The sequence below is a fragment of the Lycorma delicatula genome, chromosome 4 (assembly GCF_047948215.1).
Source record: "Lycorma delicatula isolate Av1 chromosome 4, ASM4794821v1, whole genome shotgun sequence".
Classification (NCBI taxonomy): Eukaryota; Metazoa; Arthropoda; class Insecta; order Hemiptera; family Fulgoridae; genus Lycorma; species Lycorma delicatula.
The window spans coordinates 202,829,685-202,901,773 of record NC_134458.1 but is presented as its reverse complement, the minus strand read 5'-3'; the positions used below and the strand labels follow the sequence as shown (position 1 = coordinate 202,901,773).

General features: G+C 30.1%; 2 protein-coding genes across 11 annotated transcripts in view; both read left to right on the top strand.

Annotated features, from left to right (window-relative positions):
* LOC142324224 (uncharacterized) overlaps window positions 1-11,830 on the top strand; it is a 229,709-nt gene extending 217,879 nt beyond the window's left edge. For 3 of the 10 annotated variants that reach the window (XM_075365040.1, XM_075365041.1, XM_075365043.1), the window contains exon 20: window positions 9,718-11,826. In XM_075365040.1, coding sequence (XP_075221155.1) covers window positions 9,718-9,937 — 220 coding nt within the window. In that variant the 3' untranslated portion in view covers window positions 9,938-11,826. Of the gene's footprint in view, window positions 1-9,717 lie in introns of all 10 variants that reach the window. The other 7 variants (XM_075365046.1, XM_075365047.1, XM_075365050.1 and 4 more) reach the window with 5 other exon arrangements.
* A 23,463-nt stretch (window positions 11,831-35,293) lies between these two features.
* Window positions 35,294-50,157, top strand: LOC142324223 (uncharacterized). The gene is made up of 2 exons (XM_075365039.1): window positions 35,294-35,451; window positions 43,955-50,157. The coding sequence occupies exons 1-2, from the start codon at window positions 35,411-35,413 to the stop codon at window positions 49,491-49,493; spliced, it is 5,580 nt and encodes a 1,859-aa protein (XP_075221154.1). The 5' UTR covers window positions 35,294-35,410; the 3' UTR covers window positions 49,494-50,157.
* The last annotated feature ends 21,932 nt before the right edge of the window (window positions 50,158-72,089 follow it).

Here is a 72,089-nt window from a genome sequence, read left to right as displayed (position 1 = left end):
AAATTAACATGTACAATACTGACAGAATTATTAGTGTACAGAAAAAAATATTAACCCAATTAACAAGATACAGTGTGTACATTTAAAAAATTCTCGTTACTTTATTATGAGAGCTTGTATATCATATTACGTATAATATTTAAATGTAATATATATATTGTGTATCAGTATATTTTGTATTGATGCAATATGCTGCGAATATGCTGTGTATGTATAAAAAATCTTACTTATGTAAATAATTTCTAAGATTTGTCTGTATTTACATGTAATTTTTAGATTTCATACATAACTATTGCAAAAAAATCCTCTGTTTCAATTTGTGCCCATCATCTCAATTTGATCATTTTAGTGTTTATGTGAGAAAATGTATGAACAATGTAAATACTTTCAGAAAGCATTAATTAATTGTATAAGCATTAATTTAGTTTAATTAGATGTAGACATTTATGTGATAAAGATCTTACTTATATCTGCTATTTATTTACTTGAAAGTACTTACCAACATGCCAGGCCATCTTGACAACCAATTAAATTTTGTTAGTTTCTCTTGCAGAGTGTTGATTTACATAAAAAATATAATAATTTTGGAGGTCAAGAAATTATTCCGCCTTGCTTGTAGGCAACTTTTCAAGCTGTTTAAAATGTTTGTTATTTATAAACAAGATATAACAATATAATCAGCTAAACCGGATACTATTTTGAGCTAAGACATGTAAAACATAGTTTAAGCAACATCATATTTGCATTATTTCAGTGTTTTTGTTTTTTTAAGCAGAGATTTTATTCTTGAAAAATAGATTTTAATTTTACATTTTTTCAATGAACCTTTAAAAAATCAACATAAGTATAAAAACATTATCAAGAAGTTTGTTAGAACTTCGCCGGTAAGAGTCCACAGAACTGAACGACATGGCGAAGTCAATGATAAGAGTCCACAGCACGGCGAAGTCAGCAAACTATGTTTACAGTTCTAAACATGATCTAACCTAAAAGTGAAATGAAAATGGGAAAAATTTTTTTTAAATAAGCATGAAAATATTATATCTCAATTCAATTAGATTTGTAATAAAGAATACTTTTAAAAAATACCTCAAATTTTGTTAGACAACATTTTTTCTTCCATTTGATGAACTGCAGGACTCGAATATGTCACTTTTTCCTCAAAAGGTGGGCTTATGAATCATGCCGCTCGGTAGCAGTACTTGATAGTACTAGTTAGCATACAAAAATACATCTTAGAATAGCATACTTACATCTTGATAGTGTACTTGAAATAATAAAATTTAAAAGAAAATATATCACAGCTTGTTTTAATAGTAAATGCTGTTATGTAATTGAAAGTACTGAAGATGAAACAATTTTTTTAATTCCCATCACTTCATTAAAAAAAATAAAATTATTAGTTTACAAGTGATTATAGCTGCTAATAAAACACAAAAAAACGAACAGTAGAACAGTGTTGCAAATGTGGCAACAAAGATTTGTTACATAAAACAGAATTAAATTCGATTGGTAAAATTTTTACTCTACAATTAGAATGTACTAAGTGATGGAAAAATAAAAAAAAGTTCATTTAATAATGATATAAAAAGTGTGTCCACAGATACGACAAAAATCGAGGGTTACACTTACAAAGTAATAAGTGCAATTACATCACGGATCTTCGATTTGTGAAGGTCGTATACTAGTTTTATTATAAAAGGAAAAATTTGGTATGAAGTGTATGATATGACTATCAACATAAAAATTAGCCGAGAAATTCATTCAATCGGTTATTCAATTTATATGTATTCGGTTTCGGTATTCGGTTAATGTAACACATATCACATTTATAGAAATAATACAATTCTTATGATTATTTCTTGTTTGATGAATGGAATCAGGCCAGTAAGAGTTTTGTAACAAATTTTTCTATTTTTTTGCATATTATATGGAATGCATTGTTTATTATCTATTGTATATCTGTTGCCTATTATATATTTTTAACATGTATTTTTTTTTAAACAAAATTCTAAATTAATAACAGATTTTGATAATAGAAATGTAGTATCATACCTTTATTGATATCAGTATCATTTTGTTAAAAACAGTTTTATTTATATTACAGAGATTTTTGTTTTTGAGCGGAAGAAATGATAGCTACGAGACTTACTGTACGATTTACAATTTCATTGTAGTTTTTTTGGATTATATTTTTCTATTTAACTTTGCCTTTTATATTTAAAAATGTCATGCAAATTCATACAAAACATTCTTTCATATCTTACATTAATGCCTTGCTAGATAAACAAAATTTTTTTGTTTTTTTTCTACTTTTAGAACTTTCTACTTTCTTGAACCAAACAGATAAGAGATTAGTAGAAGCGGACAGCTGGCTGAATGACACCAATAGAGATGTGGTGATCAGGAATTATTCGAGCCGCTTCGCGGTGACCACTATATAACAGAATAAGGGCTTTGTCTCACTCATCCTGACAGACTGTGTTCTAATAGTCGGATACATCTCCCTGAATTGCGACAGGGCTGACTTTGACAGATACCTAGAGACGCTGTAAGGATTGATTCGTAGAAATGATAAACCATTCATAATTGCAGGAGACTTCAACGCTGAGTGCTGTGAACTAGGAGGCAACCGATTGACAGGCAGAGGATACCGTCTTGCAGAGCTATTGAACTCAAACGGGCTAATAGTACTGAACACCCCCGGCGGCCACACTTTCACAGGACGCGGCCTGGGCTCCATCCTGGACTTAACAGCTATGACAGACACACTGGTACAACATGGCCCTACATGGAAGATCCTAGAACATGAATTTCTCAATGACTATTTAGCGATACTCTTTACAGTAAACCTCGGGGATGTCGACAACCACCTACCCGCATACGATGGATACCGAACAAGAGGCAAAGAACCATCTTTGCAGACTCAGTGAGGGAAAGGATGAGAAGAACAGACAGTAGACCTCAAGAAGACTTACTGATGGTAATGATGGAGGAGAGTGAAAAATTACACCCATGCCAAAAAAAAATTGAGAAGGGTTTACTGGTGGACACCAGAAATTAAGGATCTACGTAAGGCAGCCAGGGGCGCCAAACAGAAGTTACAACGAGCCAAACGAAACCGACCCAAAGAGGTAGAGACAACAGAGGTAGAATACAAGACCATGAGAAAGGTGCTCAATAGTAAGATTGAAGAGTCAAAACAGGACGGCTAGCAGAAGTGTGTGCGAGAACTCGATGACGACCCTTGGAGACAAGCATACAGAATTATTATGAAGAAATTCGAAACAGCGCTTCCCCTCCTGTTGAAGCTGCAAGCTGAAAGAGCGATCGAAACACTGTTTGAAGAATTAGAAGATGTGGCAATCGCACCCATCGGCCTTGATCGTCTCAAGTTCACAATAGCTGAACTGCAACGGGCTGTGACGCAGATTAACCATAAAACAGTCCAGGCCCGGATGGAATACCTGTGACACTAGTGAAGGCACTAGGAGGAGCCCATCCACAGATAATACTGGACACCTTTAATGCAATGCTGATAGATGGAAAGATCCCAGCGGAATGGAAAAAAGGAACAGTTGCTCATACTGAAGCCAAAAGCAGACGAACAAGAACAGAGCTATTGGCCGATATCCCTGCTCCCGACGCTAAGCAAGTTGCTTGAAAAAATGTTTTTGGAACACATGGGAAGGATTAAGAACGTCAGGGGTGGGCTCTCTCCCTCACAATTCAGCTTCATCAAAGGAAAATCAACAGTGGATGCCCTCTGCACGGTGGCACAATGGATAGCGAGCAGACGGTCTGGCACATGGAGGACCATCCCAACCCCGTAGGGGAAGACACCCACCTAGTAACATTCCAGTCGCCACCCTTCCCCCTCCGTTACTAGTCATGTTGGGTTTTAATGGGAGTCACATGGAGGATCAGGAAGATTCCCCTCCTGGTTCCTGGACATATAAAACACATTTGGCAGCATCCCCTGGAAGACCATAGATGAAGATCTCAGTAGGCGAGACATCAACAGCTGTCTCAGAACAGTTTTATTCAACTTCCTACGAAACAGAGAGCTAACTGTCCACAGAAGAAGGGGGTGTGGGCTGCCAAGTGTGGAGGGGAGTGCCCCAGGGATCTGTCCTTAGTTCAGTGCTATGGAACATCACCTTTGACAGGGTCCTCCACCTCACCTTCCCGGCAGACGTCTCATTCGTACGCAGATGACCTGCCAATGAAGGTGGCAGGCTATATGGAAGACAACGTGGAAACCGCAGTCACCATTGCAGTATATGAGTAAGTGAATGGCTGAGGCATTTAACTCCAAATAAAACTTTGATCTTAACCATCGCTGGTTGAAGGAGACTACGCCGACTCACAGTTATGGTAGATGGAATGCGAGTGATGGAGTCCCCACACGTTAAATACTTAGGCGTGTGGTTTGAACGCTCTGGCAAGTTTACTAAACATCTAACAGAAGTCTCTAACAAGGATGGATGAATCATATCCACCTTAGCCAAAATGATGGAAAATACTAAAGGCCCCCGCGCATCAAGGAGGAGTCTGTTAATGTCGGCGGCCATGGCCATAGTATTATATGGAGTGCTGGCCTGGTTCCTGGAACTGAATGTAAAGAGGAATGAACAGAAACTGTTTGCACTGCAGAGAAGAATGACTTTACATATAACGTATGAGTATCGGACAATTTCGAAAGATGCGGCGAATGTGATAGCAGAGACACCACCCATTCACTTACTAGCAAGGTATCAAAAGAGAGTATGCAAGGGTATGGACAGGAGAATGGCCAAGATACTACTTTGACGAGAATGGCAAGAAGAATGGTCAACATTGATGAAGGGATCATGGATGCAAACCCTAATTTCTAGACTAGAGGAATGGTTGGACAGGTAACATGGTGAGGTGTCCTACCACATGACACAATCTTTAACAGGCCATGGAGAATTCGCAGACTATCTCCACTGAATCACATGATGACCATTCCCAATAGCCTATACTGTGGTGAGGTTGACACCCCGGAACATACATTCTTTCATTGGCCAAGGTGGACAGAACCCCAGTATGCCTCAAGCATCCATCGACTGACACCACAAAACGTGATGGCATACATGATAAGAAACTGGAAAAACTGGCTGACTGTACAAAGGTACATCACCCTACTCCTACGAACAAAAGAAGTGGAAAGCCAGAATTGGATTGCCTGACAGACATGGAAGCAAAGAGAAGAAACATATAATGATGCTCACTAACGAGTAAATAGAGAACTGGTAGAACAGAACAGAATATATTCAAAGAGACAGATGGGGTCCCAGGAACAGCATAGCTGGGCCGGGCTCCCCCTTACAACTGCCGAACAACAAGAAAAGCGCACGATTAAAAAAAAAATTTGGCCATTCCCAATAGCCTATACTGTGGTGAGGTTGACACCCCGGAACATACATTCTTTCATTGGCCAAGGTGGACAGAACCCCAGTATGCCTCAAGCATCCATCGACTGACACCACAAAACGTGATGGCATACATGATAAGAAACTGGAAAAACTGGCTGACTGTACAAAGGTACATCACCCTACTCCTACGAACAAAAGAAGTGGAAAGCCAGAATTGGATTGCCTGACAGACATGGAAGCAAAGAGAAGAAACATATAATGATGCTCACTAACGAGTAAATAGAGAACTGGTAGAACAGAACAGAATATATTCAAAGAGACAGATGGGGTCCCAGGAACAGCATAGCTGGGCCGGGCTCCCCCTTACAACTGCCGAACAACAAGAAAAGCGCACGATTAAAAAAAAAAAGGCGATTCAGATGATACGAGCTGACCTGCCATGCTGGACATACAGCCGGTAGGTGGGGAGGCCTGGTAGTCACACCTATTAGTTGAGACCTCTCCGAATGCGACACTGTTTACTTCACTGCGGACCTGTCATGAAGGGCAATTTTCTCAATTTTATGCAATAGTTTAAATAATACCTAAACATATTATGCCATACGTCTAATTTATAAAAAATATTAATACCTTTATTATGTGCTACCTTCCAACTACCTGATTAGACTGCATATCTAGACAATTTTGGTGTACATAACACATGTATGTGTTTTCAAAATGAACTAAATTAATTAATGTAGTTAATTAAAAATTTGTATTATGTGAAATTTACAAAATTTTACAAATTGTAACCTACATAAGCTTTCTATGTTGACAATCTGTCGGCCTTACAGTTCACATACAATGATATTCAAGTAAGAAAAATTTGCAGGTAATAAATTGTTTATCCTTGACCTTCCATATCAATTTGATTGATTCTTATCCACAGTATTATTGAAATTTTATAAGTGGTTTTACAAATTAATTTATCCCAAATACTACACTTTTTGTAAGTGGTAAGCTAAAGTTAATAGTTTCTTATTTTACATCTGAGTACTGCACAGCTGAAAGCAATGGAAAACTACAGCTGCTTTTTTTCCAAGAAAATGTAGCTCTCTGCATTTCCATATAGCAATGATGGAGGCGCCTTCCTTGGGAAAATATTGCGGAGGTAAACTAGTCCCCCATTCGGATCTCTGGGTGGGGACTACTAAGGAAAGGGTCACCAGAAAATTAAAAAATAACATTCTACGAGTGGGAGAGTGGAATGTTAGAAGTCTAAAAAAAAATTGGTAGGTTAGAAAATTTAAAGAGGGAAATGGATAGTATAAATGTAGATGTAGTAGGAATTAGCAAGGTTCGGTGGGTAGAGGAAAACGACTTTTTGTCAGGTGATTTTAGAATAATTAACTCACCTTCAAATAATGGGGAGGCAGGAGTAGGTTTCATTATGAACAAGAAGATAGGGAAGAGAGTAGAGTATTTAAAAATGCATAGTGATAGAATCATTGTAATAAGAATAAAATCAAAACCTAAACCGACAACAATTGTTAACGTCTATATGCTTACGAGCGCCCATGATGATGATGAGGTATAGTGTGTATACGAAGAAATTAACGAAGCAATTAAACACATAAAAGGAGATGGAAATTTAATAATAGTTGGAGATTGGAATGCAAGCATTGGAAAAGGCAAGGAAGAAACTATAGTAGGTGAACACAGACTGGACAAAAGGAATGAAAGAGGGGACCGACTTATAGAGTTTTCACAAAGTATAATTTAGTAATTGCGAACACCCAGTTTAAAAATCATAATAGAGGAGTATACACATGCCAGGCGATACTGAAAGGTATGAGATAGATTATATCATGGCTAAGCAAAGATTTAGAAGTCAACTCGTCGACTGCAAAACTTACCCTGGAGCAGACATTGATAGCGACCATAATTTAATGATAATGACATGTAGATTGGGCTTTAAAAACCTGAAGAAAAAGTGTCAGATGAATCGGTGGAATTTAGAGAAGCTTAAGGAAAAGGAGGTAAAGAAGATTTTTGAGGAGGACATCACAAGAGGTCTGAGTAAAAAAGATAAGATAGAAAATGTAGAAGAAGAATGGGAGAATGTTAAAAAGGAAGTTCTTAAATCAGCAGAAGCGAACTTAGGCGGAAAAAAGAGACTGGTAGAAAATCTTAGATTTCAGACGATATATTGCAGCTGATGGATGAACGTAGAAAATATAAGAATGATAGTGATGAAGAAAGTAAAAGGAACTATCAACAATTAAGAAATACTATAAATGGGAAGTGCAAACTAGCAAAAGAAGAGTGGATTAAAGAAAAGCGTTCAGAAGTGGAAAGAGAAATGAACATTGGTAAAATAGATGGAGCATACAGGAAAGTTAAGGAAAATTTTGGGGTACATAAATTAAAATCTAATAATGTGTTAAACAAAGATGGTACACCGATTTATAATACGAAAGGCAAAGTCAATAGGTGGGTGGAATATATTGAAGAGTTATACGGCGGAAATGAATTAGAAAATGGTGTTATAGAGGAAGTTGAAGAGGATGAAAAGGGAGAAACAATACTGGGATCTGGATTTAAGAGAGCATTAAAATATTTGAATGGGAGAAAGGCGCCTGGAATAGACGGAATACCTGTAGAATTACTGCGCAGTGCAGGTGAGGAAGTGAGTGATAGATTATGCAAACTGGTGTGTAGTATTTATGAAAAAGGGAAGTTTCATCAGACTACAAAAAGAGTGTTATAGTCATGATACCAAAGAAAGCAGGAGCGGATAAATGTGACGAAGAATACAGAACAATTAGCTTAACTAGCCTTCTGTACAGAAGAATGTAGAGGAGAGTGGAAGAAGTGTTAGGAGAAGACCAGTTTGGTTTCAGAAAAAGTATAGGGACAAGAGCAGCAATTTTAGGCCTCAGATTAATAGTAGAAGGAAGATTAAAGAAAAACAAACCAACATACTTGGTATTTATAGACCTAGAAAAGGAATTCGATAACATAGACTGGAATAAAATGTTCGGCATTTTAAAAAAAAATAGGTTTCAAATATAGAGATAGAAGAGCAGTTGCTAACATTTACAGGAACCAAGCAGCAACAGTAATAATTGAAAAACATAAGAAAGAAGCCACAATAAGAAAGGGAGTCCGACAAGGATGTTCCCTATCCCCTGTTAGTTTTTAATCTTTACATAGAACTAGGTGCTAATGATGTTAAAGAACAATTTATATTTAGAGTAACAGTGCAAGGTGAAAAGATAAAGATGCTACGATTTGCTGATGGTATAGTAATTCTAACCAACAGTAAAAAAGATGTAAAAGAAACAATGAATTGAATGGATGAAGTCCTACGCAAGGACTACTGCATGAAAATAAACAAGAACTAAACAAATTTAATGAAATGGAGTAGAAATAATGAAGATGGACCACTGAATGTGAAAATAGGAGGAGAAAAGATTATGGAGGTAGAAGAATTTTGCGTTTTGGGAAGTGGAATTACTAAAGATATAGTGCAGGCGAAACGAGCCTTCAGTCAGAAATATAATTTGTTTACATCAAAAATTAATTTAAATGTCAGGAAAAGATTTTTGAAAATATATGTTTGGAGCATTGCTTTATATGGAAGTGAAACTTGGACGATCCTGATGAGTACCTGAGAAGAAAAGCGTAGAAGTTTTTAAAATATAGTGATATAGGAGAATGTTAAAAATCAGATGGGTGGATAAAGTGACAAATGAAGAGGTATTGCGGCAAATCGATGACGAAAGAAGCATTTGAAAAAATAGTTTCAAGAAGAGACAGACATATAGGCCAACATATTAAGGTATCCTGTAATAGTCACTTTAATACTGGAGGGACAGGTAGAAGGAAAAAATTGTGCAGGCAGGCAGCGTTTGGAATTTGTAAAACAAATTGTTGGGGATGTAGGATGTAGGGGGTATACTGAAATGAAACAACTAGCACTAAATAGGGAATCTTGGAAAGCTGCATCAAACTAGTCAAATGACTGAAGACAAAAAAAAAATACTATGTGTTAAGTATTATGTATTTGTACTTTTTTATAAAAACATTTTAATTATATTGGATTGTTATTCTTATCACTTATATCCTTAATAGTATATGTAATGATCATCTGTAAAAGCAAATCTAATTCAAATTTTCAAGTTTTGTTCATTATTAAATTGTTGCTAGTCTTCTGTTCACTAAATATTGTTGCTGAATATAGTCCTCGTAAAGATATTAAGTTATATTTATATAAATATAATTTGATTATTTGTTTATCATGGTTATATTATATTTTGAATTCCAATTTTTTCAGGAATGGTATAAAAACATGCACTGTTGCTCCACGTTTATTCTGCGATATTTGTGATGTTTTTGATGCTCATGATACCGAAGATTGTCCAACACAATCATCCAGCTCTCCAGTGCCACAACAACAACAAACATATCCACGTGGTTTTGTCAGACCTTACTGTGATAATTGTGAAATTTTTGGTCATGATACTGCTGATTGTGATGATGGTGAAACATTTTAAACACTATGTTAATTATTTACATTATATAAATCTGTATAAAATTGATATTAAGTGAATGATTAAAGAGAAAGCATGATTGTTAAATTTTTTTATTCTTACTGAATTATTTAAGTATTCAAATTCACATGGTTGTCATTTAACTGGTAGCAGATTAATTCAGTGGTTTATTGATTGTTATATGTTTTATTTTCTGTTATTTATTTATTAATCAGCCGTTTATGTTTGTTTATAATCATAGTTAAATTGAATTTAATTTGAATAATAATTGTATGTATAATTACATAATTGTCATATTTAAATGTATTTGCGCATGTGTTACTTATAGATCTATAGCCTGTAAAATATTTTTATTGTAAAAACCGTCACAGTCTCTGATAATAAAAAAGTTTGTAAATGATCTATTATTGAAGAAAAATTACATTATAAAATATGTGGTGCAATTATTTAATTTTCTATTTCAATAGTTAAATACATAATTATATACTTTAATTTTATTATTATATCAGTTTTTTGTTTAAAAATTAGAAATATGGCAAGTTTCAAAAAATTCCTGAAATGAGGCCAGTAGCTTTTTTGTGCAGTCTTCATGTTATATTAACATATTCTCTTTTTGGAGTATTATTTATTATTGTTGCAAAATCATAGACTAATAAAATTAAATTACAAATTTACTGCAGAAGAAATACAGGGTAAATTCTCATAGTTATACATCAAAATTTTCACTTAGTTTTGAATTTAGACCTTTTGTTGTAAAAAAAATATATTGTTCTGTTTTGCTATAATGGACAATTAAGTAATTATTTTACTGCAATTAATATTTTTAAGATTTATATTATTCCTCTATATTGTTAAATTACGTTTAAGTTCTATTAAATAAACCGTCTAGTACAGAATATTGAGATAATACATATAAATTAAAGTAAGATATGTCTTATCTCAATATTCTGTACTAAGGTAGTTTATTTAATAGAATTTGAATGCAATTAAGTAATTGTTTGTTGATGAAGTAGATAGGGTGCATGACAAGAATAGAAGAAAGATCAGACATCAAGAGATCCTTACGTATGAAATGATTGGAAGAAGAGAAAGGGACAGACTAAGAAGAAAATAGATTGATGAAATTATATAATGCTTATAGAATATGGTAGGGTCCGTCCAGGATTATTGCATTGGTTAAGGATCAAAATGGTCTATGGGTATTGGATTACAACAACTTAACTATAATAAATTGCAATAAAGAAAATAAAATGAAATGCCTATTTTTACAGTTCTCAAATTTGTTGTACATTAATTTTTTTAAATAAACAAAAAAGTATTTATAAATTTATTAGTCTGTAAAAGAACTCTAAATTTCAAATAGGTTCTCTATAAAATATCAAAGTTTAATAACCATATCTTTGATTATTTAATTTAAAGATTAGATAGTAATAATTTTGCGTAATATTATTAATATGGAATTGGATTTAGATACAGAGTTTTGTCTTAACTGTAATCAGTATTACTTTTTCAGAAAGACAGCTTTTTGTTGCTTTCAATTTTTTTGATAAGTTGAATGTTAGGGTGTCATGACTTCTTATTTGATAATCTGAAGAAAATAAATTAATGTCAAAAGTTGTTGTTAATAATGTACAGTTTGATTACAACTACACTATAAGCAACATTTCATGCCCACTACCCAAAATTATTGCTAGGGAAAAATCTTTTTACTCTGCAAGTTACAAAAATTATAAATTTTCAATTAAATAACATTATGATGCATTTGAAAAAGTATTAAAAAAAATTAATTAAAGCTTTAATGTTTTATATTAAACTAACAATTCATTTTAAAATAACATTTTAATTTAGTGAAATATAAAAAAAGGATGAAGAAAATTTTAATCCTTTTACTATAACCATATTTTTAAAATAAGCCATTTATTTTACTTTCATTAAAATTAATCACTTTTTAACTTTAAAACAAATAATTTCAAAACATATTAAATTATAAATGATTTATGTATGTAACTTAAATAAGTAAATGCTTTCTTCTTGCTTCACTAGTGATGCAAGAAGAAATAAAACCAGTCAGTGTTCACACTGAAAGTGTTAGTTGATTCATTTATGTAAAAAAATTCAGAAGTAATGTCTTTCAAATTCATTAAAGAGAACAGATTAAGTTGTTAAATGTTACATAACTATCTGTTGTTACTAATGATTTATTATAAGTTATTTAGTTAATTATTGTTTTACATGATCTATTTTCAAAATGTCTTATTAAAATTTAAAAGAAAATGTTTTGAATCTAAAAGTTTAATTCTACTGCAAGAAAATCACTTTAATAGATGTGGACTGTAACTATAATAAAAACATTCACTAAAAGCTCAGTACTCACATAAACTAAAAAAATAAACTGTACCTTAGTAATAAGCTTTTAAATTACATGCAGATTTTCGATCTACAAAACTTCTCTTTCAAACTGAATAATACATAAAGTTACATATTTCTCAGTGGATATATTTTCATGCTTAAGAGAATTCATATCAGAAACAGAAATGAAATGAGCATTAATAAAAAAGGACAATTTTTGGTACGTTTTTAAATTTATATAAAACAAACAAAAAATTAGAAAAATAGTTAATTTTAGATTTTTTTAAATCCTAAAAATGTTTTATTTTGTAAGTAAAAAATGAAAGTATCTACTTTTATGAACTAAATATACATTTATTTGATTTATAAATTTTTGTTTGGCATTGATGTTTTACACTAGTAGCATCAGTGTAATCAGTCTATAATTTTGCGACTGATAATTATTTTTTTATTTTATAACATGTAGATTTGCATACAAGTTGTAAAGCAAACAAGCAATCTAGATTTTATTTTCAGTTTATTTGAGTTATGCTGGGGGTAAGAACAGGATTCCATCCTGTTCTTACATCTGATGTAATTCAGATTTTTTTCTTTAAAACAAAATTCTAAATCTGTTGAACAGCTACTGCCTTATATAGCTATGTAATCCCAGTTATTTTTTTGTTTTCAGATGTACAGTTTTATGTATTTCAGAAATTTCAACCATGCTTTTCTTGACTTAAATACCACCAGAATATCCTTAATTCTTGATTTTATAATGTAGTACTTTAACATGGTGCTAAGGGATGTACAAGTACATCTTATAGATAATACTGTGTGTAATATGTATTGCATAAGTGGTCAACTTTCATTATTAATGATCATTTAATTTTTAAATAGTTTAAAATTATTTGATGATGATAGAACAAAGATTTTTGCGGACATTTTAGAACATTTTTAGTGCTCCAAAAATTGTTCAGGAACTGCATTAATTTTTTTCTGAAGTTTTCATTAAATATAATACATATTTTATGAAATTATGAGGTGAAATTTTGAATTTATCAATTATCTTTTGAGTATTAATATAATATATTGAAGCACAAAATATGAACTTTAAACTTTTTACTATAAAACTAGGTAAATATATTTATTGTATGAAATGTAAATTAAGTTTTAAATAGATGTACCTGTAAAATGTAGATACAATTCAGATTTTTCTGTCTGTTAGATGTTAAATTAGAAATTTTTTTTGTATTTTATATATGTTATCACTTTCAGATTTCTGTATTAGTCTGATGTAATTTATCACTTCAGAAGTGCATTCTGTTTTTTGGTGATGCATTCATTCTCTTGATATTTTGGTGGTCAAAATTAGAAAACATAATTTTAGAATAAGAAAATAAATAGCAATTAAAATTTATTGCATAATGTTTATATTCATAGCATTATACAATGTGGCAATATTTTAAAACACATATCAAAATATGTAAATAGCATACAGTATATTATATATTTTTTATTATAATATGAATTTTTTATTATAAGTGTATATGAATTTTAGTTTTTAGAAATTAATGATAATATTTCTTCAATGTTATGTATAAAAACATAATAGTTCAACATAGGGAAACTGGAATTGGATTTTATATATAAGGTTATTGTTAGACATTTTTTAATGTAAATATGTTAAATTTATTTGTGTTTGAAGTGTTTTTTAACCTCTTACCAATAAAGAAAAATGATGTACATTGGTTATAAATCTGCATTTTACTATGTCTGTGCTTTCCCACATAGCAGCTAAACAGATAAACCCATTTTTAATGTTTTATTAATAAACAATAATAGAATTAGTAATAGTGATTTTAGGTTTCATTATATCTTATTAACAAATTCAATAGATATACTGTACCTACCATAATAAATTTCTTAAATTAAAATAAAATTGAAAATGTACCCTTCTTTTTGTCGTATATTGCAACTTGTTACGTAATACTATAAATTTAATACTAAACTTCTCACATTAACACTATGCAATAATAAGTAAAATACAATTTTTTTTTTTCAGTTGTAGATTTAAGAGGAAATTTTGTTAAGTTAGTTTAATTACATTAAATTTTCATAAATAAAGATAAAAGATTTGAGATTCTGATTAATAACATTAGACTTTGTATAAAACAGTCTTTGCCTCAATTGAAAAAAATATCAAAATTTTTCATTCAGGTTATAACTTTTTTTTAAATTTACTATAAAAATTAATTTAATCATTGTGTTATCTAATCAAACTCAGAATTAGTAATAATTAGAGATTGTTAGTTTGGTCTTTTATATAATTTTTTATAAAGAATTTATTGTTTCAGTTATGAAAATAATGTATGTGTACAATTGTACGTGTATTTTATATATTTATGTAATTTTTAACTGTTCAGATTTAAATTAAAACATGTCAAGAAAATTGGAATAGAAATTAATAGAGAATGTAAATTGTATCTGGATAGGAATAAATCAGTGTATAATAACATTTATTAAGGTTGCAGTTATATATTAGCAGTGAATTTTGAAGTTTCTGAAATCAGATTATAAAATTGATTGATTGTGCAAGAAAATTAATCAAAAATAAAGTACTACTTTTATTACATTAAAATACTTTATCTAAAACTTTTTTTATGTAATGTTTTAATGCTGTTTATAACACTTCCCTTTGTTGGGAAATTTGGCTTTCTAATTTTAAAAAATGAACTTATTTCATATCATTTTTCTTTAGAATCTTATTTTGTTCGAAGTTTTCTGTTTACAAAATAAGTTTGAAATTTTATGTCTATATGCTGTGAAAATTGATAGTATGTGAAATAAAACGTCATTAGGATTTTAACCTAGAGCTTTCCTTATGAAAGCCAAAGATGGTAGAGTAGAACAAAGTTATCTTAGCACAATCACCACGCAGCATGGTCATGGAATGCTAGACGGGTGGGAGTAAGATTGGGTCTGTGGTATTACATATGAACACCTGCACCTGCACACACATACTCATTCCATCAGTGCATTCAATTCACATAGGTGATGAATAGCAACTAGGTGCGCTGTTTGTTATTTTTTACAAAATTCTCATATTTTATTCTTTTATTTTTTAAATATTTTTTTTTAATTCTTAATTTTATTTTTCAGTAAGAAAAAATAGGATAGCATTGATCAGGTAGATTATAAATGACAATACTGTATTATTTTGCTTTTTAATAAACCGTGTTTTATTTTAGTCAGTCGAGTGGCTCAATGCCATCCATACCATCGTCAATTACATTATCTGTATCGTCGCTGTCTGATATTTCAGACTCATTGGCACAACTATTGCTATCATTAGTCACTATAATAAAATTTTCAGTTTGCATATCTGCAACTGCATCTGTCTTCGAATATGCTTTTTCAAATTTTGATCGCAACATAATTTCCAGTCTCTTTATCTATCTTCTTATACCACGTCAGTAATATTTTTAACAATAATTTTGGAAGAGTGGTTAATAGTTTTATAAAATAATGATCAATTTTTTTAATATATTAGCTTTAAATTAAATACAGAATATTGTGTTAGAACATTGGTTTTTATGTTTACTATTATTAGCAATTATTATTTTAAGGTAATGAAATAGTATTGAAAGGTATATAAATTAGATAAATGCAAATAATAGTACAATATTATAATTTTGCAATAATTACTATAATTTATAATGATAAGCTTATTTATTGCTTTAATTTAATTAATTTAGTGTTATTTAAATTATTATATTATTAAATTAGTTATAACTTCTTTTTATTGTAAATAATTTACGCTAGGAAATTATTATAAGCATTATTAATATCTTTTATGCATATGCAATGTACACAGTTGGTCATATTTTTTGTGATGATATATGTCATTAAAGCATTTTTTACTTGATTTTAACTAGAAAAATGCATTTATATGAAATGTAATGTACCTTATTAAATGTAATACTGCCAGAAATTACCAGTATGAGATAGGTTCAGCAGATGGCAGTGTGATTTAAAATGTTGATACCAAAAATTATACTGCAAAAGGATGATAGCTGGTTTTAATATATAGCCACACTATTATATTATCACTGAAGTAACCTAAGAGTATTACTTCAATGTTCTGTTTTTTTAATTTACCTTTTTTAACATTATTATGCCAAAATATAATGAACATATTTTATTTTTTATCTGAAAATTATAATACTTTTTCGTTCATAATAACATGTAAGGGTGCATAATAAAATGCATATTGATAAAACCATTTTAAGAGAATTAAAATAAAGAATATTTCAATTACATTTATATAGATAAACATTTTTTTGAAGGCAGGTTGTACCTATAAATAATATTAGCAATGTGTAGTATAAATAAATAGTTAGTTCATCAAAAATGGGGTAATGACAGTAAAAATTATCACTTTATTCATAAACAATGACTAAATAATTAAATATTTTATTCAGTTCAGTAAATAAATTTTGCATTATCTGTTATGTTACAAATGGATAATATTTTCCTGGAAGGATAAAGGAAAACTATTGGAAAATTCTGATCAGAAGAGCATCATAAAATATAAATTTAAGAATAAAAGAGAAATGGCTAAAAAGTTAATACTATTATATACAAACAATAAAAAAATTATTATTTTTTTTACTTTTTTTATTGTTTAAAAAAATAATGTTGAGTATATGGGTTTATAAAGAAAATTGTAATATCAAATAAATTGGTTGGAAGGTATTTTAAATAAGCTGATAATTTATTAAACATTGCAATGGAAGCATAACAAGACCTTTTCATGTGGGCTGAAGTACTGGGTTTTCTATCTAAAATTAGTTACGTTGCTTGGTCTGGATCTCTGCAACAACTTTTTTAGGAACTAATTCTTTTGCCTGTAGTAGCACATTGTAGATGTTTACATTTTAAAATTAGTTTTTTTTTTCAATTTTATTAAATATTGCTTTACATTCATGTATTCCAGCACCAACGATCTGGCTTGGTTGTTATAAACTAAAAATTCATTTCTACATTTAAAAGGTACCCACCATTGTAATATTATATTTAAGATAGGCCATAGACATGGATATTATGTGTAATACACAAGATTAAATAAACCACAGAAATTTTAAACAAAAATGTTATTACATATCCTACAATTTTGGGCTTGTCATTTCTTCAAATTAGTTCCTTCCACTGATAGTATACTGCTCCAATATTATTTCTGTTTTTGTTATGTTTGTTGGAGTGCTTTTTTCAGCATGGGATGCTGCTCTTTTTTTCACATTTTGGGCATGATGTTTGTTAGTTTCATATTTTGTCAAGTAATTTGAAATAAGAATTGACACATTGATTTGTGGCAACATCGGATCTTAATTTTTTCACATTTGGTCTTTTCCTATATACATAATCCTTCAAATGCCTTAAAACTTTCAGATAAAGCTACTGTCTGATCGTGTGGAATGAATTCATAATGGACAAAACCTTTCCAATAAAAAAAAATTAACATCTCTTTGATGTTTAACAAGCTCATGCGAGCTTTTTGGCTGGAGTGATCTTTTCCCCATCCATTGCAACAATTACACCTTGGTCTTTTTTTATGGTTTCTGAAGTATTTGAATGTCTGCAAACCTTTTATAGAGTTTAAAATAAAATTTAGCACGAACATATTGTTGATTAAGGTATCTTATTTAATCTTTTCTAAAAATCTAATGAGAGGTTATTACATGTATTTACTGCAATTATAGCAACCTGACAACTAACAGCGGAAGTGTTTTGTGCCAAGCAGTATTATGTTTCTCAAATTTTGGTTCTGTTACTGATTATCACTCATGTAAATAATTCATATGTACTATATATACATGGGCATAATAACACTATGCCAATAAATACTAGGGAATATTTATTTATACACCTATCTAATACACAATAATATTTATCTATAATATTGCAAGGATATGTAAATGAAATTATTATTTTTGAAAATTTTTATGGACAATGAACAGATGAGTAAAAATCACATTAAAAGTGACCCAGCTATGTTACAAAATTGGTATTATTTATAATTTTGATTGCCTGTAATATGTAATTATGTTTTATAATTTTTTTGAAACAGTAGCGTGTAAATAAGCATGATGTATATACATAAGAATAACTTATGATCAACTGATTAGCTAGATCAATTAATAGACTTGTGTAGATTTAAAGTAAGATATAATAAGAGAGTAAAATGAACAAGAAAAAAGTTAATTTTTCAAGAATTTTTAGTGATTCTTTGGCTGTTGAATTGAGTATGTAAGAAATTAGATGTAAGGAATAGTGTAACAAAAAGTAAAAAGAATTGAATAACTTTTAGTAAGGCGTAAACTACTTTTGTTATCGAGGTAATTCAGTGAATGGTTATTATTTGGTAATTTATGGTGCTAAAAGAAAGAAATATTCATTTACCTTATAGCTTTTAGTTTATTACACCTCTTATGTTCATTGTAAGCTTTATAAAACAATTTATGATAGCTTTGTTAAGGTTTAAACAATCTGTTTTATGTTTATGACCTGCAACATGTAAGTCACAGATAACATTTCCTCCTGCTAGTCATTTAATACATGTATTTCAATAGACTTTTTTCTTTTTTTTAATATGTTTATATAAAGTTATTGTCATAGAAGAGTGAAACTTTGAAAATTTTCCTTGTTTAAATTTAACGTAATTAATTTGGCTTAATTACAACTGTTCCTCAATATTAGGAATTTTAAACTGAAAAACTTTTACTCATATTGAATAAGACCCTTATTAAAGAAATGTACTGTCTGGATACCTAACCAGTTACTATCTCCATCCCCAAGCCCAATGTCACAGTTGGTTTTAAAGTACAGTGTAGCTCAATTCTTTGCTGTGTGCTCAGATTTTAATCTTGTGGAAAGATGATGTCAGTTCGTGCGAAGACCAAGCTTTATGTAGGTTTGTAACATTCTAGGATTAAATTTGTAGAATATTAGCCATCTTTGAGTAGTATAATAAGGATCCAAAAAGGTTTTGGAATTAACTTAATAAAAAAATATGTGGATTTTTATTCATAAATATACTATCAACAGAAATATATCTGTGAAACATAATTAATTTATTACAAAATATAATTTTAATATTTATTAAAATATTATTCATTTATTTTTTGTATTTCAGGTGCAATTTTATAAAAGAAATTAGTTTATATTATATTATTAAATGATATTAATATTTTATATACATTTATATTCAAATCAAAGAAAAAATCTAAGCAGAAAATTACTGGAAGATAATTCTTAATCTAATACTTCATTTTTTATATTTCAATGAACATGTTTTTGGAGATACCTCCATAATTAGTTTGATTATAAATAACAGTATGTAAAAAATGCAAATTATGTGGAAGAATGGGTGAAAGTCAGACTTTAAAATTGAATTTATATTTTATGATTTCCAGATAACTTTTTAAAAATGGTGTTATAAAAGATCTTTTAAAGGTAACCAGATCAAAGTTATTCATTAAAAAATAAAGAATAAATTCATCATGCAACATCTTCCTACTTAGGTAGGATTCATTGATTTAAATAATATTATTAAATATTGAATTCATGATAAAATATTTAACAAAATCTCATGTGCGTATATATAATATACACATGAAATTTTGTTTTATATATATATATGATTCAACGTGATCCACCCAAGTACAGAAAATAAAATAAAAAACATTCATCATATTTTTTCATATGATTCCTACAAAACACTTTTGTGATAACCCACATCTTCAGTTGTAGATATTTTTTTATAAAATACTTTGTATAAAATTACATATTAACAATAAAAATTAAAATATAAAAAAATAAAATTAAAATTAAATGTTAAAAATATTAAAATTAAATATAAAAAAATATATGACAGTTTAAAATAAAATAAAAATATACACGTGTATGGCCAGCCAATACTATAGTATTGTACTATTAAATAAAATGTTTTGTAATATCTGTCAAAATGCTGCTGCTATCTATTGCAGCTTTTATAAGTGTGTCCTCCTCAAATTCTTTTTGTAAGTTGATCAAGTTGAATCCCTGTCTATATTTATATATATAATACTTTTGCAAAATATCTAGATTTTATTATTATTTTTTTTTTTTTATATCTTTTCTTAATTTCCAATATTTCTAAATTAGTATTAATATCTGAAATAGAATGTTTATTATTAATGAGCGATGAACAACATTAGAGAAACCCAATTTTTTATTTTTATGATGCCTAAAATGTTCATAGAATCTGGATTTAAAAGATCTATTGGGTTTTTCTATATAAATGTCCTCACAATCATTACACTTTATCTTATAAACCCCACATGAATTGCATAAATTTTATGAATCAGTATTATTATTATTATTACTGTTTTTTAAATATTTTATTAGTGGCTGTTAGTCTTATATGCAGGTTTAACTTTATTATTGTCATAAGCTTTAGTTATATTTTCAACAATGCTATCAGAGTATGAATATTTTAAGTAAACATTTTCAACCTTCTGTGTGTTACTTATTGGTATTAAAGTTAATGTACTATTAAGTTTTGACATTTGTTTTTTATATATATTATCAATTAACAAATCACTAAATCCATTGTGAATTGCAATATGTTTTATAATATTTATTTCTGTGTTTAATTTATTTTGTGTATAATGGATTATATTAATAATCCATTTGTATATTTGTCTTGTATATTATAATAATAATCCTATTAATCATATTTGTATATGTGTTAATTTTGTGAGACCAAGGAAGATTTCACTTTCTATGAGTTGTAGTTTTATTGGCTGTGGGTTTCCTGTATACTGAAGTTATAATTTGATTATTTTTATTAATTTCAATACTAACATCTACAAAATGTATTGTTCTATTTATATCTATTTCAAAAGTAAATTTTAAATTGTTATAATATAAATTAACCATATTTAAAACTATGGGGTGTTCATTATCTATAACTGGATTATAAACAACAAAACAATCAACATAACAAGTCCATAATACAACATTATGGGTGTCTATAATGCTGTAAACTATTTTATTCGCAAAATCTTGTTAGTAAATTTCGGACATGATAGCTGACAAAGGAAATCCCATATGCAAGGTATTTTCCTGTGTGTAACACCTATCATTAAATTTAAAGTAATTTTGTTGGCATATATTCCTTATACTAACAGTAATGATATTATCAATAAATTTAGGCTTCATGATTATTTATTAATTCATTTTTTATTATATGAATTGTTATATGAATAGGTATGCTAGGATACGTGTTACTTATTTCATAACTTACCAACATAGTATTTTTTCCAACTGTTAAATTTTTCAATTTATTTACAAATTCATATCCATTTCTTATATTATAATTATAATGTAAATTCATTTTTATCGTAAGAATTTTATCAATTATTTTGGAAATAATTTAAGATGGAGCAAATGTAAAATCAATCAAAGGTCTCATTGGAATGTTGGGTTTATGTATTTTTGGAAGTCCTGTTAATTTTGGAGTGACAGGCTTTAAAGGATATAATCTAGTATGATATCTTAAATTATTGTTATGATTAAAAATATTTTGGTATTTTTCTATTATATTAAACTTTTTGTTATCTTTAAAAATTTATTAGTAGGGTCTTTTATTTCTCTAAAATTGTTTTCTATTATATGTTGTTTCAACAAATTATTATATTTTTCAGTGTACATGATAGTAGGTATATTAGTTTTATCAGATTTTAATATGATACAATTATTTTCATTTAATGTATTCATTAAATGGTGAATTACTTTTTTATTAAGAAGTGGTTTGTGGAACAATTTTATATCTTTAATTCTATGAATGTTACTACTAATAATATTATGTAACTGTTCTTTATTAGTAGGATTTATTTTATTAATGTTAATTTCAGAATCAACTGCAATATTTTTGATAATATTATTCTTATTATACTTTAGATTAAATTTAAAAGCATTGGCAACAATAAATTTATACAATTCATGTGGGGTTTATAAGATAAAGTGTAATGATTGTGAGGGAATTTATATAGGTAAACCCAGATCTTTTAAAGCCAGATTCTATGAACATTTAAGCATCATAAAAATAAAAAATTGGGTTTCTCTAATGTTACTGATCACCTCATTAGTAATAAACATTCTATTTCAGATGTTAATACTAATTTAGAAATATTGGAAATTAAGAAAGGAGATATAAAAAATAATAATAATAAAAATCTAGATATTTTGGAAAAGTATTATATGTATAAATATAGACAGGGATTCAACTTGATCAACTTACAAAAAGAATTTGAGAAGGACACACTTATAAAAGCTGCAATAGAATTTTAATATTTTTAACATTTCATTTTAATTAAATTTTTTATATTTTAATTTTCATGTTTAATATGTAATTTTATACAAAGTATTTTATAAAAATATATCTACAACTGAAGATGTGGGTTATCGCGAAAGTACTTTTGTAGGAATCATATGAAAAAATAAGGTAACGTCATTTTATTTTATTTCCTGTACTTGGGTGGATCACGTTGAATCGCACATATTTGAATTATTAGTTCAGAGGTGATATGGATCTTGAAAGGATCGATTTTAGAAAAATAATACATATGTGTGTGTGTGCATATACACACATGTATAAATTTAAAAAAAATTAACATAGTGTATAATGTCCATTTTTGTTTGTGAATGACATCAATAAATGAATTCATAATAAAGTAATAATAAAACTCACCAATTATAAATTATTAATTTAGAGATGTTTTTTAGTCATTAGATCATCTTTAATCTTGATTCCCAGTTTAAATTATAAAAAAACACTTAAACATCTAATGCAAAAAAATGCGGCACTTGATCCATACCAGTGTATCATCAAACCCAAAAGTAGTTAACTACAACTTTTATGTTTCTACATTATATTTACTGTTTTCTTTCTCTTGATTCAGGCATTCAGCAGGCTACAATAAATCAACATTTGAAAATTCATTTTTTCACTTTCCTCTTAGATTTTTTCATTTTCTTTTGACCCAGTACTTTTTCATCTTTTCAGAGAACTATTCCTTGTGTTTCCTCTGTCCATTTGGGTTTTTCAGTACTACTTCTTCGCTGGGAAACCTTCATATTCTTTAACCATATCTTTAAATTTGTTCCTATCATCAAACATTTTACCTGTGATTTGTAATTTTTTAAGATCCTTTCTTGACTTCTTTAAACCAGCAGGTGCTTGGTTTTATATTGTCTTAACCTATCTTTGTCCACTCTAAAAAGATGTCCATAAGATAGCACTCTTCTCTTCCTAATTACAAATGATATTTTCTCTATTTTGCTGTAGATTTCTTCCTTGGATCTTATCTTGAAATTATTCTTATTGTAATTTTTTGGGGCAAGTATTTTTTTGTAATCTATCTTACTACTATTTCAAGTTTATCTTTTGAACCCTTTCTATTGTAATAGAAGGTTTCTGCTGTATAGAGCTCTTCAGGAAGAATTACCCTGAGTAATGCTGGATAAGTGCTATTTCTTATAAATATATTCAATATTTTTCAGGATAAATACTTTTTGTTGTAAGTATTTTTAGTCAGGTGGTATATCATATTCATTTTTTCAGTTCTACTTTTAATGGCCTTTTCTTCGCTGAGATTTTCAGAAATCCATTTATCAAGATATTTAAAATGATTAACTCTGGAAATTTTTTCATTATTTATTTTAATTTCTTTAGGGGCATTTTTAATGTTTTTCATAAAATTTATTTTTTGAAAGGAGCTGTATAATCCAATTTTAGCAGCTTGAGTTCATAATTTTCCTAGTTGTTCTATAGCTTCTTATTATAGTTCTAATAGATTCTGCAAGTATTGCGATATCATCTGCAAATGCCAATCTACTGTAACATTTTTTCTTGGTTCTAAGTTTAATCCCTTTGGTCTTTACCTTTTTTCTCCACTCCCTTATCATTGTCTCTAAGCAACATTAACTAACAATGGGGATAAACCATCTCCCTGTCACATACCCATTTTTATCACAAAAGGTTCATTGATTTCCCCCTTTAAAACTCTTAACTGTATCTTTAATAATGTTTCTAACTTTGTGTTCTGCAATAAATTCTTTGAGTATTTTTTGTTAAAGACTCCCTAACAATTGAATCAACCTTTCTGAAGTCAATAAAAATAATCACATAGTTTTTATTTCTCAGTTTTTGATAAGCAACTATGTTCTTGAGGCTGAATATTTGTTCTGCGCATGATTTTGGCATTCTAAACCTCCTTGGTATTCACCCAATTGTCTATCTAACAATATACATCTCCCAATAAGAATTATGGATAAGATTTTATAGGTCACATTTAGGAGTGATATACCTCTACAGTTGTTTGGATCAGTTTTGTCTAGGGAGTGAATTAACACTGTTTTCCATTCACCAGGGATTTTTTCTTTTTCCCACATTTCCGTAAAAAGCCTTTCTGAAGATTTTGTCTCTTCTCCAGAATTTTTCCAAAATTCAGCGATTATTTAATCCTTCCCATAAGATTTATTCTTATCTCTTCTGAGTCTGGTGGACCTTTATTGTACATTTTTTGAGATTACTTTATTTTAAAATTAAATTTCTTTTTTAATGGTTCATAGTTATGAAGTTTTTCAAAATAGTCAGCCAGGATTCCACAGTTTTCTTTATTACTATGTGCTGTATTGCCAAATTATATCTTTAAATTGTAAATTGAGGGGGAGAATAATTTTTCAAATGTTTAAAGGTTTGGTAAAAACTGCTGTCATTTTATTAATTATGTTATCTCTTTTAATCCTATTGATATTTTTGTTGACTATCTTACATGTTCTGATGAATTCTTCATAATTATTCTCATTCTGTTTTGGTTCCATTTCTGCCAAACTGCTTGGCGTCCTTGGATTAAGTTATCACATTCAGTGTTTCAGTGTTCACAATTTATGTTTTTTCCTTTTAAATTTTGGTTTAATTTGGTCAGCAGCATTAATTATTGTTTTTTAGATTTTACTCCAATTAACATTTTTCCAGAAGTTAATTTAAAAAATTTTTCTCATTTTCTTTTAGTTTTCCTAAATCATACCTTTTTGTTGTATTGGTTTTCTTAATTTTTTTACTGTTGGAAATGATTTTAAATTTTATTTTAAACAGGTAGAGGTCAGAATCAATATTCGACTATTAACAACCCTAACATTAATGATTTCTTTAAGAAAACTCCTTATAGCAATTTGATCTTGCTGTTTCTCTCCTATCCTTGGATTAGATAAAACCAAAGTAGTTTTCTTTTTTGATATTCTTTTAAAAGCTATTGATTTCAGAACTAGATCATGAGCTTTGCACAATTCTAATAATCTCACGCCATTCTTATTTGTCTTTAAATGTGCAGAATAATAACCAACTATTTCCGTACATGCCTTTTCTTTCCCAGCTGAGTGTTAAGGTCTTCCACAGGGATTTTTGATAGCTGTTCATCTAACTCATTCCAGAATTTCTCTACTTTATTTTTTGTTTTGTTCAGTATTCTAATTTATTGGTGCGTGAACATTAACAATTGTGTGTACTTTTTACTTTTGATAGTCAAAATTGCCAATTGTGTGTTTATAGATTTAAAATTTATTACTGAATCCAGAATATTTTTTCCGATTGCAAAACTGGAGCCGATGGTGAGGGATGATGTTCTTCATAACTCTTTCCCCAGGAATACTTTTGTAAATTCTGTAGTTTTATGAATCAAAAACATTTTCATCCATAACTCTAGTTTCTTGAAGAGCTACAGTAATTATTGTTTTATGTTTGTTGAACGTATCTGTTGTATCTTCTAGTTGTGCTATTTTTAATAGAGCATTATCAATGCTATAAAGTTTATATTTTTATGCTTGATTCTGTTTGAAGGTTTTCTAGAACGCTCCAATTTATTTAAACATTTTAATCAAAGCTCCCCTGAATGTAAATGTCTTCTTGCATTTCAATTGTTTGAATGGTGGATTGTCCTATCAGGGTAATTGTTTTTTAAAGTATTCTCCTATTGTTGGTAGTTTTCAAAATTGGTGTGTTAGATTAGATTTAACACGGATATGACAAAAATGTGATCTACACATTTTTTGTTTCAGCTGCACTTTACATAGTGAACAACTGTTGACCAGAAAATCGCTTGATCCAACACAGACATATTCTGGATTTTATTTATACTCAACTATGATCCACAGATGATTATTCAGTATATTCTCCCCTATCTTATATGTCTAAAGGAATTTCGCTAACAGCCATATGGAATGTGCCAGGTCAAAGCAGAGTAAATCTCCATGTCTAAGAAAAAGTGGCTGTCTAACCAATTTAACAAAACCTGGATTTACTGTGTTATAATAATACAATTTTTTTTTTTATAATAAGTTCTTGTGAATAAAGACAAGAAGGTTTAATGTTCAAAAATGTCTCTTAGTTGGCAAGTTCTGTTTTAAAATTTATTAGTCTATTCATTACATATATATTTATACAGTAGTTCAATAAACTCCTGATAATACAAATCCTCCCCCCTTTAACCCAATCTTCTCAGTAATTTGAACAAGCAGTAAATTAATTTAATCCATAAAAAAAATATAAATTAATGATTTATCATTAGCATTTTTCAAAAATTTATTTTTTTTAATAAAGATTATTACAATTTTTTAAAAAATTATGCTAATTAAAAAAAAATAAAAATAAAATATTTGGTTTGGATAATAGTTACTGGATACTGTTTGTAAAAAACATGCTGTTTTTGTTTTGGATGCTGTTTTTTAATCAAATAAAGCATTTAATGAATTTTGCTTAACAAACAGTATTGTTCAATTCAGCAGACTAATCTGTTTTAATGTACTGCTTATACAAGAAATTTATGAAAAGGTGTTTTCAAACATTATCTTTAGTAACATTACAGATAATACAAAAAGACTACAAAAAAATCATTGAAGTTTTCTAAAAAATAACTGATTTTTAATACCAATAAAAAATAGTCAATTTCATGTTTTCTTTATAATTTTTTTTTGTAAATTTTTTTTCTTTGTAATTTCATTCTGTAAATAAATATTTTCATTTTTATTTATTAAATTCTTTTTAAGCATTAGTAAAAAACATATAAAGGTTTTACCTTGAAATTAATAAGTAGCTGTTATTGCAGTTTTAATAAAACAAGATTTTAGTTAGTTTCCATACTAATCTCTAAATTTAGAATCAAACTCACTGGCAATTTAAATTTTTTGCTATTTGTAATAGAAGACAATTTTAATTTGTTTGGATTAATGGGAATCTGCTGTAAATATATTTTTGTATATGTAGTATTTTTTCTCACCTTGTATGAATTTATGTTTAATGGATTTTTTCTTCTGTGTTTAGTTTTAATTTTTAGAAACCAATAAAAGCTCACTTGACTGATTTTTAATGTACCTAGAGATACAGTTATCATAAAATTGCAGCTGATATATACAACATAGGTAGTTTTTTTAAATGACAGATTGTTGAGGTAGCTGAAGAATGTAATAATGAAATAATTTTACACTTAAAATTATCAGTAAATTTTTGTGATGATTATTTATTTATCATTTTTGCACCTGTGATTATTTCTATTAATAATATTCCAGGACTCGGGAACTACAGCAAAGAGTGACTTTTTTGTCTTTATAGATATAAATTAAAAAATTGGTGCCCTCCTGTGATCTGTACGATCTGGTGGCTAGGATGTATGCCTTTTGTTACAATCCTTAATTTTGTAATAGTTAAGAGAGCTTCTATTGTATAAGAATGTTATTTCATGTTTGAGGTACTGGTTATGTTTAATAATGTATTGTTTTTCTCTGTTAATTATTATGCTGTTTTATTGATTATTTATTATATATAGTTATTAAGTTTAATGAAATTTATTGTGCCAGTTCTAATAATATTAATAATAAAAAATAAAATCAAATAATTTGTATTTTATTTTTTAAAGTTTGTCTTATTTTCCCAGCTGTATAAATGTTGTACCTGTTATACATCCCAAGAATAATTAGATTTATGGTCTGAGAAACCATTTTATTCAGTCTTGGGCAGTCCTTGGATTCAAAGCAATTATTGTTATTCATATTTCACAGTCATACTTTTCCATCTGATAAGTGGATGTTCCTTCTTTAGATTATTCTCAACCTATTTTTTTAGTTATTTATTTTTTGGTTATGAAGCTTTTTTTATTGGTATGTAACCATTCTTTTATATTCATTATTCATTTTTTCCAAAATTTTCATTTCATTAATCTCAGCAGCTTTACTCTGGTGATGTACTTTCAGGTAAATACTACTTACTATTCATAAACTGTGCATAGTTTTCAAGCACCTATTTCTTTCACTGGCTATTTCTTTCTTTAATCTGGTAGATATAGTATCATGAAGTGGTCAGGTGACACAAACTGTGTTCCACAGACTTGCTTGTAATTTCTTAAAGTGCGACGGTGAAAATGTTACTGGACAATCTCAGTGAATATCACTCTGTGGTCTCATTTGGTATATATTTTTATATCAAATTGAGTCAATGCTCTTTTGACTACATAATCTCTAGCTTACCCAGAATTTATGTATTTCTGGATTCCAAAAAACCTTAATTCAAGCTTAGAGGTAGTTCTTTATGTTTATTCTGAATTTCTTTTCTTATTTTCATCAAGAGACAGGGTTCTCAACTTTTTTATTTTTTATGAGTGGCCTTTTTTTACACAGAAAACATTTTTTGACGGGCTGAGCTCATTTTGGATAAAAAAAGATATATAATTTTTTTTTTAAATGAGGGGTGGCTGAAATGAAGTGTACAATCACTCATAACTTGCAAACAAAAATAGATTGTCAAATAAAACAAATATGGCATAAAATATACATATTATTTGCTAAAAAAACGTTTTTTTCCACTTAGTCACCATTCACAACTATACATTTCTCCCAACGGTGAACCAGTTTTCTCATTCCATCAACAAAGAATACTGGCGGTCATTCTTTGATACACAAGCTCACTGTGTCCTTTAGTTCATCATTTTTGTTGAAATAAATACTCTTAATATCCCTCTTTAATTTCAAAAGAAGGGCAAATTACAGGGCCAAATCTGAAGAGTTTGGAGGGTGTGGAATAGGTTTAATTTCAACTTCACAGAGCTTCAGTGGTTCCATATGGTGTGTGTGTGTGTGTGTGTGTGTGTGTGTGTATGTTTGGGTGGCAGAGCATTATCATGTTGCAGAATTATCAGTTCTGTTGATTTTCAGACATGACACACATGTCCCCAAAAGTGTTTTAACATCCCTTCGTATTGCAAAGTATTTACAGTTGACCCAGCTTTCAAGTAGTCAGTCACATACAATGTTTGAAATCGAGAACACTATGGTTAGAATTTTGTGATGGGGATTGGGTTTTCAATTTTTTATTTTGTTGAACCATATTGGCATATAAGTGGCAAATATTTTGGTGCCAAATATACCATATTTTGGTGACATATAAATGACAGATATTCCATGCTCTTGCTTTTTTTCTTCTGGATCATAATGATGCTTCCAAGTTTCATAGTAACTATACTGGGTCTTCCATCACAGCATTGAAAAGGAACTTATCTCCCTCATTATGATATTGCTTCAGAAGCTGTTCAGAACATTCCTTTCGTAGTTTGTTTTTTCTGATTGTTTATATGACGCCCACCACAAACATTTTTTGCTGTAAGACATGTTTTAAAAATATTGTCTCAGTATAACAACAATCTTTTTTCTTTGTGTTGAGGTGCTAGCAGGTAGCTGGCCTAGGAAGCAATTGGTTCTGAAGCTATTTTATGTTCTTAATTCTTTCCTGACAGTTAAGTCAGACTGATGTTAAAAAAAATATCTGATTTTAGAATATATATATATTTATATAAATAAATTTAAGGCAGCCCAGGAAATCTTATGTGTTAGGAAGTACACGTCATATCTATAAAAGACAATTTTCATTTTGTACCCTAATAATTCAAAGATTACTCAACCGACTTCACTGAAAATTTCACAGTCTACTATTATTTGTCTCGGGAGTGTTTACATGTTATTAGTTTTATAATATTTAATAATATAGTAATTTAATAATTTAATATTTACTCACATAATAACTGTCTGAGGAAGTTGATATCGACATAGACAATGATCGATGTATATACAGCAACATTAAATTTAGTAAAAGAAATTTTAGATTTATTTATAAGGGTTTTTTTATGATTTATATAGTAGTGAGATTGGTGAGATTTGAACTGTGCTAAACATTCTGGCAATAGCAAAGCATTGTCCACTAGTATGTATATATTTTTTTTCTTTTTTATTTAAGGGATGGCTAGGATGGTTAAAATATCTGGGAGAGGCATTAGAAAATAGTTGTTAAGATAATAATTACTATTATACTTTCTGCTAAGATCACTTAGTTTCTATTTTTGCTTACCTTTCTTAGTTTAATTTTTTTATCACTTGTTGAGGCGTTTTAGAACCATTCCTTTGTCAATGTTTATTATACTGGTACTTTTAAGTTTCTGTTAATCTAGGTATAATGTTTAAAATAGTGAGGGAGGGGTGTTGACTAAACGCTAATAAAGATTAACAGAAATTTTAAAGTACTAGTGCAATAAGTTTTGACAATGGTGTTGTTCTGAAACACGTCAACAAGTGATTAAGAAATGTAAGTGATACTAAACATAGAAGCATTACAAAATAATTTACTTTTCCCTGATGAAGAAGGTGTTTTGAAAAACCTCAAAAATGACAGTATTTAAATTTTTATACAAATTTAAGCATGCTTAGGGATGTCTGAAGATGCAGTAGGGATGGCTAGTTTTCCCAAGACAGATCAATCAGGAAACCCAAAGGAAGATGAACAGATAGTGTTTCAATGATAATAATATCAAGAATTTTAGAGAAGTGATGGATAGATTACCAGAGCTCAGTTTGATCTGTAGTGCCATTGAAGAAAAAGAAAATACAATAAAACTCAAACTCTATGTACTAGTGAGGTTTTACAGATTCTATTGAAGACAAACAAAATATAAAAAAGAATGATATATAGTATTAAATTTAAATGTTATCAAAAATTTTTTAAGGCAGCTTGGGATTGGTGATTTCTTGGCTTTCAAGGGAGATTTTAAAATCTATTACTAATTGTCCTCAGCAGAATTTATTTATTTTTTTAATATATAAAATTTATAATATATATTATATTACACTGATAGACAAAAAACTTTTTTTTTAATGTTTCTCTAAGTGTGATACCATTTCTTGAATTGCTTTTTTGCGTACATTACAGATCTGTAAATACAATTTTTCTATCACCTTTAGTTTTAAATAAATTTCCTTAAAAAAATTAAGGGAAAATATAGTTAAAATCTGTATGGGCATACATGTGTTAGGATGATTTCACTGATGGTTTTCTTTTATAAATAGTCTCAAGCACATCCTGAGTTAATGTCCAACAGTAATCGGCTAGCATGTTAGTATTCCATTTCTCTTTATACCAGCTTTCCATCACTGAAATATCTTGGTGGAAATGTTCACCGTGTTCGTCACTTACGTCTCCAAGGTTGTCTGGAAAAAATTTCAGATGTGAGTGGAGGAAATGTATTTTCAAAGACATATTATATCCCATAGCTCTGTATGAAGTAAGAAGTTGATTAACAATATTGTGGTAATTGTTGGATTTTTGTTTGCCAAGAAAATTTTTGCAAATATCTTTAAATGAAGCCCAAGCTGCAATTTCTACATAATTTAACATTGAGTTAAATACATCATCTTTGACCAATTATCTTATTTGGAATATTTGAGGACCAACAAATATTACTTCTTTAATTTTTCCTTTGTTGCATTCGGAAATTTCTGCCTGATGTACAAAAATCCAGGATTATCCTTCATTGCTTTAACAAAATTTTTCATTAGTCCTAGCTTGATGTGGAGCGAGGGTAAAAATATTTTTTTGGATTCAACTAAGGGCTCGTGAATAATATTTTTCCCGTTTGGAGTTAAGTTGTCTTGTTTCTTCCACTCTGATAACATAATGTTTATCCCTAGCTCAGCTGTCCCATTCACAAAGAAAACACATGTACTTATTATAGCCTAACTGCATGCCTAACAAAATAGCTATAACTTTCAAATCACCACATATGTTCCAGCTATGTTTTTTATAATTTATTTTTTCAAGAACATCTTTCATCACACCATATGTCTCTGTCAAATTAATACCATAAGCGATTGGTATCGAACAATATTTGTTACCGTTGTGTAGTAGAACCACTTTTAAACTATACTTGGATGAATCTATGAAAAGGCGCCAGTCCTCAGGTTTATGAACTTGTCCTCATCAATATTTGTGTGATAAACCAAATTAATTTCATCAATCAAATACTGGGAAAGTTCTTTTTGTCGGCTTTGAAAGCCCAAAATTTTTGTATTTTTTTAAAGTAAATTCCAATCTTGCAGTCTTGATCCTAACAGTTCAGCTTGATTTTTTGATAAATTTAAATCCCCAACCAAGTTATTTAATTCAGCTTGTGATATTAGATGTGGCTTATTGAAAGATAATTCAAAATCATAATCATTGTTGTCTTCTTCAGTATTGCCTGATTCTTCATCGCTGCTTTCAAGACATACATTCACAGGTGGCTCAGGAACTGGAATAAGTTCACTGTGAGGTACAGGTCTGATTGTAGATTGCAATGAAGGATATTTTACAGTATGTTTCGATTTTTTTAGAAGTTCCAGACACACTTGTTAAACAAACGTAATAATCGGTTACATGATTCTTTGGTTCACGCCAAACCATAGGTACACCAAACGGCAAAGCCTTCCATGTACCTTTCAGCCATCCTCTTAAATATACAAAACAATTAGTGCATACTATATGAGGAGCCCACATCTTATCTTGATCACCAATTTTACACTGAAAGTACAAATGATATGATTTTTTAATGTAATGTTTTTTCTATTTGATCTTATGGTAAACTCGCCACATACATAACAAAAGGTATACACATCATTTACACAATTTCGAGGCTTTATGACACTGCACTGTTCACAAACTTAAGACAACAATAAAACTGTACAAAATTAATTAATTCCTGAATCCAGTGCTTAATACAAACAACACAGCTGTGTTTTCAGCTACATGTTTTGACCTGCACAGACATGATTAATCTTGTCCATGAAGGCTCACTCTTCAGTATTAGATATGATATCAATATTTGTAACTATGATATGGTTTAATTCTTTGTCTAATATTTTTTATTTATAGCTTACAAATTATGTTAACAAAGTTAAACAATAAAAAATGAGCTAATAAAATATAGTATAAGAGCTTAAAATGCTAACTATACATTGAAAAATGAAAACCATTCTTTAATTAAAATTTAAAAAAATTTCAATAATGGTGGGTGTTAGAAAAATTCTGAATTCATATTCGTTTTCAGCGTCAAAAAACAGATTAAAATCCTGTATCGCATGTTAGGAAACAAAGATTATGTTTATCAGTGCTATTAATAATATATAATACAAGTCTATTTTATCTAATATATAAAATTTATTTATTTTTTAAATATTTTTTGTTTGCAAAATGTCTTTTTTATTTTTCAGTTGAGAGGATTATGGCGTTAGAATAGAAGGCTTGAGAGGTGATTAATACTAAATCCCTTTTATGCCATTAATTCTTTTATAAGATGATGCTCGCAGAATGAGAGTTGAGGAGAATGGTTCAAATTTGTCAATATTTCAAATGTTACATATAAGGGTATGATGTCTATGATCACAGGGACAAAGGGGTCTGAATTTTTCTGATAACACACCAAGTTTTTATATATTTCTGATGTTAAAGAAATCTCTTTTATCACATTTTGAAAAAGAACTATAAAAGGACTGGAGAATTGCCCATGTTCTCTTACCAAATCTGAGATGACCTGCTGAGAGTAGAAAAATCTTAGGGTATGATACATAAACAGTTTTTGCAGTGAAAAATTATTTTTGTGTGTATAAATAAGCTAGATTAAATATATAATACTTGGCTTACTAAAAAATACATTGAGGAAACATTGTTTCTGTTATCTGTAACAGCGACTTAAACTATGAACAACGTAAAACATGAAAATTAAATATGTCTAAATGTTGAACACCAACAGGTTAATAACAGTATTAATAGTTTGCATATGAATCGCCATCCCATACTTGAAAAAAGTAGGTAATTAATATATCGTTAACTGCAACACATAAATATATTTCATTTTCAAAACTAACTTAATTATTTAATCATTAAAGCTCACAAGAAACGATGTATGTTTTGTTTTGGAAACTTTGGCCTAACAGTTTACACTTAGGCTGACATTAAACTTTAGGCCTTGTTTAGTTTCATCAATTACAGATTAGATCGAGAAAACATTTCAGATCTGTTTCGCAAAAAAAAGTTTATATATATTGAATTTATTTAAGGACTTCTGAGCTTAAATTACAACTTGGTGGGAGAGGGTTCAAGCGTTTGCGCGTGTGTAGCTATTAATGAGCACTAAAATAAACTAGTCTTTTTTCAGTTATGCCGAAAAAGAGAATTTACGTTACGATATATTTACAGAATTTTAATAAATTTCATACTTCAGTAGTTTTATCACAACTTGTAGGGTCCAGTTACTGCATTTAGTAAAATCTGCAAACTGCACGTTCTTTAATCGTTGACGTTTAGCGAGTGACAAACATCCCTCTCGTACGACGATATAATTTTCAATTCCGTAAGTCGATAGGTTTTTGTGATTTACAAAACGATTTTGTATTATTCTTACAAAATTATTTCTTTATAGCTGTGTAAACAAAAAAAAAAAAAAACAAAACATCCCATATGTTACATTACACATGTGTTGTCTAATAAATATTTCACTGCAAAAAATCTAATGTTTTTTAATGTCAACAAGACAGTGTGTATGTTTCTTTGGTTATAAACAGTGATATTACCTTATTTTTACTTAAATGTGAACTTATTTAATTTCATTTTATTAAAAATAATAAAATGTTGATAATGATTTTACAAAAATTTATGAATCAATTATTTCTGATGGCATTTAGATTCTCTAATTTCTTATGAAATTGAAAAGCCAACCAAATCTACACCTGCTAATATTGTAAGTACTCCAGTGTCTAAATTATAGATCAAGCTACACCGATTTATTGATTCTATTCATTATACTATTGTAGTACTGTAATAACATCAAGTATGATTTAGACTAACCAATTGAAGATTTGTTTGTTGACTTCAATCAGTGTAAAAAAAAAAATGTTTGGTTGTAAACACAGTTATTTCTTTGGGATTTGTTACAGAAATAAAAGTTAGTTTTACTATTCGCAACATGTTTGTATAATTATTTAGTAATTTAAGAATAATTAATCAATAATTATTAAGATATCCAATGAACATCAATAAAAAAATGTAAGAATGTTTTATTGTTATTTGTAGGGGATATGAAAAGATATAAAAATATACCCTAACGATTGTGTACAATCTTTAGTAACATTTAAAAGGTATTAAACATTTTGAGTAGAAATTGACAAAGTTTAATTTGTTGTTAAAGGAATGTTACAATTTTTCTCTTCTTCTGTCTTGTTTCAATTTTTTTTAACTGTACTAAATTTATTCACTAAAGCTAACTTCATTATTGAATTGTATTTTTAATTTAAAAAACTACAAATAATAACTTTTACTTATATTTCTATCCCTTAAACTGATTTTATTATATTATTACACTTTCTTGCTATTATTTTAACTTATATAGTAAAGGATAATAGAAAATCTGTCTAAATTAATCAGCACATTAATTTATACTTCGTAGTAACCTGCATAATAGAAATTCAGAGTTCTAAGTAGAAATGAGAAAATGTAAGTAGAAGTGAGAAAAAATATTCATTTATAATAATGACAGAAAAATGCGTATGATTTATGACAGGTTTATTAGCTCTTTGTGTGTTGAAAATATTTGAAGATGTTTCACATTGTAAAATGATGAAATAACTTTCTAAATAGTCTGAGAGACATCATTATATACAGTACATCATTTTTGAACTATAAAAAAAAGAGTTTTTTACAGGATGAGGTGCTTATATTTTCAGATTGCACTATACTAGTTTGCTAAGATCCAGGAAAGGAAAGTATAATGTGGAAGTTAATAGTATTAAACTTGAGCTTACTCCAGATTTCTTCAAAAACAAAATGGGATATCTAAGAAAAATAGCATAAAACATTTCTTTAGTCAAATGTTTTTTCAAAGATTATCATAAGTAGGTTCTTGAAAAGTACAAAGGGAAGAAAACTTTACATATTTTTCCCTTGGATTCGCCATTAATCGGAATCCTTAATCAATTTTCTTAATTAATACTTTTAAGAAGAAATTAATGAAAAACTTAAATAGAGGAAAAAATCTTATTTCAAACATTAATTACTTAATATCTTCATTACTTCCTCCTACAGTTGCCACCTACTTATTTAACAATTTAACATAATAAAATTTTTTAAAAACTTAATCAAAGAACATCTCTTGCACCGGGCTCATCCACAGGCTTGTTATTTATTTCAAAATGCTAGATTATTGGAGAATGGATGGTAAAAAATGTCCTACTTAAAATGCTTAAATAAAGCCTTTACCAACCTATGGTACCAAGTCACATGTCATGCGTAACAATACCCTTTGTGAAACAAAAAAAAAATGTTTTTTTATTGACCTCAATATTGAGGTCTCATGTTGAATTCTAATTCATAAAATTCCTTTGCAATGCCAAAACAATGCCATAGAATTTTTATTCAATAGTGTGTGCTTAATAATTTGGTTTGTTAAGTAAATGAATGTGCACCCATTATTTGGCCTTTACATTAATGAACGTGATCCATGTTCTTTCTCCAATACCATATTCATATGGTACAGTATGGTTCCATATTCACCATATTCATTCCCATTCTCATTGTCATGCACAAGGAATACAAACCATATGTCCAGTCTTTGTGGATATCAGCCAATTTTTTTTTTTCATCTAGTACAAAGTTCATCGAAACCTAGGCTATCTGTAATGATACTATAAACTTCATTCTCAAAATTTGTGTAAATTCATTGAAAATTCAGAAATTATGTTTTTCATAGACAGTTTATTTAACTTTTGTATGAGTTCATCTATTATTAGTGCTGCTTTTTTACCAGCCACCTCATCCTGCATTTGTAACTCTCTCCAAATCTTTAACACCATAGCGCTGTCACTGTTCACATTATTAAACTTGACACAGTTGTCAATAAATTTCACTGTTAGCAGAAGTAACAACAAAAAATTTCATGTTTCTTCAATTACTGGTTTACAGCAACAAAACAGAATGTGTGGTAACTGATGAATAATGAGATTACAGATTGCCCAGTGGCTGCTATATATTTGGTAAATTGTTATGACAACTGGTCTATTTTTAACAGTCAGTTGGAAATCTGTTTCAAAATAGCTATTATAGCATTTCTAATTTGTAAGAACATTTGGCTAGGAATGGATCGTGGAGGGAATCTAAGATGCTGCTTGGTCTTGTACCAGTTTACTTTGTTTTGTTACGATTTATTGTTAATGTTATATTAGTTTTGGTTGTTTCATTATTTTCGTGTTTTTGTTTTGGTGTTTTTCCGCACTTGTGTCGCATGTGAACTCACTTTACCTTTCGGGTTCCTTTTAAGTTCCTTTGACGACTATAGTTTACAGTCTTGTTTGAGATTAGAGATGTGTTTTGTTATTTTTAGTAATCGTTACACCAATGGGAATGTCGCTTGTGGGATCCGCATTGGTGCCATCCTGGGCCAAGGTGACTGAAAGATGTCATATGCCAGGGTTTATAAATTGACCTCCGGTAAAGCCCATCAGGGGTAGGTATGGAGGAGGTGGTTAGAGAGCGTCTATGAATAAAAATTTTATAACAGGAATTATTATTATAAAAAATAATAATATTTTTATCATGCTAATACTCCATAGAGTTATAATATCTTACCCTTTCATTTAGAAGGTTTCTGGATTCAAATCCGGAAGTTAGGCAGGGTTTTTCATATACCACAAAATTTTGATTCCTTACTACCATCCACAAGGTTCAGCTTATGTGGTGAATTAATCATCAAACAAGAAAATTTATATATTACAGTAGTAGTAGTAGTATTAAATATACTGTAAAATTTTTATTTTAGTAAGAATTTTGACTGCGCCTTTTGTTTAATGATAATAAAATATTTACTTTATTTTGTTATGAAAATGGAAGAGACAAATACATTTTCAATGTGTTAATTCATAATTAATATGAACAATTGTTTTTTTTTTTGTCTTCAGTCATTTGACTGGTTTGATGCAGCTCTCCAAGATTCCCTATCTAGTGCTAGTCGTTTCATTTCAGTATACCCTCTACATCCTACATCCCCAACAATTTGTTTTACATATTCCAAACGTGGCCTGCCTACACAATTTTTCCCTTCTACCTGTCCTTCCAAAATTAAAGCGACTATTCCAGGATGCCTTAGTATGTGGCCTATAAGTCTGTCTCTTCTTTTAACTATATTTTTCCAAATGCTTCTTTCTTCATCTATTTGCCGCAATACCTCCTCATTTGTCACTTTATCCACCCATCTGATTTTTAACATTCTCCTATAGCACCACATTTCAAAAGCTTCTAACCTTTTCTTCTCAGATACTCCGATTGTCCAAGTTTCACTTCCATATAAAGCGACACTCCAAACATACACTTTCAAAAATCTTTTCCTGACATTTAAATTAATTTTTGATGTAAACAACTTATATTTCATACTGAAGGCTCGTTTCGCTTGTGCTATTCGGCATTTTATATCGCTCCTGCTTCGTCCATCTTTAGTAATTCTACTTCCCAAATAACAAAATTCTTTACAATTTACAAAATTCTACTACATTTCATTACTTTTGTTTTGTTCTTGTTTATTTTAATGCGATAGTTCTTGCGTAGGACTTCATCTATGCCGTTCATTGTTTCTTCTAAATCCTTTTTATTCTCGGCTAGAATTACTATATCATCAGCAAATCGTAGCATCTTTATCTTTTCACCTTGTACTGTTACTCCGAATCTAAATTGTTCTTTAACATCATTAACTGCTAGTTCCATGTAAAGATTAAAAAGTAACGGAGACAGGGACACCTTTGTCGGACTCCCTTTCTTATTACGGCTTCTTTCTTATGTTCTTCAATTGCTACTGTTGCTGTTTGGTTCCTGTACATGTTAGCAATTGTTCTTCTATCTCTGTATTTGAACCCTAATTTTTTTAAAATGCTGAACATTTTATTCCAGTCTACGTTATCGAATGCCTTTTCTAGGTCTATAAACCCCAAGTATGTTGGTTTGTTTTTCTTTAATCTCCCTTCTACTACTAATCTGAGGCCTAAAATTGCTTCCCTTGTCCCTATACTTTTCCTGAAACCAAATTGGTCTTCTCCTAACACTTCCTCCACTCTCCTCTCAATTAATCTGTATAGAATTCTAGTTAAGATTTTTGATGCATGACTAGTTAAACTACTTGTTCTGTATTCTTCACATTTATCTGCCCCTGCTTTCTTTGGTATCATTACTATAACACTTTTTTTGAAGTCTGACGGAAATTTCCCTTTTTCATAAATATTACACACCAGTTTGTATAATCTCTCAATCGCTTCCTCACCTGCACTGCGCAGTAATTCTACAGGTATTCCGTCTATTCCAGGAGCCTTTCTGCCATTTAAATCTTTTAATGCTCTCTTAAATTCAGATCTCAGTATTGTTTCTCCCATTTCATCCTCCTCAACTTCCTCTTCTTCCTCTATAAAACCATTTTCTAATTCATTTCCTCCGTATAACTCTTCAATATATTCCACCCATCTATCGACTTTACCTTTCGTATTATATATAGGTGTACCATCTTTGTTTAACGCATTATTAGATTTTAATTTATGTACTCCAAAATTTTCCTTAACTTTCCTGTATGCTCCATCTATTTTACCAATGTTCATTTCTCTTTCCACTTCTGAACACTTTTCTTTAATCCACTCTTCTTTCGCCAGTTTGCACTTCCTGTTTATAGCATTTCTTAATTGCCGATAGTTCCTTTTACTTTCTTCATCACTAGCATTCTTATATTTTCTACGTTCATCCATCAGCTGCAATATATCGTCTGAAACCCAAGGTTTTCTACCAGTTCTCTTTATTCCGCCTAAGTTTGCTTCTGCTGATTTAAGAATTTCCTTTTTAACATTCTCCCATTCTTCTTCTACATTTTCTACCTTATCTTTTTTACTCAGACCTCTTGCGATGTCCTCCTCAAAAATCTTCTTTACCTCCTCTTCCTCAAGCTTCTCTAAATTCCACCGATTCATCTGACACCTTTTCTTCAGGTTTTTAAACCCCAATCTACATTTCATTATCACCAAATTATGGTCGCTATCAATGTCTGCTCCAGGGTAAGTTTTGTAGTCAACGAGTTGATTTCTAAATCTTTGCTTAACCATGATATAATCTATCTGATACCTTGCAGTATCGCCTGGCTTTTTCCAAGTGTATATTCTTCTGTTATGATTTTTAAATTGGGTGTTGGCAATTACTAAATTATAGTTCGTGCAAAACTCTATAAGTCGGTCCCCTCTTTCATTCCTTTTGCCCAGCCCGTATTCACCCACTATATTTCCTACCTTGCCTTTTCCAATGCTTGCATTCCAATCTCCAACTATTATTAAAATTTCATCTCCTTTTACGTGTTTAATTGCTTCATCAATCTCTTTGTATACACATTCTACCTCATCATCATCATGGGCGCTTGTAGGCATATAGACGTTAACAATCGTTGTCGGTTTAGGTTTTGAATTTATCCTTATTACAATGACTCTATCGCTATGCGTCTTGAAATACTCCACTCTCCTCCCTATTTTCTTGTTCATCACGAAACCTACTCCTGCCTGCCCATTATTTGACGCTGAATTAATTACTCTAAAGTCACCCGACCAAAAGTCGCCTTCCTCTTCCCACCGAACCTCACTAATTCCTACTATATCCATGTTTACCCTATCCATTTCCCTTTTTAAATTCTCTAGCCTACCAACCTTTTTTAAGCTTCTAACATTCCACGCTCCGACTCGTAGAATGTTATTTTTTACTTTTCTGGTGACCCCTTCCTTAGTAGTCCCCACCCGGAGATCCGAACGGGGGACTATTTTACCTCCGGAATATTTTACCAAGGAAGGCGCCTCCATTATTGCTTTTGAAAATGCAGAGAGCCACATTTTCTTGGAAAAAAAAACAGCTGTAGTTTTCCATTGCTTTCAGCTGCGCAGTACTCAGAGGACTGAGTGATGTTGATATGGCCGTTTAAGTCATTGTGACTCACGCCCCTAACAACTACTGAAAGAGCTGCTGCCCTCTTTCAGGAATCATTCCTTAGTCTGGCTCTTAACAGATACCTCTCCGATATGGTTGCACCTTCGGTCCAGCTACTCTGTATCCCTGAGCACTCAAGCCCCCTCACCAACGGCAAGGTCTCATGATTCATAGAGGAGGGAACAATTGTAACAAAAAATAATTTTGATAATCTTGAATTTATTACTTAAATTTTACTCAAAAAACTTACATTTGGTTGTATGTTGCATGGTATAGAATAGATCAAATACTTGCATTCTTGGTTTCTCTTTTTCTGTTTAGCCTCCGGAACCACCATACGGTATTACTTCAGAGGATGAATGAGGATGATGTGTATGAATGTAAATGAAGAGTAGTCGTTTACATTCCCAGGTAGACCATTCCTGAGTTATGTGGTTAATTGAAACCCAACCACCAAAGAACACTGGTATCCACAATCTAGTATTCAAATCCGTATAAAAGTAACTGGCTTTACTATTGCTTTCTTGGTCTAGTAAATAGTATCTGACTGCCATGTAGAAGTCCTGTGATAGAGATTGTGTGCCAGCCTGTAGTTTTTGCTGATTTGTTTATTAATAATACATTTCTTAATTCTCAAGTAAACCTAATTGTACTAATCAAATATGTGTAGGAAAGTAGCTTACAAATAATTGAAAAAATAGTTCAGTTCTAAATTGTGCAATGGACAAAAGAGGGAGAGAGAAAGAGAGAGAGAGAGACTTTTTATTTTACATACAATTAACAAATTTGGGATTTAAAAAATTACTATGTTGAATTCTAAATATTTATACACAATATAAGTTTGAAATAGTTTGCACTTAAAAATTTACAGCTTGGCATTGTTAAATTTAAAATATTTTTGTTATCCAAGGCTGATGTGATAATTTTTACGGTGTCTTTTCCCTCTTATTATTACAGTAAAAAGAAGTAAAAATAGTAATAATAAAATTTGGTGTTTTATAGAAAGTAGGTAAATTTCCAACAGCTTCTAAAAGTACTAGAAATTCCTAATTTTCAATTTTGAATATCCTTTATGTTGGGTGCAGTCAGAGGTCTCAGATTTTGGTATTGTAGAAAAAAGCTACTAAATTTAGCTCTTTTCATTTTGAATTTTATAACCTATAAACGGAGTAGTGAACTAGTGGATAGAGCTTGTCTGAAGCAAGTGCCAAACTATGCACGTTTTATTGCTTTCACTCTCTCTTTTCACTAACATAGGTACTTTGAAAGAGATGTCTTTAGATATGAGATAAAGAGATGGCTGGTTGCTGAATTCATTGTCCAGTACTCAGTAATAAATCTCTCATTACCTCTTCTATAGTAGGTACTCTGATGTGATCAACAAATTGTTTTTTTTCTTTGTGTAATCAAATACATGGCACAAATGAAAAGGCACATTATATAAGAACTTTTTCTGACAACTTATAAGTTTGCTTACATTCTATGTACCTTAACAATGAGTTAGAATCAATACATAAAGGCTTCAATTTTTTAATTTTCAAACATGTGTGATTAGACCTAAGTTTTGCATAGAATTTGTTTTTATAAATATGGAAAATGTACACAAAATTTTTGAAAAATAAAGAGAAAAGTTATGAGTATAATTATAAATGTGTATAAAATTTAATAAGGTTTTATTATTATTTTTTTATAAAAGTTTTTTAATTAATATAATTCCTCATAATTATCCATCATTAAAAGGTAAAATCTCTTAGATTATCCAGTAAATTTGTATATTAAAAGATAACCAGCCATAAAAGAGTTGAACTTCTAACTTAAGAATTTAACCATTTAGAAATTTTTTAAATAAAATTAAAGTTTAACTGAAATTAATTTCTCAAACTATTACACATATATAACCCTGTAAATAAAATAGTAAAACTAGTAACTAGAGATGTAACTACACTGTGACTTAAGGCTGAGCATGACACTTTTTCATTGACCATCTTTTTTGCTATTGTCATATTTATTAAAAGAATAAAATATTAATAATTATTATTAAATAAATATAAACATATTTATATTAGACCTCCAACTTCAAAACTAAATAAAATTAACTACATTTTATAATGGAAATACAGATAAAATATTCAAATGCAACTGAAATTTGAGGGAGCTTACTTTTTTCTGTTGTCACCCTGGATCCATTTCCCTGGATTACTGAAGTAATCCTTAAAAATGTACCTTACTTGTTTTTAATATTTTCTTATGTTTTTGTGCAGGGTATTGTTTAAAATCTCAAGTACTATACCAGAAAGTATAAAAACAAGTTCTACTGAATATATTAAAAACAATCAGAACCAAAGATATAATTATGATGATGAAGCAGAAACAATTAGATCAATCTCTACTTATGAAAATGATATAAATCTACTGAATATAAATTATGAAAAAAAATTAAAAAAACAACAGTCGCTTTATGGAATAACTGATTTCAGTCACATTCGTAGATCATCAAAAAGTAAATCAGAAAATTATGAAATAAAAAATAAAAATAAAAATGACAAAGACGATAAATTACATAAACTTATTAAAGTGAAATCATATCTAATTAAAACTGAAAATCTAGAACAGAAAAAGGTAAATCAACAACTACAAAATGAAGATAGTAATCACAATGTTTATTATGATGTTGATAATAGTCAAACGGACGTGATGAAATTTTTTACTAAAAGTAAATTACTTTGTTCATTATTAAAAGAAACTCAAGATAAAAAATTAATTAAAAGTAATTTAGAAGAAATGGAGCATAAAAATACTATAGACAATTCAAAATATTATTCACTGAGCCAAAAGGAAAAATTATTGACAATAGAATCAACAACAGGAATAGAAAAAATATCTAAAAATAATTTTGGATTTGGTAGCTTAAAAAAAGAAATTGGCTTATCAAAATTGACTCGTGAAACAAAACAACACCCAAACATAACTACAGCAGCTGAAACAAAATCATCAGGAAAAAAGAGACTTAATCTTATGCTCAACTTATTTAATAAAAAAAGTAAACCAGATCTTACAATACAAACACCTTATGAAACAACTACAACAATTCATCCAGGAATCCACACAAACATTCAAACAATTTCTACATTATATAAAACAGATGAAAATAAAACAATAAAACTGAAAAATTGTAAAGGTATTGCCTCAACTGAAAAGCAATATATCTCCAACACAGAAGGGTCTTTAAAAGGTAAAAACACAGGTAAACAAAATTCTCAAGGAAAAGAAAATGTGTCGAATATTGTAACCTCATCAGTAACAAGCAACAATACTAATAATTCAAAAAAATATTACAAAGTTAGTAAAGAAAAGCTGCCACAAAGGAAATCTGAAGAAAACTCTTTCAAAGGAAAAATAGTTAAAGCAGAAAATGAATCGATAATATATATAACAACAGATAAAAAACAATATTTTGGTGATAATGATGATAATTCAGTAAAAAATAAAAGTAAGTACCTAAAAAAAAAAAATGCATTTTGTCTGGATGTTATTTATTACAGTTGCTCTTTAGACTTTCATAATACTGCAAGTGTGCCTTTACACTTTCAGACTTCTGTTACAGCAGGTTATGTTGATGATAATAAAAAGCAAAAAACCTTTAATGTAATATCAGATGGAAGAAAAATTTTTAAAGATGTTACTTTTTCAAATGAATCGCAGAAAATAGTTAAGTTATTTAATTATGGCGTAAATGAAAATAAAGAATCTTATAAAAAAAATTATCCTAATGTTACAATAAAGCTTTATAAAATGGTTTCTTCATTAGACCATGATGTAAAAAACATCATAAGAGCTAATGTTAATAGAAGTCATTTGCAATGCAAGCCACTGAAAATTATAAAAACCACTGCAAAAAAAGTTAATGATGAAAATAACATCGTAGGAAATGTTATAAAAACTGATATTGTTGCTACAACTAAAAAAGACTATTCAATATCATCTATTACTGCTTTAAAAAAAGTCACCAAACACAAAATTAATCAGAAACCCAAATACACTGTTAAAAGTAAACTAAAATCCTCAACAAAAAATAATGATATAAAAGGTTCATTGACAAAAGAAGTACCATTCAAAAATAGTTCAACAGAAAATGTGATAAAAAGTAAAACTGAAGGAAATATAGTGAGTAAAAGCACAACAAATGAAAGCATTACATTTACGAACAAGTTATCAATAAAAAGTTCAAGTAGAAAAAATACATTTAAATTAAAAATACCAGTCGAAAGTACTACAAATATGAAAGATTTGTCTGAAGAAAAAACATCAAAAAAAGGGACTACAAGCAGAAAAAAGACATTTAAATTAAAAACTCCTGTAGAGAACAGTACAAATACAAAAGGTAAAAAAAAATTCCCAAATGGTAACAAAAATGAAGGTAAAAATTCAACATGGAAACCAGAAAATATATCTATAAAATGTACAAAAAATACAAAATCTTTTATAAAAGTTACAAATGATAAACAAAAATCAATAAAAACAAATAAAACAAAAAAAACTGAAAAACTTACCACTGCAAATACAGAAAACGTATTAAAAGAAAAATCTACAACTGAAATTAATCAGATTAAGACAATAAAAACTAAACAAGAAGCTATTACTATGGATGTAAATTTTGACAAAACCCCTTGTGATAAAATAATAATAACAAATATATCAGATGCAGAAACACAACTAATTCATAATTCAAATCATAACTATACAACTAGTAATTTCACTTTTATAGCTGCTAGTACTCTAAAAATTGCTTTGAATTCCACTCTATTTCAAGATTTCATAAAAAAAACTCCAACCTCTTCTATAAACAATGAAAGTGAAAGTTCAGAGGATTCAACAGAAATCATATCTACTTTGATTAAAGAAAATAATATGAAGGAAGTCATAAATAATGAACAAAATACAAAAGATAACTTAATTTTTAATAAAGACACTATCAAAATAAGTAGTCCCACTACTTCAATGACAATAAAAACATCAGATACCCAGACAGTTTCTACAAATAACAAAGATGAGCAAATAAGTACTTACACACAAAGCAAACTGGATACTGCAGAAGTTTTATTCAATAAAAGTACTACTGTTCAGAATAACTATAACGTAGAAAATAAAATGACTTTTACTGAAAATCTACATGCTAGTACCAGCAAATCAACAAAATCTTTAAGTACAGCTAATAATGATTATGATGATGATGAAGATTCTGATGCTGAAGAAGGAACATTGAGTGTTTTTAATTTGATACATGAAACTGAAAATAAAAATTCTGAACTATCTAAGAAAAATTTGAATACAACCCTTGAAAAAAATAGTAATGATGAAATTTCTAATAAGAAATTTGTTAACTTATCACAAATTTCACTTAACAACAGCAATGATACACATAAAAGAAATAAAAATGAATATGAAATCACCGATATTAATTTAATAGAAACTTTAATTTCAGTGACTAGAAACACTATTACTTCTTTCAGTTGGAAACAAGATGAAAAAATATTTTTTACTGCAATTAATTACAATGAAAGTGATTTAGAACAAACTAATTTTAAAGAATGTATTCCATCTGAGATGTATTATCCGACTAGTACACACATGGAAGACATATTTACTACTTCAAACAAATCTCAGAAAGAAGACAGTTTTATTAAACATAAAAAAAATGAAAGTATTGCTGCTAAAACTGAAAATAAAGAAAAAGAGTTCTCTTCTGAAGATCTATTAACAACTTCTTTCAATAAAAATGACAGCAAAGTAAATGAAATTATTTCTGAGTATTCTTTTAAAAAAAAAATCAGCAATAATGATACAAATGAAATTGAAAAATGTGAAAATAAAGTTACCATAAAACAATTTGGAAGGGTTTTGCTTCAAATGTTTACTGAAAAACCAAGTATTAGAACTGAAATACAGAATGTAGAAATTAATGAAATTTTGTGTACTGCAAATCCTATATCTAACATTGCTAATCTTACTTTTAATTTTTCTGATCCAATTAATAAAAGTAACTCTAAAATGCCTATTATCAAGCATCCCACAACAATCAATATACTTGACACTAGTAGCATAGAAAAGAATGAAAGTACAACCACACGCCATGTACTTCCTTGTACAACACTGAAATCACATGAAATAACCAGTTCTTTAAAAACAAAAAAAGTTACAGTTTCTAATTATCTTAGAACAGATAAAAAAATAAGCCACTTTTTTGTTATTGATTCTACTGCTTCACAAAAAAATGAAATTAATACAGAAGAAACTCCTTTGGTTACAGAAACAGTAAATTATATTATTACAACTGACTTTGAAGATGGTATTTCAACATTGCATCCTATGACTAGTCGAACTGAAGCAGTATCAAGCATTTATAATTCAAATAAAAATTATGAAATTAATAAAATTATGTCTACTGGTTTTACTACTGAAAGTCCAGCAATGCAAAATTTTATTAACACCACTTATTTAAAAGAGAATAATACATCTCTAATTGAAGCTACTGTATCAAATTCTGATCTTCGCATAGCTAATGAATATACTACTACAGATAATATTTATAATGTTACCGAAATTCCTTTAAATACTTTTATTGTAATTTCTATTAATAATCACAGTCCAAGTTACACTCAAAATTATACATTTCCTAATAAACATATTTATTCTCTTTCAAATGAAACATCGCTTATTTCTGTTGAAAATCAAAGTATTAGCAGTACTGATAGTAGTACTAGTAATATTATTAGTAGTGTTAGTAACAGTAATAGTGAAACTGATAATAATCTCTCATTTAGTACTAATATTACTACAGCCGCAGTTGGTAACATTTCTCCAGAAATTCAAACAAACCAGATATCTCCTTCTTACTTGAGTGGTAGACATACAAAGAAATTACAAATACAAGATTCCATTCAAGTGAATACAACATTATCAGAAGAGGAAGTAAAAGATATTTACTGCCACTGTAAAAGTTCTGAATGTTATTTTACTACACAGTCATGTTTTAATTTACTTTCACGTAAAACTACCACCACCCCTATGGTCACAGAAGAGGATCTACCATGCGAGTGTGTTGAAAATGATAATCAGACAGTAAATGATACTATTAATAGTACTTCTGAGAATAGCAAAGTATCACTTTCTGTGAAAGATGATTTGAAAATAAATGCTACTAATAAAACTTCTGATGAAAATAAAAAAATTAATTTTGCACAAAGTCTAAGTTTGTTTAAAAGTAATAATAATAGAAATATTTATTTTAACGCTGTTTCAACTAAACTGCAAACAGAGAACACAATAGCAATAGCAGAAGAAGGAATAAGTGTTTACTGTGGTTGTAACAACACTGAAGAAGAATACAGCTCTACAGATTCATATTATGAAATCGCTACAATCACACCTGTACCTGTTGACACAAAGGATGTACTATCTGTTTTTACTACAACTGATCAGATGATAAAAGGTATGAATAGCACTTTTTGGAATGACAAAAACTTACTTCATAGAGAGTATGACAATTATAAAAAAAAAGTATCTACCGATACATTTTTTGATGAAAATAAAAGTATAAATTTGGTGCGGGATAAGAACTTGATCAAAAAAAGTTACACTGGTAATATAAATGTAGTTTCTACAAAAGAGCAAGCAGAAACTTCATCTAAATCAATATATCATGCAGTTGATGAATTTTGTACTGATGAAGAAAGTGAAAATATTAGAAAATATAGTAACATTATTACAAGTCAGATAAATAACTGTATAAAAAATGTATAATCAGAAATTAATACAATGAGAAACCAAATGTTTGTGCACTGAAGAAAATACCTAAAAAGTGATATATTTATCAGAACCAATAGTGAATGTAAAAAAATTTTGTCGCACAACATCAAAATTCAGTGAATGCATTTGTAAAATACTGACTCAAAATGATTACACTGTTTTATAAGCAGATGTGACTAAATCATTGTTTCAAAATAATTTACACCAGAATTCAATTTTAAAATTCTATCGCTTAGTATTAGTAAAAATCAAACACTTTAAAATGCAAGAATAGAACAGAAATGAGTTGTTATCAGTAATAATTAACTACCATAAAACCAATGGTAGGATTGAATATGATGCAAGAAGATTTAAATGAAAAGACTATTTTAATTCCATTAATTAAAGAATTATTCATTAAAAAGAGGTATAGTTTTGCAGTCTATAATTATTTAATAAACAGGTGTGTTGATGGATGTAACTATTAAGAAGTAATCAACATCACACAAATTTAAAGTAGAAAGTAATATAATAGAAAAAATAAATTACAGCAATCATTATATTAAAATAATTGCGTGATTAATTTCCATATGTAAACTGCCTTTATGTATTAACAGGTACTGAAATCATATATAAACAAATTAGTTTAACTGCAAGTAATTTGCATTAACTACTAAATGTTGTATAAATTAAATTTGTTTCTCTACCGCTTTACAATAAAGAGATAACAGAAAAGATAAGTAAAGAAATATATTTTATTTCAATAAACTCATAGTAATATTAAAACTTATAAAAAGATGTTTCAGAACTATATAGCCAAACTTTGAAATGTTATTATTCATACAGTAAAAAATAAAGAAAATAGTTCCTATAAGCATGTGTCTGAAAAGGGTACCTTCAATATTGCAGTCTGATTCCCCTTACAATCCGATTCCTCACATCATTCTGACATCACAGGGTAGAGGCCAACTCTGAGCCCTCTAAGGACACAACTTTCGTTCTGTTAAAAATGTTCAACCCAGTCATGGTCAAAATGATCAACGTCACTAAAGTTATAGCATAGGGGATACATTGCCAATATTATGAAAGTAATGAAGCTTTCAATCTCACTCCCCTTGACTACACCACTTATCAGAAACCCCTCATTCCTATCTACTCCATCGCTTTTCATTCCTACTCCTTGCTTTTTCATTAATATTTTAGTTGAAGGTAACTCCCTGAAAATATATTTGTATATTTTATTATGCAGAAATTCACATCTCAAAAATGGATTGAAGTGTGAAGTTCAATTAGTATGTACTAATTAAATATGTTTCCATATTACTAAGTGGTACCCACACTTTTTTAAATTATGAATTATTAGGTATAATCTTAAATATCATATTGTCAAAAAGAGAACATGCGTGTTTAAACAAACTTCCAACAACAAGAGTTACTACAAACAGCTCAAACAACAGAAGAACTAAGGAATAATTTGCCAGTTTTCATTATATCCAATGAGAAAAAAAAATGTTTTCTTAGTTTTAATATTTTATTTTTACTTTCCTGGTGTCCTAGTTCAAGAGCCATGTTGCAAGAAAGAAAGTATGGTAATCAAATTTTTTGAATTTCTTGACATTTCATTACCCAGGAACCTCAAAAAAAAATAAAGGGAGTAATGTTAATACTGTGCAGAGTGGCCAGGAAGTCACCATTCCCCTAAACTTTTTACTAAAAATTTGTAGCTAGTTATATAATAAAAGTGCGATATAATAATGAATTGTTTTATTTATTCATTTGATACATATTGTTAGTTTTAATGGTCCAGTGGGTATGTGTGTTCGCCCTCATTTTGCACCCACACTTCTATACGTCGCCACGTCCTCTGTGACACGCGACGGAGCATTTCTGGTGTTACGTTAAAGAAGGCGTCCCTCACAGCGTCTCGCAATTATTCATTTGTGGAGTAGCGACTTGCAGATACGTGTGCCTTGATAATTCCCCGTAATGAATTGTCTGGTGCGGTGAGATCAGGACTTCGTGGTCGCCATGATAACGGAGCTGGAGACGCTGGAGTACAGCGGCCAATCCGACATCCTGGAAATTTTTCATTCAGAAACGCGTGGACTGATAGAGCAAAATGTGCAGGTGCTCCATCCTGTTACACCCATACTCGTTCTTTGAGAAACTTGTCTTGAAGCTGTGGTATTAATCGTGCTTCCAAATAAGTGCTTCTAAATAAGTTTGGAATTCATTGGCTCTTCAAAAAAATAAGGATCAAATAAATGACCATCTGTCACTCCGCCTATATCTTGACGAGCGGTGGATTTCTTTCCGACTCTGTCGCGTAATAACGATTTTCTTTCGTCCAACATAACACATTTCTAGCACGCGAACTGCAATAGATTGCACATTCGTCAGTAAAAAGCACCTTTTCACGGTGCACTGCAGCGAGAAATTTTTCTATATGCCCGGCAGGATGCAGCGCAACGTTTCATGTCTGCATCCGACAGTTCATTGATGAACATCGGACGATATGGCCTATCTTTCAAGTCTTTTTTTATTCGGTCTTGCATTTTCGTCCGTGGTATACGAAGTTCAGTTGACCGTTTACGAATTGATTTCATCGGGGATTGTTCAATGGAAGCTGCAACAACAACACATGTTTCTAACCGCGTTAACTCCGCGGCGGCCTATCTTTAATACTGCCTAATTCAAACGCACGCTTTTCCCAACCCAACATTGTTGCTTTTCGTGGTGGCGGCTTATTAAAGCGTTGCCGAAACCTGTCACTGATTAGCTTCATTGTTTGATTCGTATTTTATCGTTCATGAACCCATACACTTGTCACTAACCACTCCTCGACGCTGACTACTCGTGTCAGTCATTTTAGCACAACTGTCTTTTACTCTGTCTGACGTAAAAAACTGTTGCCAACCCACCCCAACGAAAATATATTCTAAACAGATATCCTAACTCAAATTTTTCGTTAACTTTAGAGGTCTGGTGACTTCCCGGCCACCTGTACATACGTATGTGTGTTGGCATGTTTGAAGCTTAATAACTTTTGACTGAATACACCGATTTTAATAAAATTTTGTGCAGAGACTTGTGTATATACGGCAATTTATTGGTAAAATTTTAGGGTCATATCTCCAGGGGATGGGGGGTTTTTGGGAGTCTATTTTCTCAAACCCTTTAGAACATAATTCCACTTTGTATTACGCTCAGTATATGCGTGCATGCTTATCTTACCATTTAAAAAAAAATTTACAAAATTCCTGCCCCTTTCCCAAAAATCGAAAAACCTATCTTTTTGTTTATTTTATACTTTTTAACCAATTTTTTTATGTCTCCCTATCATAGTAGTAGAGCAAGCGACCCAAAAAAAATACTTTGGTGGGCAATATTGTGCTGGGGTAGCCAATCAAAGTTAAAAATATCGTTTTTTTGCATTTTTCAAAAGTTTTTTGTATTTAAATTTTTAATGTTATTAAAAGTTTAAATAATAAACCTTTAGTAATAATATTACAGTAACATTTCATAATAATTCACCCCCACAACCAAAAAAAAAATCATAGGTAACTTTTTATTGGTTGAACATTTTTTTGTGAAAATTTTTAGTTTTTCCATTTAACATAGTAAACGTAGAAAAATTATTAGAAGGTGATTTTGGAGGTGGGGAAGAAGAAAAATTAAATAAATACCGATTTTTATATTTATTAAACAAATTATAATTTTACAGTAAAACTTTCATCATAAATTACTACCCCCACCAAAACAAATCTTAGGAAAACTTTTCTATGTTAGTTATCCCATTTTTAGGGATGTAGGATGTAGGGGGTTGACCGAAATGAAACGACTCGCACTAGGGAATCTTGGAGAGCTGCATCAAACCAGTCAAATGATTGAAGACAAAAAAAAATTATATATATATATATATATGTCCACACACGCGCACACACACACACACACACACACACACACACACACACACACTATATATATATATATATATATATATATATAAACTATTCATCAAGAATTCGAGTAGGCTGATTAACTATCTTCTTTTTGTTGTAGGCCATCGAATATGTTAGGTCAGGGTAAAACGATACCTATGGATGACAAACTGTACAACTGTATAAGATAAAGTTCCACTTACCAACAATTATGAAAGTATATATCTGAGTACTTTCGGAGCCGTTCCTCCATCATCAGGAATTTCCCAAAAGATGTTAGTTCAAATTCAAATGTATAACTCTGTTTAAAGTAAAATTGTTACGTTCACAATAGTCGGTCGGCAAGAAATAAAATTAAATTGTACGTCAATAAGAACGTAACGTCATGTTCGTGAGATGTTTGCGACTATTATGTCCATTTAATAGATAATTCCTGATGACGGTGTAACGGCTCCGAAAGTACTCCGATATATACTTTTAAAATGATCGGTCGGTGAAACATTATTTTATACAATCGTATTAATAGTAACGGTGCCAAGGCTTAGTAAATTAAATCTAAACCGTACAATATAATAGTAGACTCAAAATCGGTATAAACAGTTCGCCTACTAATGACATAATCGGAAATCGTTTCTTTCTAATTAAAAATGAGTACAACGACGAGGGTGTAAAAGGGAATACAAATAAAATGAATACAATGTTTATTGATTTTCCGAAATCGTATTTCACCAGAAAACATAACGAGCTGGCCTAGTTATTCAGATTTCAGGAATACTGAAATATGAGCTCTGAACGTGACTGACTTTGAAACGAAGCGAATAAGTATACACTCGGATCGTTAAATTTAAAGTCTCCATTTAAAAACTACGGAATCATAAATATAACATCTACAAAGTACATTCTTTTTATTTACGAACCGATCACTAATACAGACACTAAAATCCATTATTACTGGTGACTAGCGGGATTTTTTAACATTTACGCCATTCATGTAATATCTATTTTATTATTAAAATATTCTGTTGAAAGTTTGACATAACGTGGGACCAGGGAAAATAATGTATGGAAAAATTGCATTTACCGTGTGATTAGGATCACAGCTGTTTACGTCATTCTGCATTCATATTAAGCATGGCGGTAACAACCATGTATATTCTCACTATTATATTTAGCGTCTTTATAATGACGCTAAATATAGCGTCATTTTAATTTCCTAGCATCATAGCCGTGCTGAAAAAAGGAAAATACGGTTGGTAATCGGTCAAAAAATGATTTCTGTGTTTTTTTCTTATATTTCTCAAATTTTCATGAGCCAGGGACCCCAAACAACAACAAATGAGGTTGTAATGTTTGTATACGTACGTGTATTGGCGTGTTTGAAGCTTAACAGTAACTTTTTGACCGGATAAACTGATTTTGATGAAATTTGATTCAGAGGCTCGTGTGTATGGGCGATTTGTTAGTAAACGTCTTTTTGAAAATTTTGCTTACTTAACTCCATTATATTAACCTCAATACATGCTTACAAGCTTATGTTCTTTAAAAAAATTTTGCCTCCTAATTTTTTCTTTTCTCAAAAATCGAAAAAACAATTTTTTTATTTATTGCATTTTTTAACGGAATTTTTTTAAGTCTTCCTGTAGTAAGTAATGTAAATAAACAAAAAAAAAAACAAACAATACATATATATATATACTTTTGGGGAATATTGGGATTGCGGGAGCCGATCTAAAGTTTAAAACTATCGATTGTTTGAATTGAATCGAATTTTATTGGAAAAAACCGACAACGATACCATTACGGTGCAGTTTTCTTTTTTGTATTCTAATTTATTCGTTAGGTTTTGATATCGCTAAATAACAATCCTTCTCTTTTCTTTTTTATTAACAAAAGAAATTATAAATAAAAGAAATACATTTTTTAAAATAAAATAATTTGTTTATTATTTTAAGAAAATAGAAGTAAAATGTGCTTAAAACTAACTCGTTCTCTCCATAAACCCTGGTCACTACCCTTCGTTTTCTTTTTTCCTGTTTAGCCTCCGGTAACTACCGTTTAGATAATTCTTCAGAGGATGAATGAGGATGATATGTACGAGTGTAAAGGAAGTGTAATAAGTCTTGTACAATCTCCCTAGTTTATACAATAAGACAAATATCGACCGCTAAGAAGCAATAGTAGTAGTACAGTATTTCGTGTTGGAGGTCCCGAATTCGAACCTCAATGTGAATTAGCATTTTTTATATGCTAAAAATATGTTACATCATATTTCCGTGTAGAAACTTGTTTTGGTGGTAAAAAAAGAAGAAAATCAACACGAGCACTTCTTTTCATTGATTTTTTTTATTAAGACAAATAAAAAATTCTGATGTGGAATTCACTACATGATTTCCTTGTACGCCTATTAAATTGCATATACGCATTTTTTTACAATGATAAGTACATAAAGTTTTATTTCATTAATAACAAATGATATTTTTTTATTGTTTTATTGAATTATTATTTATAGTAAAAATCTTATTTACAATCAGAGGTTAATATTTATTAATCGGCATTTTCCAATAAAATTCGATTCAATTCAAACAATCGATAGTTTTAAACTTTAGATCGGCTCCCGCAATCCCAATATTCCCCGAAAGTATATATATGTATTTTTTTTTTTGTTTATTTACATTATCAATTTAATAGGCGTAAAAGGAAATAATGTGGTGTCCGCATCAGATTTTTTAATTAAAAAATGCGCCTAAGAAAAATATCACCTCAATTAGGTGAAATCTCGAAATACTGAGGGTGACCTTGGTCTACAGCCTCGCCACCGTGACTTTTTAAGTTGAAAATTTAGTCGGCATCAATGTCTCGCATATAGAAGTAATGCGACTATGTTTGGTCAAAATCGGTCTAGTAATTCTGGAGATATAAAGAGATATAGAGACCGATACCGAACAAAGTATGTACGAACTTTATCATCCGGGAAAATTTCCACTGATTTTTTTGGGTTCTTTAGATTTCAAAACTCAAGATCCACTGAAAACTGCATATGCTCATATCGGACCGATTAAAATACTTTCTAGAGCTACAGCTCTAGAAGGGAAAGTAAAAATATATATACGTAATAAAAAATAAATGCACCACGCCTTCCTTTTTTTTTTACATATTTATTTTCCCCGCCCAACACCTCAGCCGAACCCGAAATTAAGCATAAACTCAGCTCGGAGGGGTGCCATCGCCACAAACTACCTTTGCGGGAACAAACCCCTACCCAGGCAGCCGGGACTCGGTTATTTATTGTCATGCCATGCCTCTAACGAGGGGACACCAGTGAGCTCCCCCCACCGGGACTCCGGTCTTTATGTATCGTCTCTAATGAGGGACCCTCAAAGGGATTCTCAACTGGAACTACAGTCTTGACGCCTCGCCTCAAATCAGGAATCCTTAAAGGGATCCCCCACCGGGACTACGGTTTTTCATTCCCCCCAAATGTGCTGCAAGGGTGTTCCGCTCGATCATTGATGATAGGACGTCGGAGCCTCCCACACTTCCCGATGAAATTCGTAACTGTCTTTTAGATACGTCATGGTTTTATTGTATTGTTGTTTAGAAATTCTTTATGTAAATCTTCTGCGATAGGTATTATCCGGTTAGAACTGTAAATTTCTTTATACAAATGCGGAGATATGAATATAATTGTTTGAAATCTAATATATAAAGATTATTTATTATAAACAAAATTTTATTATTAATTTTTTCAAACAATATTACCAAAGGAAAAGCGATTCTTTAACCTGAGCCGAAGCCGGAATCCCGACTGCGGCTTTTTTTCATCAAACGGAACCGTGTTAACAAATAAATAATTATTAGATTAGATAATTACTTCTTTATATTTATGTTTTTAAATAATATATCGTCTTTAAAAAATATTTGTTCGTCGATTAAATTTTTATTATTACAATATATATGATATTTTTCCAAATTAGAAATATTATAAATATCTAAGATTTTCATGAAATTATTACGATCGGATGTATGACCGTATTCTATTATATGTTGCCGGAATGCCGACTGTGGAAACATTTGGTAGTCGGAATTGCGACCGCCAAAATATCTTATATAAAGTAGATTCAAAGGGTACAAACCGTTAGATTTGGCGATTTCTGGTACTTATTTAAGGGAAGAATTAATTTTAAATTTAGCAAGTCGTATCTAGAAAGATTTGAAATAATTTCTGTATCGCTATTTATATTAATTTAGTTATTTATTTTAATATATAATTTGTTCATTATAACAGTTAGCGACAGTAACGTTTTTAATTATTTCTATTTCTTTATTTGAAGAAGTTTTATCGTGTTTGAGGTATTTTACGACCCTATATAACAATTAATCAAAAACACCCGTGTTTTGGGAGCATGGATGAAATTAACGGTAATTAATTACTGTGTTATTTAATATGTCTACTATATATTTCTAATTTTATTTGGTTATCTATTTTATTATGTATTTTTATATCCGTAAAGTTTAAACGATTATTATTTTCTATTTCCATTGTAAATGTTATGTATTTATCAATTTTATTAAATTCATTTAATATATACTTCATTCATTTTGAACTTTTTCATTATATATATATATATAGTGTCATCTACATAACGTTTATGCAATAGTATATTATGTTGAGTCAAAATTTTATTGATATAAGAATCTTCTAAAAACTGCAAATATATCTCTACCAAAATTGCAGACAACGGTTCACCCATAGCCAAGCCAAACGGTCGTTTGGCTTTCGTTGGGCATTCTGCAAATACTAAAATATGACGTTCGGCTGATAAATTTTACACACTAGCGTGCTACATGGAGACAAAAGTTATTATGGAATCGGGCGTGGCAGAACATGAGCTAAAATCCCCCTCTACAAAATTGCGATAAGAGTGTACGTGAACAAGCCACATACAATCAAAGATCTGATAATTTCCATTCCTCAAGAAATTGAAACTGTGTCAAATGAAATGTTAAAGTAAGCCGTGCAGTGCTTTGAGGAGAGGCTACGAATTTACGTCCGAAAAGAAGAACAGCATCTTATTGATATTCTTTTTCAAACCTATTGATCTCAATAAAAATATCATTATTTAATGTAAATTTTTTTTTAATATATATAAAACAACCGAAATGATTCGACAGTCAAAAACATGCGTTTTTGACCCTTTATTTATCATATTAATCATCAACGGAGCAAAATTTCTTTTGGTATTCTTTTAAATATCTTAGTCATATATAAAAATATCTTTATTAAAATAATTCTAATAAAATATTTAACAAAATCTCTCATAAAAGAATTTAATATAGAACAAATAAAATTCTTCATATACATACGATCATAAAAAATGACATAAGACATACCAACTTAGAGAGAGAAATAATAAATACATAGAACGATGAAAGAGAGAGAGAGAGAGATTGAGAGAGAGAGAGTGTGTGTATATGAGAGTGTATTTACGAGTATGTTAAGAACTGTACAAAGATAGCCTCTTTGATATTTAAATACTCATGAAAACTCAATTGTCTTTTATATTCTGAGTCAAATACGAGTTTATCATTTTCTTAAACACTCATTTGTTTCATTAGAATTATGCGTTATATTTCATAGTTTTTATACACCAATAAAAATAATAATTTTAGGAATGATAGAGCTAAATGTAATTTTTTTAATTCTTAAGAAAGAATAACAATGTAGTAAAAGAAATAATAAATTTCCTCTTTTTATTAAAAAAAAAAAAATGCTACTAAAGGTCATTTGTGTGTGTGTGTCTCTCTCTCTCTGTGTGTGCGTGTGTGTGTGTGTGTGGTGTGTGTGCCAGTCTCCTTTAGATAACAGACACCGGAATGGCGGAGGGCGTGTCGTAGGCACGTAGGGAGAAGCTAGTAATAAATAAATCTGAATAATCATGAATTTTGTAAAACTGTGTTACCTGTGGATATAAGAATTTAGTCTGATTCCTAATCCTCACTATACTGTTATTTTTATTGATATATTATTAACTAATTAAAAAGCGATAAAAAATATAACTCAAATAAAAATCAAACTACACAAGAATTGTCCCTGCTTTTAGATATTCGTAGGTAAAAGTGACAATCGCAAATCAGCTGATTTCGAAGTCGAGAGTTTAAGGTTCAAATCCTAATAAAGGCAGTTACTTTTATTCTTATATAAATACTAGATCGTGGATTCCGGTGTTATTTGGTGGTTGAATTTCAATTAACCACACGCCTCAGGAATGGTCGACCTGAGACTACAAGACTATATTTCATTTACATTTATATATATCTTCTGAAGTAATAGTTTACGGCGGTTCCGGACACTAAACAGACAAAAAAAAGAGAAGTAAACAGTGACAAAACAAATCCCTAAAAATCGAAAGAATTTGAAAACATTTGATATGAAAAATATGTTTTGCTTATTATCAATGTGCATTTTTCATGACGTTGTCATATATCCAATCGTTTGTGGTTGTTGGCTTTTCCGGTCTGCTATAATACAAAATTTAACATTTTGGTACTGGAAAATATACGAGTGCACGCCTGAAAATACTACAGATAATGTCGGAAGAAAAGGAAACTGGGGTTAGAACAATAGGATGTCCACAGAAATGTTGCGCAGATGAAATTAAAGAGAAAATAAAAAATTTCCTTTAAAATAAAAATTTTTTAAAAATAATTAAGAAGTTAAATAACAAGAGGTAGATTTAAAAATTAAAAAAACACGATACTAAAAAAAACATTGCTGTTTAATATAGGTTAATTAAAGTGTGTGCGGGTGAATTTTGTATACAGTATAATCTTGTTTATAAATTTCTTAAATTTATTTAAACATACAGAAGGTAAAATTAAAGGTGAGACCAAACTCGAGGAAGTGATTCTACTTAACATACTGAAGAAACAATGTCCAGTGAACATAAATCCAAAAACGTATATTTTTCTGTCTGTCCGCAATTTTGTATTTTTTAAGAAAAAAATGAATAGTAAAAGGATTAATAGTAGTTGGAAGATTAAAGAAAAACAAACCAACATACTTGGCATTTATAGACCTAGAAAAGGCATTCGATAACGTAGACTGGAATAAAATGTTCATCATTTTTAAAAAAATTAGCGTTCAAATAGAGAGATAGAAGAATAATTTCTAACATTTACAGGAACCAAACAGCAACAGTAATAATTGAAGAACATAAGAAAGAAGCCCTAATAAGAAAGGGAGTCCCACAAGGATGTTCCCTATCCTCGTTACTTTTTAATCTTTACATGGAACTAGCAGTTAATGATGTTAAAGAACAATTTAGATTCGGAGTAACAGTACAAGGTGAAAAGATAAAGATGCTACGATTTGCTGATGATATAGTAATTCTAGCCGAGAGAAAAAGGATTTAGAAGAAACAACGAACGGCACGGATGAAGTCCTACGCATGAACTATCGCGTGAAAATAAACAAGAACAAAATAAAAGTAATGAAATGTAGTAGAAATAACAAAGATGGACCACTGAATGTGAACAAATAGGAGGAGAAAAGATTACGGAGGTAGAAGAATTTTGTTATTTGGGAAGTAGAATTATTAAATATGGACGAAGCAAGAGCGATATAAAATGCCGAATAGCACAGGCGAAACGAGCCTCCAGTCAGAAATATAATTTGTTTACATCAAAAATTAAGTTAAACGCCAGGAAAAGGTTTTTGAAACTATATGTTTGGAGCATCGCTTTATATGGTGTGAAACTTGAACGAGTGGAGTACCTGAGAAGAAAAGATTAGAAGCTTTTAAAATGCGGTGCTATAGGAGAATGTTAAAAATCAGATGGGTGGATAAAGTAACAAATGAAGAGGTATTGCGACAAATAGATGAAGAAAGAAGCATTTGGAAAAATATAGTTAAAAGAAGAGAGACTTACAGGCCACATACTAAGGCATCCTGGAATAGTCGCTTTAATATTGGAGGGACATGTAGAAGGAATTGTGTAGGCAGGCAACGTTTGGAATTTTTCAGCACTCAGGTGCTGAAAAGAATTTTATTTCACATTAATGCTTTTAATACTGTATAAATATTAAATTAAACACATAATTTGATGAAGGAGGTGAAATTTGATCCGTTCCTCGGAAAAGTAAAAATGAGAGATGTTCAAGGTTTATTCTTCATTAAATTGAATGATTTTAATGATAATTTTTTGTATTTCGTATAGGAATTCCTCCGATAATTCTGAGAATTTTTTTTTATAACTTATATGAACGGAAAATTATTTAGTCTAAATAAACGATTAGAAGAATATTATCATTACGTTGGGTTATTATAGTGTGATTATTCATATTCTAATGTCATTCTTTTATTTAAAGAATTTTGTGTAAAACTTCTACGTATATTAATTTATTGTTTTACATATTATTTCTATTTCTTCTAATGACTATGATGTATGTAAAATATCTTCTCTACTGATATAACAGTAATATTTTATATGAAAGTAATGAATAATGTTTATTAATTAGACAAACCATTTAGCGAATATAATAAACATTTTGAATCTGTAAATCAATATATGAAATACATATTCGTCTTTTGTCAAGACAGGAAACCATTTCATTTATCATTCTTTATTCCGTACTATGGCTGAAAAAATTTCTTTGTGTTACCGAGATATTTTTTTGTTATATATATATATATATATATATATATATATATATATATATATAAAAGATATATAGTCTAAAACTCTTTTTAAAATTCCACAGCTGCTATTGTGCTAAAAAAAAACCTTATATTAAAGATGACAAGTTAAAACAAAAAAAAAAAAAAAAAAACGCTGTTATATGTAGACTTCAAGGACAAGTGATATTGCATAAGACAACTATATAACAAAAAGCCTTGTAGGTGACCAATGTTCAGTCGACAAGGGTGTGAGGGATGTAAAAAATAGTCATCGTGTGTATTCTTTATTTCATAAACCAATAATGCTCTCTGAGAGTAAAGTTAAAACTAGAATTAATTTAGTATATAGTTAACAGTCGTTAAAGATAAATCATTTATTTTAAAATTAATACTTGTTTTGTTTTGGTTTGAAAAAACATTTAATTGATTAAATCAAAGTTTATATATTTAAAATAAATTAACAAAAGAATTTGAATTATGTTTATCTTTTAGTTTGTATAGTTTTCTTTAGTGTACTTCCATCATTAATGTGATACATTGCCGTGAAACTGACGTGAAGATGTTTTAATAAGTAACAACTAAAGTTTTTTGAATGGATATCAGGCAAAATACGACTTTAAAAATATAAGTAAGTACAGTATACGATATATTTTGATTTGATTTATTTAGAAAATATTTATTACATAAATATATATATTAATTTATTGATTCGTACGATTTCCTGGAAATGTTTGCTTACATATTATACTTCATTGGACCGCCATTATCAACTGCGTCCCTTATTTCATATAGTTTAAATACTTGTAACTTATTATATAACAAGAGTGTATTATTTATTAGAACCCAAAACCGGAATATTGGACGGGAGAATGTATACAGTAGCCATTAGTTTTAAAATACGACTGGAAACGGCCAGAATTCGAATTTAATCTCCTACATCGGAAGGTTTATTATATTCATTTCGATAGAAACCCGGGACCTCCTGAAGATTAATCTGTACTTTTTTAAAATTAAAATCTGGTTTGACTTTGGGTTTAAATTGGAGTACGTTATATCTATATTGCGTTTCTTTGTTTAGTATAAGAAATATTATTGAAAAAAATAATTAGGTTAATTCATTTTTTAAATTTTTTCTTTAACTTATCTAACCTTAAAAATTTTAATTCAATAAATTTGTCTAAATAAAGTTCATAAATTATTGATTTTGTAACATTTTTTCAATATGAATATTTATATGATCAGTAATGAATTTGTCGTTTAAATAATCAAATTAATGATATTATCAAAACTAAATTTTATAGAACCCTACATTACTATTCGTCGGTATAAAATGGAGTTCGTGTGAATTTTAAAATATTTTTACCGATTTAAAAAATGTAAAAAGTTATTTATTTATATAATATTTCTCAATAGGTTTCTTTAATTAATAAAATAAGTAAACTTGTGAAGATAAAAATAACTTTCATCTTCGTTCATAATGAGGAATTAAATGTTAACCTCACTATAAAAGTTATTTTGTAATACTAAGGTATTCTAATTTTTTTTCTTTTTATTGCCTACACAAATATTTTCAATATATACTTAAATAAAGATATTTTCTGTATTTAATTTTTCGTTTAGTTATTTGTTTCATATTAATCCAGTGTAAATAAAAACTTACATCTAAGCTGTTTATTGGTTGCAAGCATTAACTCGCCGGCTTGGTCTATTAGTTAAACTCGTCATTAAAAATCAGGTGATTTCGAAGTCGAGAGTTCTAAGGTTGAAATTCTAGTAAAGGTAGTTACTTTTATACGGATTTGAATATTAGATCGTGAATACCGGTGTTCTTTAGCGGTTAGGTTTCAATTAACCACATATCTCAAGAATGGTCGAACTGAGACTGTACAAGAATACATTTCTCATTTGCTACATGTCATCCTCTGAAGTAATACCTTACCGTGGTTCCGGAGGCTGAACAAAAAAATAAAAAACGGTTGCAAGCATTGAAAACCAGATTTCTTAATCCCCCATAATTAATATTTATGTTAATCTGCAATTACCGGAATGATTATTGATTGTGATATGAAAAACCGGTCGACACAGTCATTTTAAAGAATAACAAGCATCCTTTTAACGTAGTATAATTTATGTGATAAACGTGTCAATAAATATTGCTGGAGAAATAATTTTTATATGGAAGTAACATTTTTTTATTAAGATATTCTTCTTCCTGTAAATAATATAAAAGACAAAATTACGCCTTTTCAGGTGATATGATCTAGTACAGATTCTTTTTTTACAATAAAATTTATTAAATTTTATTAGAGTTGCAGCCGCAATAATAAAGTTTTACCCCCCCATCGATGTCCGTTATTTAAATTTTATGTTGTTTCCCAAGCATCGGATAGATAGAAGAGAAACAGTTGTGGCCGATAAGATCTGCTGACACACCACTGGACATTTTTTTGTGGGGGTCATTTAAAATCAATAATTTATAAAGAAATAACGCGGAGGAGAACCTGTTTGTTATGTTTAAATTTATATATTTTCATTTGTTCTATAATTTTATCGGTGCTAATGTATTATATTATAAACTGTTTTTATTTTTTACATCTTATTTATGTATTATTTAAATTATACGGACTATTAAATGTAAGTAAAAACTTTATTATATTTTTAATAATTTTGTTTTCTTGAGTAAAGTTAAGAAATCTTGTAAAAAAACAAAAGTAATTTATGATGTGATATTACAGATAATTATTTTCTGTAAATAAAAATATCTATTTATTTATTTTAATATTTAAATGTATCGATTAAAAAAAAATCATTTATTATTAATGGACATTTAAATCAGAATTCCATCTTCGTATTTTAAAATCCAATTAATTGTATTTTATTCATTATATTTAAAATTTAAAATACAATGAAATATAGTTGCTCTTTAAAAATCAGTAGGGAATTGTAAATGTTTCCCGGTTCTCTGCATTATATTCAACAAAATTGAAATTTATATATATAACTGTTTGTCTGTCTGTATGTCTCTTATGCCTTCCTAATCCGTTCATCCGATAGCGATGAAATTTTGGGAAACGGTTGGACGCATGTCAGGGAAGGTTTCTGAGTTAGTTTGGACCCGATAGGTGGCGTTGGGGTCGAGATATTTCAGAAAATTCTATTTATGGTCCGATACGGCTCGTATTCAGAATATAAGTTACTTAAATGGAAATAGATACCTCTGCAAAAAACGGACCCGTTAGATGGCGCTGGGGGGGCGGAAAAATAACCTTTATAAAAACAAATAAAGAATTATTTAACGAACGCGTCGTACAATTTCAACATAGTACAGGCAGGTAGAAAGTTACATGACCCTTCAATGTGTTAAAGGGAAGCACGTGTTGCGGTTAGTTCTAAGATCTTCAATACAATTTCCGAAATGGTTAATAAATGTTTAGGAGGCCTTATACATGTGTCTTTGTCGCCAAATATTGACGCTTTCAAGTGCAATTTCGCAAATATCTTTTTTTATATGCACTTAGTCCGTCTTTGAGAAAAACAATTTATTTTTATGACCGACTGGCGGACGTGTATTTTTTTTTTTTTTTTTAATTAGCCTAATATTAATCGTGTCAGAAATAATATTAATTTGACATATATTTTTGGAATATTAAGTATAAAGATTGATTAAAATATAATTCGAGAAATCAAGTTACAAAAAAGTAAATAAAAATAAAAAATGTGATGTAGACACTACATTACTTCCCTTGTACGACTATTAAATTATATATACACATATTTTTAAAATGAAAAGTACATAAAATTTTATTTCATTAATAACTTCTAATATTTTTTAATATATATATATATATATTAAAAAATATTTTGACTGGATAAACGGATTTTGATGAAATTTTGTACAGAGAGGCTCGTGTGTGTGGGGAAATTTATTAGTAAAATTTTAGGTTCGATATCTCCAGGTGATGGAGTAAATAGTTTCTTCGGGTTAATTTTTTCAAAATTTTGCAAATATAACTTTATATTAATTTCAGTACATGCGTACATATATATCTTACCGTTAAAATGATCGCCCTAAATTTTCCCCCCTTTTTGAATATTCGAAAAAAGTTATATTTTTATTTATTTCATATTTTTCAACGATATTTTTATGTCTTCCTAGGCATAATAGTAATGCACCGACCGGGTTGATCTAGTGATTAACTCGTCATCGCAAATCAGCCGATTTCGAAGGAGAATTACAAGGTTGAAATCCTAGTAAAGCGATTACTTTTATACGGATTTGAATTCTAGATCGTGAATACCGGTGTTCATTGGTAGTTGGGTTTCAATTAATCACACTTCTCAGGAGCGGTCGACCTAAGACTATGCTTCATTTACATTCATACATATCATCCTCTGAAATAATACCTTATGGTGGTTCCGAAGGCTAAAGAAAAAAAAAACCATAATAGCAGTGCAAATGACCCGAAAATAATATTTTCGGAGTAATTATTGGGGTTGTGGGAGGCGATCAAAGTTTAAAAATATCAATTTTGAATTTCTGAAAACTTTCTTTAGTCGATTTAAATTTTTAATTATAATACAGAGTTATCGTAAAAGAATGGTGCGTTTTCAGTAATTCATAGAAAGATTGTAGGGAAATTTCTAGGTGTTATATCGGTATCCCCGAAAGCCTCCAACCCAAAAGTTTGTTTATCAGCAGTTGTAACCGCAACGTCAGTTCTTGTATTGTTGATGCGGCGAGTTTAGCGAGTTACTATGTTCTCGGATAAAGACAAAGCAAAGTGTGTTTTATTGATGGCCGAATTAAAATCCGTAATTTTAGTTCAACGTGCGTTTCGACGTGAATTCGGAGGAGATCCGCCACACAAAAATAACATGACACGTTGGTTCAAACAATTCGAAGAAACCGGATCGGTTATGAAAGAGAAATCAAACGGCAGACCGAGTGTACCGGACGAAACGGTTAACTAATTAGACGATCGGCAATTAGAAATCCTGGGAAGTCCATCCCCCGTCGAAGAGTCGAATTAGGTATTCCAAAATCAACAGTTCAGAAACATTTACATAAAAAACTAAAATTACACGTTTATAAAATCCAAATACTGCAGGAATTGAAACCCGATATTGGTGTAAAACGTTACGGTCTCGCTGTTGGACAGAATAAGTGAAAACGAATCATTTTTACATGATATAATTTTTACAGACGAAGCTACATTCCACGCGAATGGATGCGTTAATAGACACGATTCACGAATATGGGGCTCTGAAAACCCACACGCAATTATCGAGAAACAACGCGATTCGCCTAAAGTTAATGATTGATAAGGTGCGATGAAAAATCGTGTAACAGGGCCTTTCTTCTTTGCTGAAAAAACAATTAATAGAGTCGCGTATCTTGACGTGTTAACCGATTATTGCTTTCCTCAGCCGGATGAACTCGAAAACATTCATCGACTTCATTTCCAACAAGACGGTGCTCTCCCGCACTTCGATGCATCGGTCACGGACGCTTTGAACGGAAAAATTTGGAGATCGATGGATAGGCCGGCAAGGATCCGTACTTTGGCCTCCAAGGAGTCCAGACCTGACACCTTGCGATTTTTTCTTGCGGGGGTACATCAAAAGCGTTGTTTATACGAAAAAAATTCGCGAACTAACCCGCTTAAAAAACAGTATTAATGAAGCGATGACAACCATCAACGAACAAATGTTAACTAATGTTTGGAGAGAAGTCGAGTATCGTTTGGACATTTGTCGAGCGACTAAGGGCGCACATATTGAAATTTATTAATTATGTAAAAAAATGTTTGAGATGACAGATTTGAAAAAAAAAACTTAAACCGTCGGTAATTCTGTTTTAATTTAAACCATGTTCAAAACCGCACCATTCTTTTATGATAACTCTGTATATACATTTTTTTTTCACGCACAATATTTGAATTTATCCGGTAAGTTAATTAGCCTCCCAAAAAATCATTTTTCTTTATTCTTTTTCTTATTTTCTTTTTAGATATATGAAATTTAAAAAAAAACTATACCTAATTAATATTTTCATAAAAATGTAACAGTTTATCTTAAGTATTTTTTTCAAATTAAAACAGTACTTTGCAGGTGATGAATGATTTACTGCGCCATACTGAATGTTACGGTAAGTTGCCATAGTAAGTTAACAGACAAGATCCAGTGACGTCAATGTTCGGTTGTTTAACGATGGTGAAAGGTTCCTCCTATGGTTTATTTACCCTATCTATATTGCTATCTTCGATGGCGGAGTATGTCGTGGAAGGAGTAACTTTGATAGACTATGTAGCCTCACGTTCTCTCGCCATCATTTCTTTTTACTTACAAGTTATTTTCTTCATAGCTTTTATAAATTTACAATTTTTTAATTAAAATTGTATATTTTAATGAAACAAGACAAAAAAAAAATATACACCTGTTTCAAACCAGACATCAGAACATTTTTTTTGTATAATTCAACAAAATAATTCGGTTTAGAATTAAGAAAAAGTCTTATGCTTCCGTTGTCATTTTAAATTTTAAATTATTGAACCGTTTAAAAAAAATCTTCTCACCAATTTATTTAAACTACAATTAAACAGTTTTCTTTTACATTATTCTATCGATAAAATTTAAAATGATTTGAATGAAAATTTAAAAAAGAACCCTGAATTTTTTTCCCGTTGTATACAAACAAAAATAAGTGCTTAAACAGTTTTCATTAACGCTTCCTGAATTGTAATTTAATTATTTTTTATATTTGTCATTTTATGTTTTTACCTTACAATTATTTAATGCGTTTATATTTTACATAATTAATATGGAATATGTTTTTTTCTTGATGATCTCGCTACGTAAGCTTGAAGCTTATCCGATAGGTGCGGAAATAGATTATTGTAGCGTATAAAAAATGTTTTGTCCATCGGAATTCGAACCCAGGACCTCCGTATGAAAGACCGAAACGCGACCACTCCACCACGGCGCACATGAGTCTTAAACCCTTTTTATTATTCTGGTATCTTAGCACTAGAGCATTGTTACAAGAAGGAAAATATTGTAATCAGTTATAAAATGGTATACAGGGTTTTAGGTAGAGTTCATAAGAAAGCTAACTATTGTAATCGGTACCACGATTCGATTTCGGGAAAATTTCGACATATCTTCGCATTTCACATCCCCTAGACCCTTAAACCACCGTCAGATCAAAAGTATATATTTCACTTTCTTGTGGACAGGAAAACTGCCGTAATTATGTGCGAATCGCTTTCAAATTGTTCCCTAAAAATAACTTGTCCCAAAATCTCAGCCGTGTTCGTTAATGGCCAAGATCGGACCGTGGAGATGAAATGGGGGCTTTTTCGAAAGGCCGTATCGCAGAAACTTTTTTATTAAGTGAAATATTGAATTCGTTTAAAAATTCTTACTATTCTTTGGATAAAGGCCTAAAATTTATCTAAGTAAAGTTTTACGATATCACTAACCGTTGGCCCAGGGGGTGGAAAAAATAGGAATTTGAAAAAAAATCACACCTCCCCACACAGGCAGTAATTCCAGTACACGAAAACAAAAAATGGTTCGTTGAGTTACTGTAAGACTATAAGTGAAAGAGATAATGTACTAGATTTCATTCAAAAACTACTGTTGTAAATGAACAGCTGATTTACTCGACTAAATTTGTAATCCATTTTTAAGCAAGTATTTCCAGCTGATTTCTTTCATTAACGATAAGTAAAAAGTATTAGCTCATATTAAAACTGGAAGTTAATTTTTATTTAGAAAACAAGCGATAAAATAAAAATTCAAAAAACCCACGACGCCGTTCTGAAGTAACATATCTACTACAGTGCCCCCTGGTGGCCTATAACCGTAAAAATAGTTTAAGAACTTGCTCTAAAATGATTGGTTTGCTTGGCATTTCTCCCGCCACCGCCCCATTCGGTAGCCCTAAAGCATAAGACCGAATGTCTGTGCCGCAAACGGCTACTGAGCTTCGAAACAGTTTAGCGATCCGTGTTTTAACTGGCTCGTAGAGCTAACCTAAAAACGTGAGCGGAATAAGCGCGGTACCATACACACCTCGCTTGCGTGTCCCACCGCCCACTTGCCAAATATAAAAAAAATGGGTAGGCGCACCACGACAACTACTAAATATATTATGACTATCAATGATTAAATTTATCTCGTCAAAGCCAGCAATTCGCCGCCACGCCTAGGCTGCTGAATGCCAGCAAGTACCTGTCCACCATTAAAGCGCTTGCAGCATTAATCTAGGCAGCCATGTCTCTCGGTTAGCTTCCCGCAGCAGTGCGGTAGGAGTCTTTTCGCTTAGATAAACTACTGATGTCGGTTGAACAAAGCAACCGCATCAAAAAGCTCCCACACGGTCCGACATTGCGGCTCTCGTCACATTGACTCGCCATTGATTCGGCATTGACTCGCTCTAAAGAGATACATATGTAATGCTAAAATCCGCATCGAAATCGATCCTATAGTTTTTGAGGAAAATGGTAACAGACAACGCGCACGCGCGCGCACACACACAATCTCTTACCCTAAATGCATATATCGTCTCCAATCCATGGTGGATAATAATATCAGTTGTACAGCCGTTTAATTTGTTGACGTGGCTTCGCCGCTATATATGATTACTCTCGTTTTCTGTTGTGATCAATTTTTTCTTTTACTTTATGTTGTTTTAGTCAAATAACTGACTGGAGGCAGGTGTTGTCAGTCGCGTCGCACAGGGGCTGTGTCGCACCCTTTAAAAATCGAAATGCAAAAAACCTCAGAAAGTTTTTAAATGTATATCTGGAGAATATTTGCAAGCCCAAAAAATACAGCATTCATATCTGGCTTCGCCCACGCTATGCGATTACTTGCGTTTCCCGTCAAAGTCAGGGGATATTTAGCAGGTTATGGCTCGCTTCGCTCGCCGTTTAGCCTGAAGGTTCTCGTCTAGCCGGATGGTTCTGCCCCTTCGATCTCTCTGTGTTCGTTGAACTCGTGCCTGTTAGAAAAATAAAGATAAATAAAAATTAAAGCCTGTTCAATTTATAAAAAAAAAAATCAGAATATTTTTATTTCTTCATTGTCACAGTTTGATCGGTACAGGACCCGAAATTTTGAGCGATCTGAAGAATGCTGGTTTCAAAATAGTCAACCACCATCTTAAAGTGATTAGTTATTAGCAGACGCTGCAATGCTTCGCTATTGCTCGATTTGAGTATATATGTAGATTAAATTAATAGATTTGGATAAAACATTAACCAAATTAATATTACGGAACTTCAAAAAATTTAATCTTTCCCTTTTTCCAAATTTTATTTTTACCGCATAACCTTTCCCGCCATTCCCCTTTCAAATTCATTTCCCCTTTTTACCTTCTTCCTTTTACCTTCTCTCTTCCCCTTTTTTCGATTTTTCCCTTTTTCCCCTCGCGTAAATCGGTCCAGTAGTTTTTGAATCTATAGCGGACACATATATCGGAAACATTGAAATGGAATCGTAAAATATTTCTTATAGCGTGTGTTACTTTTACGTCCAACAGATAGCGTTGTTTTTCAACAAAAAAAAACATAATTTTACCCGTCACAGGTGTAACATCTTAAGTATATAAATAGTAGGTATACAAAAACACGCGATTATTCGGATGCAACGTTGTGTCAAAATTTCAAAGCAATTGCTGAAGAACTTTCGGAGACATAAGATTTTGAACAAACGAACATTTACATTTTTGTTTATTTAGATAACTAGTTACCCGTACTTCGGAAAGGTAAAAATGTATTTTACCCGGTTCTTAGTGTTACTCGACAAATACCACTTCAAGGTGACCGTATTTCGTTTCTTATATTTTTAATTTTTTAATTACTTTTATTTTTTTAGCCAAGTAACTGGAGCAGATGTAGCCAGTCGTATCGGACATACAATAACAGTTGCTACGTTGGTTGAACCGTTGTAATAATTTTGAAAAATCTAGAAATTGTTTTTTTTTT

Coding starts and splice junctions, on each gene's coding strand:
- LOC142324223 (XM_075365039.1), top strand. CDS start 35,411: ATGAAATTGAAAAGCCAACCAAATCTACACCTGCTAATATT. Junction 35,452..43,954: donor AATCTACACCTGCTAATATT/GTAAGTACTCCA, acceptor GTTTTTGTGCAG/GGTATTGTTTAAAATCTCAA.